The following is a 53,854-nucleotide window of genomic DNA, read 5'->3' on the forward strand; positions in this document are numbered from 1 at the left end:
AGCATCAGCTCAAGGCTTTCGGACCAAGCGCTTCCCCGCCCCACCTGGGTGTGGAGGCAACCTGGCATTTCTGCAGAGCATGCGTCCTGCCCATTAGCATGTGGCTTGCCAACCAAGTAGCAGGTAATTGCTGGCTGTGTATTTACCTCATACTCACAGGCAGGTGCCCTCGTAACAGTAAAATGTTTGTTCTCTTTGCAACAGGGATGGCACACTGACCTGGACGTACAGCGCCAGCACTCAGTAAGTCCTCTGCCGCTGCTTTTGCTGGCCCCCGTCTGTCTACAACACAGGTGCCCACCCAAAATGAGCCATTGCTCTGCCAAAGCAGCCCGACAAGGCCAGAATAAGGGAACTCTTACCTCCCAGACTTTAGGAAGTAAGGCTCTCTTACTCCAGCCTCAAAATGGCATTGCCGTTCTCGCAGACGCCCTCTGCTGCCCACTCGCTTCCCCCTTCCTCGCAGCCGCAAAGGCCCGCTTCTAATCATCAGCTGCTCCACAACTGAAGGGACGGCAGGGTCTGGATCGCGCAATTGCCTTTTGCCCGGGGAGAGCACAGGCACGCCGGACCTGTCCAACTGCTCCGAGGGGATTGTTCCAAGTCTCCCGGGGACAGCAAAGGTGCCCCCTTTGCCTCCAGTACGGTCTCGCTCACCAAGAGCTGTGTGGGCCTTTTTGCCACTCTGAAGGATCGTCGGCAGCAGAACTTTGGGAAAAGGGTGAACTCAGCCTAGGCTCAGATAAGAGGCTGGGACTCCATGAATCCCTGGGCGAGGGGCACGACAGGAGGACGGGCGAGCTTCTTCCCTGGGGGCAAAACGTCTCAGGGAAATCTCCCACCAGGCGCTTTGAAAACAGCTCCTGCACAATCCTCCTTCGCCTGGAACCGTGGGCCCCTTCTCCAAGTCCTTCAGCGCAACAGCGAATGAATGACGAGGCAGTCCTGTTCCTCTTTTTCTGGCTACCTTCATTACTTGGGGTGAAAGCGGTCACGGATGACTGACTGACACCTTTTATTTGCTCTTCCGTCCTCGGCGGGACAGATAACTTTTGCACGCGATTGACAATTGCTGTGCGACTTCGCACAGCAGGAAAGAGCGCTGGGGCCATCTTTCTCAATGGCAGGTTTCCAGGCTTGAGAAACCGGGGGGGGGGGGGGTGCCAGGCTGCTGCAACTGACTCAGCGGCACGAGCTAGATGCCAACAGGTCGGCTTGCCTGCTGGGGCCCTGTGACGCCAGGGAAGCCCCCGTTCTCTGTGGAGCTTGCAGAGAACTTGAGCACTCGTCCCCTCTCTCTGCACGTTCAGCTTAGGCAGCAGCAGCCTTGGGGAAAATCCAGGCCCTTTGCCTGACCAAGCCACCCTGAGTCCCCAGACTTTCTAAGGTCTGCTCCCCCGCCCTTGCATTTCAGAGGCCTAACTTTTGCCCAGCAGAGGAGTGAAATGGAGCCCTGGATAGCCATCCCAAACCGGTCTCATTCACAGTAAGTCTGGCCTTCCCTGCAGCGGAGCTCAACACCGGGCGACCACGGAGAGGCGCCCGCACTGTTGTCTTGGCACGGGGAGGAATAAGCAATCCGTGTGTAATGGGTTTTGAACCAAAGAAGAATAAAAAAGCATTCCTTTGACTAGAAAGCAAGCCAGTGGGCCAGGGAAAAGTGAGGAATTCAAGGACAGGGGTGCCTTTGCGTTTTAAGAAAGGGAAACCTGCCTGCCTGGGGAACAGCCTGTTGTGCAGGACTCCGTTTCTCTCAAATTGGGCTTCCCCGGAAAAGTGAGGCTCAGCCACAGAAACACCGAGCGCATGTGCATGAGAGCCAACTTTTACCACGAGCCGGGACCACGGCCGAATCTTATTCCTGTTACCTCCTTTATTACAGAGACAAATATTCAAGAAAACAATCAACAGGGATACCACTGAGCAGCTGGTTTCAACCAAGGTAGGAAATCTATTTGGACCCGAAAGTGGGACTGCGGGGGAAGCAGCGTTCTCCCAGGTCCCTCCAGACTTCCCCTTCCCCCCTCACTTTGAAACCCAAAGGGGCGACTGAGCAGCATGAGGCCGGAACAGCGTCACCGTCCGCACTCAGAGGTTATCCAAGCAGAGATCATCTTTAAACCCACAAAGAGGAACTGCTCGGGTGGAGTTTCAGCAAGTCGGAATCCACCGTGGAGAGAATGCGCAGCTGCTGCGTGGATCTCCAGCCACAGCAAGGGGCCAGACCAAGTTTCTCCCAGTGCCCTCTTGCAAAGCCAGAACTGAAAGTGTCAAGCGGGACAGGAGACACTGTGCCCGTAGTCAGTATCGTGGGCAAAAATCCACAAGGTCGTTCCGCCTGGAGAACAAGTGCCAGGGCTGCTGCCAAGTTGGCAGAGCTGAGCCATGCTCGGCTGACAGGCCCCGGCCCAGCCCGGGAGCAGCTCGGCTTGCGCACGCTGGGGTTGGCCTCTCCCAGAACCGAAGCCCACTGGAAAAAGCCCGCCAAAATCAAATGCAGGAAAAGGAAGCTGGGAAACGGTTCTCACTTTGTTTTCCTTCAAATTAAATCCTGAGTAAGTTTCTCAAACATCTGGCTCCAATTAGCATTCCAAAAGGCGAAAGTTTCCCGTTTCCTGCCACTCCCTGCTCAATGTTTTAACTTAACGTGAGGTCGGAGAGCCGCAGTCGAGGCCACCCTTCCGCATGGAATTCGAACCAGAGGCCCAACCGGGTTGGCGGCAAGAGGGAAGAATGGGGGGTCCCTGCTGTCCTGGTTGCTCCGGCTTCTGGAAATCTCGCCAAGTCTGCCTTGGAGCAGGTGGGTGGGCTGTGGCCTCGGGTCCGTGGGAGAGCCCGTGGGGCATGCCGAAGGTCCCAGCCCGATCCCAGCGAGAACAGCAACTGAGGACCTTGCTGCAGGCGAGCAAGCCCTGGTCTCCAACTAGCGTCAGACATGCTGGGGAGGCCTTCCGCTCCTCCAGGCGCTTGGGAATTTCCATCTGCAGAACAGCTGTCCCGGGAGCGAAGGAACCGCCAAGGCAGCCGAGCGTGAGCCCAGCCCCAGGGGGCTGCGGGAGGGCCCCGAGTGCCACCCGCCGGGGAGGGGAGACAGGCCCACGGAAAGAGGGCCCACATGGAGGGAAAGGTGGCCTTCCGGGGACCCTGTGAGGGGGCTGGGCAAGTGACCTCTCCCGGGTCATCCGAAGGGGGCAGCTTTCCCTCTGGCGGGGTGGGATGGCCAGGGAGTGCCCGTTTGCACCAAGAGCATTCCCTTTATTTCCTGGCAGCGCCCGGCCAGAAGTCCCCACCTGGACTCGGTGGTCGGCCCCCATCGTATGGGATGGGACATTCAAAACCTCTGTCCTGAACAGTTACTACAAGCAGCAGGAAATCACCATTGGCCTGACAGTTTTCGCCATTGGGAGGTAAGCACCTCTTACGGCCTGACCCAGCTCATTTCGCCCAGGAACGTCCACCGAAAATGAGCAGACCAAAGAGGCATGTCCAGCGGGGAGGGAACTGGGGCTGCCAGGCCGGTCATTCTGGTGGGGTTCAGATGGGTCGAGTGCAGAACCAGGATTGTGGGTTATAGAACTCGGAGGAGCCCTCTCATGCCCGCTTCATTTGATCTCCCCATCCCAGGTACCTGGACAAGTACTTGATGGACTTCTTAGTGTCCGCAGATGTCTTTTTCATGGTGGGCCACCGGGTGATCTTCTACATCATGGTTGATGATGTCGCCAAAGTGCCTGAGATCACGCTGGGCCCACAGCGGACGCTGAAGCTCTTTCAGATCAAGCAGGAGAGCCGGTGGCAAGACGTCAGCATGATGCGGATGAAGACCATTGGCGACCTGGTGGAGGAATGCATCCGCTACGAGGTGGACTTTGTTTTCTGCATGGACGTTGACCAGGTCTTCCAGAGAGACTACGGGGTGGAGGCCCTTGACGAGTCAGTGGCCCAGCTCCATGCCTGGTTTTACAACATGCAGAAGATGTCCTTCACCTACGAGAGGAACCCTGCGTCGGCTGCGTACATCTCTTACGAAGAGGGGGACTATTATTACCACGGGGCGGTGTTTGGGGGCACCCCGCTGCAGATCCTGAACCTCACCAGGCAATGCTACCAAGGCATTCTGCGAGACAAAGAACAGGACATGGAAGCCATCTGGCACGACGAGAGCCACCTTAACAAGTACTTCCTGCTCAACAAGCCGGCCAAACTGCTGTCCCCCGAGTATTGCTGGGATTATAAGATCGGCTCCTCCTCTCAGATCCACAACATCAAGCTCTCCTGGATGCCAAAGGAATACAAAAAGGTCAGAGACAACTCCTGACCTGCCCCATGCCCTCAGAACAGCCTAACTCTGCAACCTGGGCCTCTTTCTGACCCCTGCAGAAGAAGGGGGGCAAGCTGGGACGGCTGGCAACAGTGAGGAAGAGTTGAGCCTGTCTTCCGCCACCACCTGTGCCGCCTGCAGCCCCTTCTGCCCACTGCCAGCTGCCATCGTAGTTTCTTGCAGCATCTGGCAGTAGATTCTTCCAGGCAACCTTCTCTGTCCATCAGTCTACTTCGTGCATCGCCCACAACAGCTCATTGTCGGTTGCAGCGTCTGAGGTCTGGTGGGTAAGCTTAGCCTTGTTTTTCGAGACTCCTCGAAGAGGGGATCAGAGCTGTGCTTTGTAGCCATTTAAGCCTCTGTGCCTTTCTCCACCCCCCTCCACCTGGAATCTGCCTTTCATTCTCAGATTTTGCAGTTTGCTCCACCTTTCAAATCCTGGGTGCTTGGAACTCTTCTCTGTTCACCTCCCAAGCAGCAACGTTTCTGAAACAGCATCTCTCCTTTCGCAAGAACACTCTTGGGCACATGGATTCCCAACTGTCACTCGTGTTCTCAAGATATTGCAAAGCAAGGGCGCGATTTCAGTGCCAAATGGAAGGGGAATTCACGAAGAGAAGCAAAGAGCAGGCTTCCGTGCTTCCCACTCGGGTACAGAGAGCGAAGCCTACGGGAGAATTCAGGGGGCGGTAGACGTTTATGCAGCTAACGGCGGCCAATCCATCCTAGGCCCCTCTTTCAGATCCTTGGGGAATCTCCTCACTCATTCAGGAGCAAACGGGCTATACGAAGCCACGCTAAGCAAAGGCCAGGAGGGCCAGCAGGAACTTGCCTTCCGAGCTCCAATGCTTAGTTTTCCAAAATGGGGATTTTTCTTTTTGGGATCCAAATATGCACGGAAGCCTCCCTCCCCTTCAACTAAAACAGCACTCCAGGGAGATTTTTTTTTCCTCCCGTATCCCAACAGCAAAGCTCACCAAGTTCACAGCCTGGACAAAATAAAAAAGGCACCAGCTTTTGTCACTGTGCTGGCACACAGGAGCGCTCTGTTCCTCTTGCACCTGCCAAGATTCCCAACTCGACTCTGCCCCCCAGACTAATGGAAATACCTGCCTGCCCCCTCCCCTGCCTCATTTGCACAAGCCAAAATTAGCTGTCTTCAGCTACACGGGTAATCAATGGTACACACTGCTGAGGACTGACGGTTCTCAAATTAGATGCCAGGCACCCCAGGAAGCCTCCTGCTTCCATTCTTTCCTTTTCAAGACAAGCCTCTTCTCACCCTCATGGGCCCAAAAATTTGGACCAGCCTGCTCAGGGACGTGCTTGGGGGACTGTTAGAGCTGGAGGAAAAGAGGGAACCCAAATCCTGGGGCTGCCCTGAAAGTGCCTTCTAAATGCAGCCTGAGGGCTCCTCCTCACATCCTTCGGGGGCTCCATCTGGCCCTTATCCTGAACATCCACAGGTCCAGTTTTAAAACCAAGCAAAAGATTCAATTGAGTTACTGGCACAAGGGCACTCCGCCCTGTCACGCCTCCTTCTACCACCCTCTTGACCCACACAAATCCATGCACACTCAGATGAGAGATTTATGAACTGGCAGGCACCTTGAGAATTGTAGGACCAGAAACCCGGCTTCCCCAATTCCCTTTAAAATGATTGGTAATTTATTGCCTTCTAAATGACAAAATAATAAATGCAAATCTTATTTTAGCAAGTGTTGTGAATTGGAGGCGAGTGGGGAGCACTGTGTCTGAAGGGCTTCCCACCTCTCATCATCCGAAGAGGAAAAAGCCAAAATCTAAGTGGGTGTGAATTACAAAGAGGTAGTGAGCAAAAGCTTGCTTTTCTGGGCCCGCAATGAGAGTTCCAGGCAAGAGCATGAGGATGCCCACGTGGCCTCCTTATTGCAGAAGGACCAAGCAGTTCCAGGGCCCAGAGATGCTCCCGTGTCCCAATTTTGCAAACCTTCCGGCCTTTGAAAGCTCGTCCTGCAACTGACGAGACCTGGAATCGAGGGGGAAGCACTGCCTCTCCTCATGGAAGAGCCAGAAGAGCTGCGGGCACCGGGGCATCTCTCTCCTCCTTCTGCATGCAGGAGACTCCATCCATACTTAACTCCTTCACCTTGAAGGGGCAGCAGCAGCGATGATTCAGCAGGACCCAGTTGCAAGACAGCATTTGTTGACTTGAACCTCGACTCAGACCCAAGCAGAGCTCTTCCGTGCTTTGGATTAAAATGCCAGCTGGAGAGTGGGAGGCAGGAAGAGGAGGAAGGAACTTCCTTGACTTGGTACCCCTAGAGGGCGGATGGAGGGGAGGCCCATCTGGGCACCAAAGGTGCACGGAGGACGCCTGGATTGCCAACATCCAGCAGAGGGCTTTGCCAAACAGCCTGGCTGGCGAAAGGGCCCCACCTTGTGGCGGGCACAGCTGTACACTGCAGCCATGCAAGCAAACCGCTTGCAGGGAGGCCTCCTGTTTTGACCCCGGGAAGAAAAGAGGGTGCAAACTGGGAACGGAAGGGCAGAAGGGGAGCGACTGCCAATCTGGATGCCATTCTAGCCAGCTGCCCCTTTCACCGACGCCCTGGGTTCTTGGGGAAAGTCCCCCTGGCATGCTCCTCGGTTGGAAGAGAAGTGCTCCCGTCACTGACTGGCCCCCAAGATGGAAAACGGGGGAAAAGGTAGTCCTTCTAAAGGCCCCTGTGCTGATCTCATCTGGCCCCTCTCCCACTTCCTGCAGACCACTGTGTGTGTCCAAAATCAGGATGTGAGGGAGACTTGCTTGTGGTTTGTACACTGCCACTGGTACCCTGCTTCTGAACATGGAGGTTCCGCTGCCAGTGCCCCCCTTCAAGCTAACGTCACCCCATCTTGAGGCAGTGACGGCACCTAGCGAACAGCCATGCAGTGGGCAGCAGACGGAGGGGGAGGGAAGGCCCAGCGCTGGCAGCGGGTTGGACCGGCCTCTCCCGGCAGCTGAAGCCACCTCTGCTGGCTTGCTTTCTTGCTGCACTTCACACACACACACACACACACACAGTCAGGGAGTCAGGAGCGCGAGGTCCTGTCACTGTTTAAGGCATTTCTGGGAAAAGCTCACAGACCATTTATTGATTTACACAGAAAGGAGACCCATTTTGAACCTTGGCCCAGAGAGGAGACAGCTCTCGGAAGGCCAGCCATCAGCCCCGCTCAGTTGCAAAAGCCAAGAAATGGAGACCCCCAAGAGTTAATGGGGAGGGGGGCGTCAGCTACTGCCCTCAGGGCACAGTCGGTCTCCTTCCAGGGGGCCAGGCTCCAGCACTTCCTTCTGCTCATCTGAATGAGCAGGCCCTTACGGGATGGAGCCCTCTTTCTTTAGGAGTTCACAGGGACGGACCCGAGTGGCTGCGGTCTGGGGTGGGCCTAGGGTCTCCGTCCCCCCATCTGGGGGATTCCTCCCTCAACGCCTTCCCTGGGGGATGTGCTACCCAAGCCTCTTTCCCACAGGGGCATCCTCCTGGGGACACCCCCATCTCCCGCTCCCCACAGCAGAGCCGCAGTGGCTCAGCCCAGCTGGGGACGGGACCGCTGCAGCCAGCAGACATGGCGGGCACAGAGCGAGGCTCCCGCAAGTCTGGCCTTGGGGGCAAGGGAGAACCTGGCAGGCTTCAGAAACCGTGGTGCCCACTGGCCGCTGCCACAGGGCAGGGAGGACAACCCACAGCTGCCGAGCGAGGGGCAAACGTGAGGGTCCGCAAGGCCCACATCTGGCCCGGGAGAGCCAAGCAAAGCCATAGGGCAGATTCCCTTCCAACTCAGGGGCCTCTGCCCAGGACCCAGCTCCCAAGTGCAGCCAACCAGCAGTTTGAGGAAACACACAAACTTGGCAGGATGGCACTGCCCCCCAGGGCTGCCTCCAAGCGAGCGGCTGGGATGCCAAGGGGGCTCCCCTTCTCCAGGGATCATCTCCTCTCCCTACTCGCATGTGCAGAGCGCGCGCCAGGCTCACCCCACTCTACAGTGGCACCGCTCTCCGGGCCTTAAATGCCCTTTTCAGGCAGAAGTTTTCTGCTTGTCTGCCAGTAACCTCACAGCACCAGGAAGCGTGGGGAGGGTCGACAGGACCTGGGGGTGAGACGGTGCTCTGAGGAAGAACGACTGGATGCAACCCAGGCCCCTGATGGGCCGACGGCTGTGGCGGGCACCTTGCCTTTCCCCTGCAGCATGCGGCTCGGCTCACTGACTGGAGCCATCTAAATGGGGGGGTGTTTGCTTGCAATGATACTGCTCAGTCCACAAGAATCTGGACATCTAGAAAAGAGACAGGAGGGGGGAGGGAGGGTGCTCTGTCTTCCACTACCCAATTCTCTGATCTGCTCCCAGGGTCAAGACCCCCTTCTCCTGCCACAGAAGCCTTTCTTTTGAGATACACGGGTATGTTGCAGTCTGCATCCCGCTGGGCATGTCAACCCGGGGGCTGCTTCTCTGTGGAGAACTCCAGCTGTTCGGCGGTGTCTCCCAGTTCCTCCAGGATCTCGGAGAAGGAGGGGCGCTTGAAGGCTTCCATCTGGGGGGAGCGGAGGGGAGACGAGAAAAGAAAGGGGTGGCGCATCAGAGGGCAGCTCCTGCCACGAGTGATGGCTGCACTGAGCCCTGCCAGAAATGCCCACCTTTTGGAAACGGCGGGCTTCCTTATCGTGACAGCCAGACCTGGAAATTCCCTTTTCCCCCTTCGCTGCCAGCTCTCCATCCTGTGTGCTTGGTTTCCAAGCCTGGGCCATGGGGTCTTTTCCCAACGTGGCTTTGCTGAGCAGCGTGCTTTTTCCCCTCCTCTTAGCCCTCCAGATTTCAAACTAAGACACGTTTATCAGTTTTGCCATCAAAAACATTTAAGTCCCATACACTGGCTCAAGTTTTTTGCTTCTCAGACATCCTCGTCAGGCGGTGGAACCGACTGGACTCCCAGGTCCCATCAGCCCAGCCAGCAGAGTGAACTGTCAGGGAAGATGGGAGTTGTGATCCAACATCTGGAGAGCCCAGCTGTTTCCAGGTGTGCTCTGGTAGATTACGGTCTGATTTAGCCTTTCCAAATATGTGAGAGAAGCCTGTACGCTTGAAGAAGATGCTAAGCACGTGAAATAACACATTTTGTAGATTTCCTCTGGGACAAGAAAGGAGTATAAAGTCTATGAATGTGCATTCTTCGTTGGCAAGGCAAGCAGAAGGTCTGCTAGGGTTGGGCTTTAGTTTTTATTTTACCATGGTGGAGTTTGAGGGGCAGGAAAGGAAGGGAAAAGTGGGGAAGGCATATTCCCTAAGGCCTCCTGGATCAGACCAAAGGCTGGGGTAGCCTTGCACCTTGAGCTCCAGAGTGGCAGACCCAAAGTTTCTGAGAGGCCCATAAATAGGGGACAAAGATAACCATCTTCCCTTGGCACTTCTCAACTTGGAGCCAAACTGCCCCTGAATGCGGAGGCTCCATCGCTTGTTATAATGGCTGGAACAGGCTAAAGACCCACCAGTCCGGCAACCCACTTTTGGAAAGCCCGCAGCCCTCTACTGGACCTCTTCCTGGATCCAGACTCTACGGTGGGGGGTCCCTACCACAGAGGCTCTGCACAGCAACCGCACCCAGTGGTGGTCACCGCTATCTCCTCCACCTGCAACCCTTTCAAAGCTGCTTAGCTAAGGCGCACAAGTCCCCAAAGGCGCCTTTTTCTCTTGCAGTCCTCAAGGAAATCCTCACCCTGCAACAGCTGGTGGCCAAATCCAAAGCCTGCTTGGGACATCCTCCTACCATGCCCTGGAAGGCAGCCACATCCAGACCGTAGTCCTAGAGGAGGGAACCAAGGCCTCAGAAGGGCTCCCATCGTTTCATAGCCCACAGGTCTCTCTCCCGCTCGAGGCCCCGAATCTTCTCCCTTGAGAAGCCGCCCCTCTGAATTGCCTTCCCAAAGACGCTGGACCCTAGGGACCCTCTCAGGGAAAGCTCTTCCACACAGTCCCTTGCAGGCTCCCGGTCCAAATGCTTTTCAACAGCGCCGGCACGCAACTTGGGGTGGAAAGCGCCCCCCTAGCAAATTCCCCTGGGGGAGGGGAGCCAGAAAGCCACCTGAGTCCGTGGCAGCACCTCGGGGTCTGCTGGGATCCTGCCCAGGATTTCACAGAGAACGATCCCGAAGGAGAAGACGTCCACCTGCCGAAGGGAGTGAGGGTCAGCAACAGGGCACTCTGCAGCCCCCCTGCCCTGCTCTTCGTCTCCCCACAGCGGCGTCCAAAGGCCCAGCCCCGCAGAGCTCAGAGGGGTCACCTGGCACCCCCGGGCAGCTCAGGGGGAGGGGAGGGGGGAGGCAGGCACCTTCTGGTCATAAGGTTCTCCCCGCAGCATTTCGGGAGCCATCCAGAAGGCTGAGCCCACCAGGGAGAGCTTCCTCTCTGGACTCTTTGCCGAGAGCTCTGCCACTTCCTTGGCCAGCCCAAAATCAGTCACCACGGCCTCCCGCCCTCGCTGGGTCACTCGGATGAGGCAGTTCTGAAAGGCGGACGGACAGCAGTGAGAGGAAGCCGCTCTGATGGCCCTCAGTCTCCTGCCAGGCCCACTGAGAGTTCGGAAAGGGGGGAAAGAGGTTTGGGGGGGCAGCGCTGGGCTCCATCCAGCCAGGAAATCTCAGGGCGTTGGGACTGACCCGATGCTGGATCGCAAGTGGGGCAGTTCCGTCCCTCCTTCCCGTCGTGCCCCCCTGCCAGCGATGGGCCTCCTCTTCTGGGGTGCCTCCCATCCATGTCCTTGGATAGCCCTAGGCCCCGGCCTCATGAGACCCCCTCTGCAGCTCCGATTTTGAGGTTTTTGGAAAGGACGCGAGTTGGAGGCCTACCTTGGAGTTGAGGTCGCGGTGATAGATACTCTTGGAGTGGAGATAGACCATCCCGCGGGCGATGTCCGAGGCCAAGTCCACCTTCTCCTTCCAGCTGAGGGAGACGTCTCTGCAGGCCAGAAGCTCTTCCAAGCACCCGCCGTTCACATACTAGGGGCAGCACAGAAGGGAAGGGGGGCCTTCGGGTCACTCCCTGTGGAGGCCAGGATGGACGCTGTCCCACGCTCCACGAAGGACACGCGGGTTAAGCAGCCTTCCCAGTCAGAGCCCTGCAGGCGCAGCCGCCAGCATCCCCACTGTCTTCAGCCGGCCTGGCCTCCACGGAGGATGGCAGTTGTAGCCCAGACACCCCTTTGGGGAAGGCTGGGCTGAACTAAATGCCCCACCACACTGAAGACAAACAAAGGAACCCTTGCGACCGCAGACTAGAGCCTTTTCCCCCGACCTTCTGTATTTCTAAGTGCAGGATTTAACACTTTAGGAATCCCCGTTTTTTAAAAAAAAAACACTGAGAAGCAGACTTGTTTTTTAAATCACCACCATCACCACCTCAGTCCCAAAGCATAAAGGGGCAGGGTCCAGGCAGAGCTGTATCGACCCCCCCACTCCCCACTCCTGTGGGCAGACGGATAGGTGACGCTTACTTATCAAATGGGCACGCTGCCGCAAACACAAGACAAGAACAGAGTTAAAATAACACAGCGTGAAAACAAAACAAATAAAACAGAAGCACGATATAAGATGCCAGGCCCAGAAGCCCTCTGGAAAAAGCCCAGGCTTCAGCTTTTCCAGAAAGCAGATGGATCCCATGGGAAGTCATTCCAGAGAGCCGATCCCACCACTGAAATCAGGGCTTCCTGTCCTGAACCCCAGATCCGTGGCTCCTTAAGGGGCGGTGGGCCTCGTGGGCTGGGGAAGGTCAGGTCTGATGTGGATGGGGGCTGCTGTTTGTGCAGGGGAAGAAACCCCCCCCCTTACCTCCAGAATTGGGTACAGCTTGTCATCCTTCACGCAGATCCCAAGGTACCTTTCAAAAGAGAAGAATCGGGTGATGCTGCAGCACAAGATTAGACAAACCTGAAAACAACATTGGACTCAGAAAAGGTGGAATCTGGTCCAAGAGCTGCGAAGAATGACATTTTGCTTCTTCCTCCCAGGGGTGCATGTGCAAGTGAGTCCTTTTTTAGAAAAAACACAGCAAAGAATCCAGGCACCTGCCAGCCCAGTTATGCTGCTAGTCCAAAAACGGAAGGAGAGGAAGCAGCAGACTGAGGTGCCAAAAGAGTTGGAGGCGTTAGGAAGAGAGAAAATGGCTCAGCCTGACCTCCACTGACCCTTCCTTCCAGGAGGGCAGCGATCTGCAGGGGAAGAGGGTCAAGAAAGCTGCTTCTGTTACCCCCTTAGGGGACTGGCTCCTATTTGGCCTCCAGGTGATCTACTCAAGAGACCTACCTGACAATGTTGGGATGGGAGAGCTTCTGCAGCAAGCTGATCTCACGCACAATCCCCTCCTGATCGGCGTCGTTCTTGTAAATCTTGACCACCATGGCCTTGCCCCCAGGCCTCGGAGCGACCTGCGAGAAGCCCAAGGACAGCAGCATGAGGGCAGACAACCGCCTGCCCAACCGGAAACACACATCAAAAGCAGGCTGTGCCCAGCTCTGTGCCTGCTCCCCTGGGCACCCAGATATTCCTCGTGGCATAGCTGCCCCGAACGAGTTCAGGATTGTCTCCAGAAGATCCACCCAAATACGACACTGAAACCGAGAGGGTGTTTGCTTTGGAACAGCGTGAGAGAAGACCGATTAACAACAACGGAACGGGGAGAAAATCTCACGTTCTTCCCAACCAATCCACTCTTGCTCCCTTCTTCCAGGCAGCTCCCAAACAGGACCAGAAAGAAGGACACGTTTTTGCTCCCGGCAACAGGAATTAAGAAGCAGGTGGATATGAGGGCAAAGCCCCAGCTAGGGCTGGCTGTAAGGATTAACAGCTGCATCGGCGACCGTTAATACTGTAGCTTTATCTGTTCCGTGTTTCATCTAAGCAGCTTGGAATTCACGGCCCTTGCCACTTCCCAGGACAGGGAATTCCTTAGGTTAACCAAACTCTGCTTGAAGCAGGGCCTCTAGGAGAAACCGGGCATTTCCTGCTCAGAGCTGAAGGGTGGAAGTCAGATGTAGACCCGCTTCTTCATTTATATGACTTATTTGGCGGCCCGTCTTGTACAAGTGACCCTGGGCAGCTCACAAGGATTAAAACACAGAAAAGCCCGCAACACAGAACCCCTGGCGCCGAAGATAAGCAATAAGCCAACTCCCGGGAAAAGCCTGCTGGTAAGAGCACGTCTCAGCCTCGACCCAAATGCCCGAGGGACGTCGGTTCTTTGGTGGCCTCTGCTGAGCCCAAAGAAGCCTTGGCGAATGAGAACAAACCAGGATGTGGCGGAGGACGTGCAGAGGCCTCTTGTTCAAACCCTCCCTAGGGCAGCGCTCACTCAACAGGAAATGAGCAACTGAAACCAGGTTTGGGAATGCCCCAGAGCACACAAACACACCAAAAAAGATGCAAGGAAAGGCTACAGGGCGGCCACTCCTCCCTCGCCATTGTGGGAAATGCAAACTCCACACGGCAGGGCAGGGCGATACAGCTGTTATCTGGAAGAAGAAAGTACCCCTGAAACACCCACATGGGTGGGTCACCTTGGGAGTTCTGCATAGGGGAAAGCCCCCTGCCGATGCCCAGGGCCCTGGCAGGCAGAGCTCTCCAACAGGGGTGTTTGGAGAGGAGGGGCTCTGCCATGACACCGCAGCCCACCCAGCCTGGGTGCAAAGGCCTTTCCGCCACTGGTGCTGGGCAGCCTGGGTACAAACGCCCCCTGTTCCTCCCAGCATGCTGGACTGGGGATTCACACATTCTATGAGTAATCTGGGGGAGGAGTGGGGGAGAGATCCTTTTACCAAAGCCATGATCAGGCGGAACATTTTAAAAGGAAATTCCCCAGCTGGCCTTGAACCAGCCATGCTCCCCCAGCCTGACCTACCTCCCCCACCGGTTCCAGGATCGTGCAATGAGAGAAACCGCCTTCTTATCACTCAGGCACAAGCAGTATGTGCAGCACTTCCCATTCCAGTCCCTGAGACGTGCAGACCTTAGCAAGCCGAGGTCTCCTCTCCCCGCAATCCCAAGCCTGCTGTCTTCCAGGTGCATTGGGTCCCAATTCCAATCATTCCCAGCCTGGATGGAAATTATGAGGACCAAAGCCCAACACATTTGCATCGGGGAAGGCTCAGCGCAAGGGAGAGCGGACTAACCCGATGTGGGAACAACGTTAAGTGCAGTTCTGGGGTATTCCAGGGACACGGAATGAAAACGTTAAAGATCTCTTTCCTTACTAACCGTGCAGCGGGAGTATTTTGATTATTAAGCTATGAGTAATCTGGGGGAGGAGCGGGGGAGAGATCCTTTTACCAAAGCCATGATCAGGCGGAACATTTTAAAAGGATTCAGGGTGATGCTTTCAAGCACGCCTGGTTTCCTTGCTGTACAGGTCTTCCAATTGACTGACGGCCTCCCTCGTTTAGCATCTTCTCTCTGTCTTGCCCAGATGCCCTGCGTGGGCCACCCCACCACCCCCCTTCCCTGCTTCGGAGCAAGATCGATGCCGACAGGCCAGCCGCTCCAGCTCCATAAAACACCCATCGTGCCATTTCTCAGGGATTTCGAATGGGGAAGGAGCCTTTGCCAACAGCAGCACGAGGCCAGCCTCCGCTGTGCTACAGCAGGCCTTTTTTTAATTATTGTTTTCCAATAAAAATGCTTTTAAGGCTGCATGTTAATTCTCTGCCTTCCCCTTCCTATTCAAGGCGGCATCTACTGAAGTCACGGTGGCAGGGGCGGAATAGCTACCGTCACGGAGACGGCTGGATCAGAAGTCATCGAGAATTCCAATCAAGTCGGCATTCAGGCTCATGAAGTAAAAGGTTAATGACGGACACAGCTACGCATTCAATGAGCCACAAAAAGCGTGTGCAATTATTGCTCCTGCTCTGCTGGAGAAGGAGCCAGAACAAGCTGGGGAAGGAAGGCAGGAGGGGGCAGGAGGGGATCCGAAACGAAGAGCCAAACAGGGTTAAGCAGACGGGCTCTCGTCCTTCGGACAGGCTCTTTCCTCAAGGGCCAGACTAAAGTTTTTAGTTCAACTCCAGTTTTAAAAAGAAGCCGCCTCTCTTCCATGGCCGTACGCTCCTCGCTTCTCCTTCCTTGCAGTTTTCCTCACGTGGAAAACAGGGGCCTTAATTTGCTTCCTACGACTTCTTCAAGCTCTGCTCTGTGCTCAGGTTCCACAGTCCGTCCCTGGACATGTGGCACGTGGCTCGGGCAGTCCAACGGGCAACCAGAACTACATTCTCAGCCTGCCTCTTGCATCTGGCCCGGACCTGACTGATTCTGCAGCCGATCCCGGATGCCTCCCTGCCTTTGCTTGAGGTGAATCTCGCCCACTTCCCCTCCAGAAATTTAGACAAAAACCAGCAGCCAAGAACAGAAGCACAAGAGGTGGCCTGCTGCAGCGGTTCAGTTTCCAAGCACTGCACGAACGTGCTGGCCTGTATCCGAGCAGCAGGCAGCCCTTCAGCCTGTGGCTCTGCGTCACTTTCAGACGGCACAGCAAGACCTTTCTGAAAGAACGGGAGAAAACCCCCGGCAAGGCTCCTTGGGCCAGATGCATTTCTGCAGCAGAAGGAAGGGTCTCCCCCAGGAGCTGTTGGTGAGCCACAGAGCGCGAGCCTTTCGCGGGGACAAAGGCAGAGGCCCCAGAGACTCGGAGATGACTGGATGCTTTCAAGTAGAGTCAAGGCGTAGAAAACAAGGCAAAACGGAAGGCTGCCCCGTTCTGAGGAAGTTCCCGTGAGCCCAGGCAGGGGTCACGAGGCAGCGTGGAGGCAGGACAGAGCTATTTTCTTAGGACTGCTGGAGCCCATCCATACAACCCCTGAAAACGTCAGCTCTCCTAGGACAAGTTTTCCCGTTCTGCAAGTTCACAGCAGACGCCAGCTGCACCCAGCATCCTGACTGGCTGGTGCCTGAGCTGCCAGGAACTGGTTTCTGTCATGATTTGGGAGGCTTTTTTTTTAAATAAAAAAGGAAAGATTAAATAAACGAAAGACATGCAGTACATGCGGCACTAAAAACAATGAACGCCAAAAGCAAAGCAACGTCTGGGTGACAACCAGAAGAAAGCTAGTTCCCTGTAAGATTTTTAAAACAACCTTGCAGCTAGGACTGGAGGCTGCCCTGGCTTCTTTGAGAGGCAAGGATTGGCTGCTCTGGAGATGAGGATCAGCCGCAGGGCGCTTAAGAGGAATTGCCAAAGGCTTTGTTTAGCTTTGCGGAGCGGGGGGACGGGATCCACGAACTCTGCCTTGCCTTTGCTGTGCCCCAACCTGGCACGAGGTACCTCAGCCACCAGATAAGGAGGAAAAGGTGCCGCAAAGCAAAGCAGGCTGCAGGCGGTAGGGAACGTCAACGAGATGAGAGATTAGGCCCCAGAAAGCAGACGAAGTGGCAGATCCTGGTCTGCTCCTGACACGGTTGTCCCCCCTTCTGAGAAGCCTATGCAAGGTCATACTGTCAAGCTCTGGCAACCTTTTTGGCTATCAAAGGTAGTGCCCTTCCACAGGAGTCCCACAGACTGTGGGACAGGAACGGGAAACACCATCCAAAGAAGATGTTTTGAAAAATAAGGACTGCTGCCAATTTGCAAATGAACAGGCACCAAGAGGCAGAGATGAGTGGGGGAGGATGATATATAGGAACAAGCTTAGAGTTGCCAGGGGTAAGCACTCCCAGAAGAAAGCAAACCACGCGTTCAGAGCGGCAGCATTCTTGACGCAGTCGGAAGGCCTGTCGTTTTAAAGGACATTGTCCCTTCTGAGAAATACTCGCTCTTGATTTTGCACAAGAACCCACACAGTCCACCCCTGGCAGGAGACATATTGGATCAAGCCCAGTCAGACCAGGGACTCCTGGCCCTCGTGTTTTCCATCAGAAAAAAGCAACCACATTCTCTTCCCCTGAACCTAAGATGCGCCTTGATGCCAAGAATGCTGATCCCCAAGAAACGTATTTCTCCCCTTGCCGCTGTCTTGAGGCCAACTTTGAAATGGTGACCTGCTGCTCGAGACGTGTGGCATCAGGGTGGACTTCCCTGGTTCTTCCCCAAACCTTGTTTCCATGGCATCTTGCTGATCTGGAGATGACACTCCCTGCACACTCTCTTGGTCCGATCTGACCGTGCTCCCTACACAAGGTATCTACTAGCTATGACGCCTTAAACATTCCTGTCAAGTCTGAGAAGCAGGTTGAAGAGATGCAACCAGCACTGATTGGCTTTGACCCTTCCTCTTTCAATCTGCCTCCTTCCAGATGTGTTGGGACCCCTACTCCCTCAACCTCCGCTGGCTGGAAATGAGAGGAACTGCAGGCAACCCAGTGGGTAGGCCAGCTTGGCACACCTGGGTAACACCATACCTTGAACACTTTGGAGAAGAAGCCACTGCCTATCAGCTCAGCCTCAAAGTTTTCCCAGAATTCCAGCTTCCGGACAGCTGTGCGCAGCCTCTGCCATCGGTCAGCCTCCTGGCAATAGGCGTCTGGGGCCTCCTCGCTGTACGGAGTCGGGCCAGGCAAATCTGGAGACGCCAGTCCCATTTCGTACATTGTAGAGACAGGTGCTATAAGGAGGAAAGAAAGGAAAGAACGTGTTTCGTGTCTGGCTTCATCAGCAGAATGAAAAAAACCCTTCTGAGGCTGAGCACTTATTCCCATTTCACAGCTGGCCAGCTGAGGCTGGCAGACTCAACTTTACTCAGGCCAAGCAAGGAATCACAGCGGCTGTGGCTCCGGGGACTGGAGCAAGAGGGATTATTAGGGCCTCCCATCTTCCGTCTGCCCGGAATGCCTGCCCTGAGCAGACGCTCTCAAATGGAACGTGTGCTGCTCCGGGATTTAAGTGGGCGCTCAGGACTTCTCTGGCACTCTCCCTCTAGAGGAGAGCTCACAGGAAGGACCACACCTTGCTGTTCAGGCACGTTCTCTTCCCCCCTCTGATCCAGGCGCTAAATTCAAAAGCACACGCATTACAGGACACCAGACCAGCACCGGATTCGTGCCTGGCATTCTTGGCCTTTCCCACATTCAGGTTCTTGCTGTCTGGCGTGAACCTTTCGTACAGAGCAGAATCTGCAACAGCCCCCACCCCCTTTGGCGTCAGAGACAGAGCCCCCAGCGTGGCAGCCCGGCTTTGTGAGAAGTGAGCCTCTTTGAATTTGTTGCAGAGACCCAGACTGGAAGACGGGGGCGGGCGGGGAGAGAAAACACTTTCTGAAGACTGATTTTCCTACGCAGCAGTCCTGGCCGCTTCTCTTAGCGTAACGAGTGCCTGCAGAACGGGGCCATTGTCTGTCCAACCAGAACAGGACTGCTCGGAAGGGGGGCTCCAGGCTCCACGGTCTCCCAGGCCATATGCTACAACGCAGCAGGAATGCACCCAGAAAGCTCAGAGAAAGCTAGGAGCTCCGTGCCAGCAGAACAGCAGCTGCCCCAAGGCTCGCACATCCACACTGGACTTTACAAATTCTAGCACCGATCAACTCCTCCGCTCCATTCCTTTCAAGCTCCATAAGACATTCATTTGCCATTTTTCTTGGCTTGTTTTTGCAGGGAGCAAGCACAATTCTCTCCTTCCAAACAACTAATTGGATGGCTGGCACAAAATCCAGCAGCTTGGGAGAAACATTTTGCACACAGAGAAACCACAGGCCTGTTCACGTACACGTGGACTCCTGTCTCAAACTGATAAAACAGGCATAATTTCTGATAGCTTCATGGAATATTCCATGCCAATGAATTCCTTTGGCTTGCTTTGGGGTTTATCCCACTAACTGGTGGATTTTATTTTAAACTTTGAAAATCTCACGGACAATTCAATCTCACCTTGAAAATCAGAACAGACAAAAATAAATTAGAAATAAACAAAGGATGCAGCAGTTGAAACTTCCATAGACATTGTCTGCGAGCACTCTTCTCCCCTGCATAAAGCGGATGGACTTGCTGGGCCCAAGAACTGGACTCACTGCGAGGCTGTGCCTTAGGGAGGCAACACACCGGCTGAAGGCACACGACGTCTGGCTTCGTAAGCCTGCTGTGAAGAAAGGACACAAAAGGCATAGCTCAGTGGCAGGATGTGGGGGTACGGGCACAGGCTGGCAGAGATGAGGTGGGTTGTGCAAACTCTCCACAGTAGCCAGGGGTGGACATGGGCAACACCTGAATTTTATTTTCCTTGAAGACATCCAGCAGCTCCAAGGACCTCTTCTGTGGGTAGAGCAGCTGCAGCCTCTCCGGACATTTTCCTCCTTGCCAGGGAGGCCGTGTGCTTGTCCACAACCTCTTCCCACCCTTCCATGCGGATCACATTGAGAGGGAAAGCAGAGCTGGCGTGGATGCCCCGGAGCCCTGCAGTGGTAGATCAATGCCAGTTCCATTAGGCAAAAACAGCTGACTGGACATTCCTGGCAGGGGCAGGCTCTTGCCTACTCTCCCAAGCTACTGGAAGCTCAGCTCAGCGGGTAGGATTATCGGGTCTGGGGGGGAGGAGGAGGAGTTTCAAGAGCCCTTTGTTCCAAAGCTTTCTGGAATCTGCAGAGGAGATGGCGGCCAGTTGCTAGGAAACAGGAGGCATTCCTGCCAAGGTGAACTCCTGCTCTCGGATCCGGAGGCCAGGAAGGGAGCTCAGAGGCCATCAAGTCTACCCCCAACTAGAAGGCAAGGACGAACAGAAACTGCAAACTGCAATCCCAGGGGACTCAAAGAGAGGTACCACGCATGGGAGAAAAGTGCAGGCAACTCATGCAAATGAGCCAAGCCATCTTCCCTGGCAAAAGTCTGGCTCCAAATATTTATACCAGCTCCGCTCAATCCAGAGACTTACAGTTGACTAATACCGCATTTCTTCTCTGAACCTGAGTCTCCGTATTCTCTGGGTAGGTCACGAAGTTCCCAAATCCAACTGGCTGACTCCAAACCACAAGCCAAGCTCATGAATTCCAAGCCAGCAAGAAGGCTTGGGCCATATGCGTCACCCACCACATTACACCGAGGGAAATCTGCAGGGCATAACCCTCCCCTTCCCATTCCTGCAACTAATCCCCAGGTGTGAGCTGCTTGGGAAGATTTCCTCGATCCACAACAAGCAAGCAAACGCTTGGCCAGCCGGAACAAGACTCAGCAACTCACATCCTGCCTCAACCCGAAAGTCTTGCTGTCAAACACCCAGCCCCACCTGGGCTGGTACTCACCAGTATGTATGTATGTATGTATGTATGTATGTCAAATTATTTTTAGGTTTTGGACTTATAAATACAGGCTAATAGCAACAACTACAGAAGATGATTCATCTGGTCCGATTTTAGGGAGAAATGGCAGGTTTACCAAAAACTTCAGTTAGTCAGACCGAGAGTAATTATAGCTATGCAGCAGCAGACGTGGCATGCTGCGTCCTAGAAAATACAATAAGAGACCTCTCCGTCCTGAGGAATTTACCACCTCCCTTCAACTAGGGAGAAGGAGCAGCAGCCGCAGATGTGCTTTCCCCCCCATCTCTCTGGGTTACCCGAATTAAAAGGTGGGGGCCAGAACTGCATAGCGGCAGAAACCGGGATGAGATGCTTAGCGTTTGGGGGCTTGCACGCCGAGTGGGCTTGCTTGAGCTCCCAGCCTTCCCCGGAGGCTGCAGCAAGCCGCCCGCTCCGTCAGAGAAGCGGGGGAGCTCCCGTCAGTCAAAACAAATAAAACCGCACTTGGCGGATCGACGCTCTGCCTCTGGTTTAAAAGCGGCTCTCCCGCAACTGCTGCTAAGAGAAAGCGGTTGGTTCGAGCAAGGGGAGACCCCATCCCGCCTATCTGACACCTCTGCGGCAAACGGCTTTGGCTGCGCCTGCCGTTCTTCGCGGTCCGCGCGGGGGGCCGCGGCAATTACGCCCCGGGACGAGGGCAGCGGCGCGCCGGCCTCCCCCAGGGCCTCTCCCGCGGGCCGTTCCTGGGCGGAGCACCGGGGCAGGAGACGGGAGGCGGGGGCCCCGGGGGCCGCGGAGCGACGCCGCGGGGCGAGAAGGGAAGGCGCCTATCCGCGCCGCTGCCCAGGACCGCCGAACCGCCCGGGGCGCTGGCCGCCACTTCCAGGCGCGGCGGACGCCAGCAGCCCCGGCGAGGCCCCGCTGCGGCGCCCCGTCCCGCTCCCGCTCCCCCGGCTGCGGGCGGTCAGCGGCGGGGACCCCCCCGCGCCGCGCACGCCTCCCCCCCGCCGCGCGGCAGACCCGCCGAGCGCGCGCTCACCTGCCGGGCGCCGGCGCCTCTTCCCCGCCGCGCAGCGGGGCGCAGGGACGCGCTCGGCTCGGCGCCGCCCCGCCCCGCCTCGCCCCGCCCTGCCCTCGCCACCCAGCGGGCGAGAGCGCCGCGCCGGGCGCAGCAGGGGCCGCCTCGACCCCCGGCGGGGGTGCCTCCCTCCTCGGCGGGACCGGCTCTCCGCCCTCCTGCTCCTCCGCGGGGGAGGGCATCGTAGGGCGCCCCTCCGCCCGCCGCGGCGGGGAATAACGAGCGGGGGGTGCGGAAGCCCCCCCAACTCCTCTGAGGGCCCGTCCGGTCTCTGAGCATGTGCAGAGCGCGCCTCCGTTCCTAGGACTGAGCCCCCGCCACTCTCGGGCGCCGGACGAGGAACGCGGAGCCGCGGTCACCATGGCGACGGCAGCCGCGCCGCCGCCGCCGCGCCTTCCGGGGCGCCACGTGACTTGCAGGCCGCCGCCTCCCACGTGACCAGCCGGGGCCGCCCGCACGTGACGCGCGAAAGGGAGAAGCCCGGCGGCCCTCGGCCATGGACGCGCGCGCCGCGGCCCCCCCGCGCCCCCTCCTCCCCGTCCTGGTTCTGGTCCTCGGGCTGGCCTCGGGGGCGGCAGGTGAGGGGGGAGCCCGCCCTGCCAGCGGCTCCCCGCTTTCCGCGGAGGGAGCCGGGACTCCCCGGCTTTCCCCGCTTTGTGGGGGCGCATGGACCACAACTCCCATCAGCCCCTGCAGCTGCTCCTGCTCTTCGCGGGGAGGGACGCGGGGGGCACCGGCCCGGCGGGTCCTGCCCTTTAACGTTGCTGCTCCTTCCCGCAGCCCGCAGACGCGCCCCCCGGGACTTCGAGGAGAGGTACTTCCAGCAGCGGCTGGACCACTTCAACTTCCAGAGCTGCGGCAACCGGACCTTTCCCCAGAGGTACCTCATCACGGGTAAGCTTTGGGGGGGTCCTGAGCCTGGCACCCCATGGGACAACCCATGGGGAAGCCCCCCCATGGAGGTGGGGGGCAGCGGTCACCCCTCGCCCCTTCCCTGTCCCAAGAGGGCAGGCATCTGCAGAAAAGCCCAGCTTCAGGCCTTCTTGGATAATGCCCCTGCCAGGGCAGGATTTTCCAACAGGGCCCAGCTTCATTATGTTGGAAAGCTGGGGGGAGGGTGGATGGCTGCTAAGGCTAGTTCACACACAGTTGCAGCCATGCTCCTGGAGGGATCTTTATGTTGTAGAGATAGTCCTCGTTTAGCGACCACAATTGGGACTAGCACCTTGGTTGTTGAGCAATGCAGTCACTAAGTGAAACTTTGCTTACCATCTTACTTCAGCTTTCCTTGGCTTTACAGACCTGGGAAAGTCGTGAATGCAAGGACGGGCCGCAAAGTTACTTTTTCACCACCATTGTAACTGGGAACTGCTGCTAAACGAGGCAGTTGCTAAATGAGGACTACCTGTATTTTTCCCACGCTGTTCTAATGCTGCTGGGTGGGCTGTGTCTCATAGATAAATTCTGGAAGAAGGGAGTCGGCCCCATCTTCTTCTACACCGGGAATGAAGGAAATATCTGGATCTTTGCCCAGAACTCCGGCTTCCTCCTGGAGCTGGCAGAGCAGCAGAAGGCCTTGGTGGTCTTTGCGGAACACGTAAGTCGTGCTGCCGACTCCTGGCAGACCAGGGCGCCCTACGTCCACGTCTCTGGGGCTGTCCGTAGCTCCTGTGGCACAGGCTCGTGACCAGCTCGTCAGACACCTTTTCTCTTGCTGTTTTAGAGGTATTACGGGAAATCGCTTCCATTTGGAGCGGCGTCGCTGCAGGGGCAAAACGCTGGCCTGCTGAGCGTTGAGCAAGCCCTCGCCGATTACGCGGTGCTCATTGTGTGGCTGAAGCAGCAGTACCAAGCGCAGGACTCTCCTGTCATCGCATTTGGAGGCAGGTGAGGGCCTCTCTCCTCCCTCTGGGCATTTCTGAGTTTCCTGGTTTGTAGGTCAAGGATCTGATGGGGCTGTGATCGTGTTGCCCTTTCAGCGAACCAACTATCCTAGGTATCTTTCATCTGTCTGGAAAGATAACAGTCTTCTCATTACCCCACGTTCTAGTTACGGAGGGATGCTGAGCGCATACATGAGATTGAAGTACCCCAACCTAGTGGCCGGTGCCCTCGCTGCCAGCGCCCCCGTGCTGTCCACGGCTGGGATCGGAGACCCCAGGCAGTTCTTCAAGGATGTCACAGCAGTAAGAAAAGGCGGCTTGCCTGGGTTCCCTTTTGCTGACTAAGCAAAACGCAGACCCCCCCCGCCCCCCGAATCTGAAATAAGCCAATTAGTTTCCTGAATCAGCGGGGAATTTTGTCTGCTTCTTCAAGGACTTTCAGAACTACAGTCCGGATTGTGTCAAGGCTGTCCGGGAAGCGTTCCGAGAAATCAAAGACCTCAGCCTGGTCGGAGGTAAAAGGCGGTGGCTCTGAATGGGAGGGAACAGCCTTTGGGACAGGCGCTGTGTAGGGTGTGAAGCCTTGGGCAGTTGGAGACTAACAGGCTGCTGCGTTACAGTTGGCCAGAATACTTTAAACCAGAGACGCAGTTTATGTAACTGGTAGGGGGTACTAATTCCAGCATCCTTAAACTCAAAGGGTCAGCTGTTTTGGGTGCAAATGAACACGTTAAATGTTGCTCTTGAAAACTCATCACAGTTAAGCCTAGTTTGGCTTTGCCGGTGTCTGTACCACTTTGCTGCCCCTGAAGAACGAGCAACGAGCTGCCATTCCCAGCAGGCTTACAAGGGAGCAAGTCTGCTTGAATGTGGCAGGGTGGGACTTGCTTTTGAACAGCCATGTTACAACTGGGCTGCGCCTCTCCTTTGTGTGAAGCTTATGGGAAAATCAGCACAAAGATGGCTCTTTGCAACCAGCTTTCAACCCAAGAGGACATCGGCCAGCTGTTTGAGTTTGCCCGGAATGCCTTCACCATGATGGCCATGATGGATTATCCTTACAAGACCGACTTTATGGGCCACTTCCCAGCAAATCCCGTCAAGGTAATGGCTGAGGCTTCTTCCCTACTGATGTCAACCTGTGTTCCAGGGTTATTCCTGTCTGCCTTCATTCAGACTCCTCAACATAACCAGCTCGGCACACCTGTGTTGCGGTGGCATCACTTTAATGCTAACGTTGCAACGTTAAGAAATACAATAACAAGCTGCACGCCCAAACTTTTTAAGCATATTTTTGGCCAGGGCTGGTGCATGTTTGCCAAAGGCTAACCAAATAAGAGTTCCTTGCTCACTCTTTCCAGAGAACCATGAGCTAGTAAAATGAGACTGCCGTCCCTCCCTCCAGTGGAAGGGTTTAACTTCTGCAGGAAAGTAGTTTGGCCTTTTCAGGAGGGACTTGGAATTAATGGACTATGCAAGCCTGTACAAAAGAGAAATTTAGGCTTTGCTGCTTTTTTCCCCTTGTTATTTCTGGCGCAGATAATACAGGCATTTTGGACTTCGAGCAAGAAAGCATCAGATTAGCGCCAATAGGGTTACAGTATGACTTTACACTGGGATGAAACCCCAAACCAACTAGAAAATAGGTTATACGGGATCAGCTGGCAGACCTGGCAGGTAGCCAGACCTGCTTTCTGCTTGGGGGGGGGAGATGCCTCTGTTGTGCCCCGGGTATCAAGAAGCCCTCAATTGCTTTTGATTATGGGGGCACTATTGAGAAATCAAGTCTGGGCGTGTCTATTAATTCAGGTTGGCTGTGAACTGATGTTGGCCAATCAGGATCCCATCAGAGGGCTGGCAGCTCTTTCTGGTGAGTAAATAGCTCTGTTTCGTTCTGTGAATGCTGCATTTCTCCAGGGTTGGGGCCACAGGACAAAATTGGTGCCAGTCTGTTTCCCTGAAGCTCACCCCAGAAAAAAACCAAACTGCTTTTGGTCAGAGCTTTCCTCTAGCTGGAGACCAGCAGGCTGAGAGGGGCTGTTTTCTGCTGTCGTCCAAACGCTCCCCTCTCTCTGTTCTCGCGGGCTTGCCATCCGGGCCGGGAGATGAACAAAGCAGCAGGCGTGATCTGCCAGAGCCCGGGGCAAACAACCGACCTTTTCCCATGTTCTCCTGCCGGGGTGGCAGACCCAGATGCCAACTTCTTTGCTCCTCTGCCGCAGAGACCCACCGCCTGTGACGTACAGCTGGATCTGGCTGGCGGTGAGGCTGAAGTGGCAAAGGTCGATGGCCGAGAGATGGAGCTGGAGCCGGGCCCATCGATCGGTGACAGGGCAGTAATATTCCACCTCACTCACAGGAACCCATTCCTGGGCCTACAAAGAACTACAGCAGGTCAGGAGAAAGCCCAGCTGAGCCTCGGGAAGTCCCGAGAGCCCGGGCTTTAAAAAGGAGAAAGGAAATGCCCACGTACGTTTGTCAGAGCCCTTCCTCCGATGCAGAAGATCCTGTCTCCCACTGCTGCCATGCCATGATCGCAGCGGGCAAACGCCATCGGCCGGTTCCTGATCCAGCAGCGCAGGCGGGAGAGGTAGCTGTACATGGTGCGCAAGGTCTGTCCCTCGGCAAAGCCCCCTGGTGCCGAAGGGAAAAGGGTTGGTGCTCCCACAGGGCTCCCTACAGGCCTGGTCCTCCCCAGCCGCCCCCGGCTACAGGTGACTTGAGACTTTGGGGGGGCTGCCCCAAACCCAGGTGCTTCCTGTTCCTAGCCCATGCCAAGCCTTTTTCCTGAGCCAGGGTTCTCTCGGAAAGGAGGCTGTGTTTGCTACGAAGGATGCTCACACACCTGAGATGTACAGGATGCCTTCATGGGTTGTCCCCGCATGGTCGGCCACTGGCACGGGAAAGGGCGTGACGGGCTGCCACTGGTTCTCAGCAAGGTGGTACTCCTCCGCCTTGTCGGTCAGCGTCCCCAGCAGTGCTCCGCCCCCCACGGCCACAAGTCGCTCATTCAGCGCCCCTGCGTAGAAGCGGGTCCTCTGGACCAGCATGCTTGCCAGTTGCAGCCATGTGTTGTGGCAAGGGTCGAACCTGAACACCTGGAGTTGGGAGAGGGAAGAAGTCGCTGGTTCCCCCCCCCCTTTTATAAGAATTTTACTAATTTTCCAAATATAATTAAAATACAAATTACAGAATGTAGAACAGAGTCGCTGGTTCCCCCTTGTACTCCCAGGAACCGTGGAGAGCATCGTCAGAGAAAAGCCCCCCACGCTGCCCGTTTGGGAAGACGGAAATCATGGGGGTAATAGTAATAGTGCCAATGAAGCTGCTCTCCTCAAATTACTCCTTTGGCCCCTCGCCCTGAAGAAAGTCACCAGCTCTGAGTCCCTGGACAGCCAGGTTGGTCGTGGTACACTTACCTTGTTGGAAGGATGCTGGCCTGTCGGGTCAAAGCTTTCCTGGCCCCCCATCACGAAGACAAAGTCATGGAGGACGGCCACACAGTGATTATACACAGGCCTGCTCAGCTTCCCGATCGTCTTCCACAAACGGCAGTGCCGGTCAGCAGCCCACACATCCCTGCAGACGGCATTGTTTGCTGACCTGCCCCCCAGGACGATCAGTGTGTCATCCCTGTTGCGAACCTGAGTGCACTCGCTCTGGAGAAATGGCTGCACGTACGGCTGGACGTGGTAGTCCAAGGCTTCCCGAAGGTACTGGCGGCAAGCAGGCTCGGCTCTCATGATGGGCGTGTCCTGGACAAACTTCTGCAAATCTGGGAGCGGTATACAGGGGAACCGGATGTACCGCAGGACCTCGGCTGCGTCTTCCCGGTGTGTGCTGTTCTGGCCCAGCCAGTGCACCGCTGCCTGAAGCAGTTCCAGCTCGCTGAGCCCTTGGGTGTCTCCCCTGTCTAAGATTTCACACAGAGACGTCCTATCCAGCTCCTTCAGCTGCGCAGGGTCCTTCAGGATCGCGCCGCAATGCTTGCTCAGGCAGCACCGCGCTTTCTGCTTTAATTCTTCGGGGCCAAGCCGCTGAGTAATCCTGAGGATGGGGAGGCAGGTGTGCCGGTCCAAGGCGCCTTCCAGGAATCGGAGGGCGAGGCACATCACCTCACGCACCAGCAGTGCCTCTGCTGCCTTGAAGACCCCCTCAACCGTCTGCAGAGTAAGCTCCAGTCGGTTGGAGTAGACAAAAGACAAGACCCCCTGCAGGCCCCGGGCAGTGACCGGTGGCGCCAGCTTGAGCTGAGTCACTTTGCTCGCCGCCTCCCCGGTGAAGTGCGCCTTGCAGTAGCTGCTGGCTGCGGCGAGGATGGCTCTGTGCGCAGGGAACGAGGCGCCCTCGGCTTTCAGCACCACATCACACAGGGCATTCTGGGAACGCAGGTTCTGGAGCCCCTCTAGGAGTTTAGGCAGGTAGGTGTCCGAACTAAGGCTCTGACTCTGAGCAACTACCCAGCCCCCCAGAGGCTTCTTTCCAAAAGCCATAGCGCGGGAGCCTGTCAGAAGCGGCCTGCCCCCTACTCCAGAAGACTTCCAGGCCCCTCTCTGCCCTCTGAAGGCATCTCTGGGAGCTCTGCTTCTCTGGAGGCAGCCCAGGGGGTGGCTGGGCTTGAGGAGAACCTTGTTTTCCTGGGCTACTAGGAGAGCAGGTCAGCTGACCGCTCATCTCCAAGGCGGCGGCGGCAGCCACTGCCCTCGTTCTCTTCCCCTCCGTCCGATTGGTATCCGCCAGGGTGTGGCGGTCCTCGGCTTCCTGGCCATGCCCAGAGTGGCTCACGGTGGGAAAAGTGGCAAGTCCAGGCTTGCCCTCTGCTTTTCAGATTGTGGGGGGGGAGGAAAACAGGCTGCTTTACCCTGGACTGTTTCTTTGGCCAGGAGGCAGCGGAGGGGAGAGAGCCTGGCTCCTTGCTGTTTCCTAGCATTTACACCTAGGCTGAAGGAAAAACCCCAAGTTTGGCTGGGGTGTTTGTGCAGCTGAGCTTCATTCTGTGCTAAAAAGCAAAGCTCCCCACCGCACCTCACAGCAGGGTGCTTCAGAAGCGAGGGCAAAGAGATGCTTCCTTCTGTCCGTCCTAGATCACACGCCCAACGCGTGCAGGTACGCGGGGTGGAAGGCATGTCCTTTGTCTACTTTCTCCGCGCTTATAATTTAAGTGTTTTTGTTTTGGTTAACTGAAAAATTTCCAACCCTTTAGCTTTTCCTCCAATGGTAGGCGCTCTAGTCATTGTTTTAGTTGGGCATCTTCCGTATACTTTTAAGCTGACCCTTTGGAAGCAAAGTGGAGCCTTCTGTCCCTCTCTGGAGTTGTTCAGGGTGGGCTTTGTGGCTGCTTTAGGGTGATTTAGGGTTAAGAAAATGAAAGTGCCCCCCCAGCCGTCTCTGGACAAGCGGTCACACCCTCTTTTCCTTGGTCTCCTAGGAGTATTTTACAACTCCACGGGGACTGTTCTGTGTTTTGACATTTACAAGCTATACCAGAAATGCTCCGATCCAACTGGCTGCGGGACAGGGCCAGATGCCGCAGCTTGGGATTATCAGGTACGTTGGGGGAAGAGCCCCGAGCGTGAAGGGGAAGGTCTTGTCTCGCCTGGGCTGGTGCGGAACGAGGGGGACTGCAGGGGCGCCAGGTGGGGGCAGCTGCCATTGAGGCTAGGAAGACATCAGGTCACCAACGACGCAATGGATGGCAAATCCGTGGACACTCTAACTGCTGTTCTGAGCAAGATTCCCCAGGTGCGAATGTCTCGCGGTGAGTCTCAGCTTTCCCCAGAGGGGCCGACTTCTTCCCCACCGACCCCCGCAGATCCTGGGGTTGGCAGCCTGCGTCTCCCGGCGGCTGAGGCTCCCCTCTCTTCCAGGCCTGCACGGAGATCAACTTGACGTTTGACAGCAACAATGTGACCGACATGTTCCCGGAGCTGCCCTTCAGCGAGGCCGCCAGGGAGCGCTACTGCGCCCGCAAGTGGGGTGTGTGGCCCCGGCCATCCTGGCTGCGGACCAACTTCTGGGGCCGCGGTGAGCAGCGGCCTCCTTCCAGCTTTCTCTCGCTGGTATTTTGTCTTGCGATTAGGGTGGGCTCCTGAAGGGCGTCATTCACCCCGAGGGCCTCGCGGGAGAGGAAGCAGCTGCCGCGGTGGCCGGAGGTGGGCCGCCTGCGAGCCTCGAAGCGCATCGGAGCATGGCCCCGGATTCACAGGGACAAGGCGGCGTCCTGCGAAATGTGGCTCTTTCTGGGTCCTGGACTGCACCTCTCTTGTAGCTGTGCAGCTCTGAGCCTTTCTGTCCGAGGGTGGGACATTTGTGTGGGAACAGCCTCTTGGCGTGGCTGGTTAAAATGGTCCGGCTGGCAGAGGCCTTGCTGTGCCCAAGAGCCAGCAGGACTAGGCAGAAGGGACCCGTGCCCAGGGCTGCTTTTGAACTCTGAATGGTTTTAATGCGGGTACAGGTTGTTCTTGACTTACGACAATTGGGACTGGAACTACTTTTGCCAAGCGATGTGGTCATTAAGTGAGTCATGCCCGATTTTACTATCTTTTTTGCCACGGTGGTTAAGTGAATCGCACAGTTCCCCGTTGATTTTGCTTGTCAGGAGCCAGCTGGGAAGGTCGAAAATGGTGATCACGTGACCCCGGGATGCTGCAACTGTCGTAAATACACGCCAGTTGCCAAGCGCCCAAATTTTGATCACGTGACCGCGGGGGCACTGCAACAGTTGTAACTGCGAGGACTGGTTGTAAGTCGTCTTTTCCAGCACCGTCATTTCCAACGGTCTTTAAATGAATGGTTGTAAGTCGAGGACTACCTGTACTCTCCCCTTGAACCCTCTCTCTTTCTCTCAAGAGGGGGGCTGCCACCCCCCCGTCTCCCCCCGGCTTCTCCGTTGGCTCAGTGCTTCACGGGCACTTGGCTTTGTCGTCCCCGCTACAGCAGCTTTGTGTACTTTTTCGTTCAAACCCATCAACGGTCTCGCTGTTCTGTTTGACAACCGCAGATCTGGCTGCTGCAAGCAACATTATCTTTTCGAATGGAGACTTGGACCCTTGGGCAGCGGGTGGCGTGAGTACCTGCAGTTTGCCAGGGACCGTTCCCAGGATCTCCCTGCAGGGATCCACCTGGACCCATCACCTGTTCTCCCACCCCCGCCAGGTCTGACTCTCCGGTGTTGCCATTCCAGGTGAGGAAGAACCTGAGCTGGTCCCTGACGGCCATCGTCATTAAGGGAGGCGCCCATCACCTGGACCTCCGGTACGTTTTGCAGAGCTGGCCCCGCCGTGGCTTCTTCTCCAGCACCTCCAGATGACGGTCCTCGGATTGCACAGTTCAACCAAGGACTGGCCGCTGCACTGCTGAGCCGTAGCTGGCCTGTCCTCCTCCTCCTCCCTTCTCTCCTGCGCGGGAGCATCTTTTTCACGACGTGTCTCGGAAGATGGTTCCCGCCAGCGAGTCGTCGCTCTATCTAAGGGGAACCTTGGTATCGGAGACCACCCCACTCCGAGCACCGGTGGTTACTTCTGGCGGTTGACCAAGGAGAGCTGCTCTCTCCTGGAACGCGCCAACGTGCTGAGCTGGAGGGCCCTTCGGTCTGATCCATCACCCCTCTTCAGATGATGCATCAGGGCCCCTTTGCTTTTAGAAACAAGCTTTTAAGAATTTTAAATGTTTTAGAAATAGGAAGCACTGCGATTTTGTTTCCTGAAAGGGAGAGGTTCTGCTGCAGCAAGCAAACACACCTTAAAAGCCACCTGCAACTGCTTGGTTCCCTGGGGTTGGATGTTTGCCCTCTGACAAGCATCAGGGACGGTCCGCCTCAGTGGGCTTGTTTTTTTCCCAACAGGAGCTCTAACCCAGCTGATCCGGCATCAGCCAGGGAAGCTCGGCTTCAGGAAGCCAGGATCATCAGGGACTGGGTGCAGTCGGCCACCATCAAGGTCACCAAGTAGTCTCCGAGTTGCCAGCCAGGTCTAACAGATGCCCCCAGGACTGTTGGGCATGAAGGGAGCGAATCTGCATGGTGCCCTCTTTAGGCAGTGACGCTTTCATACCACAGTGCTGAAAAATAATTAATAAAGCAAAAGATTCCCTCCAGAGTACCTTCCTGGGCTGGGAGTGTTCATGGAGACTGGAATGATACGGACATTTTTTTCACCCATTTCTAAGAAAGGAGCCAGTGCTCAGGGGCACTGAGAAAACACAAATGTGGGTCAGCCAAAATCAGGGCTAAGCACATGGCTCTCGTGCTAAAATTAATTCAGGCTCACAGCTTACCCTCCACTACGGGATCAAAGCCATGCAGGCAGATGCCAACTCCCCAAATCCCCCTGAAAGCAACAGGTGTGCTGTCCTGAGTTAGACCTTTGGGCCATCTAGCCTGGGTCCTGCCCACCCTGGTTCACAGCCCAAGGAGAAAGAGCTGGTTTACCTTCCCTGCTGACCTGATTTTGCTCTGGAGACCCCGCAGATGAGGCCACATCTGGGCGCAAAAGGGGCTCTAGCTGTGGGCTTTGTCACCCATCAGGGGATGGTGCTTTGCAGGTAATTTCTCTAACGGTGCTGAACCTGGAGCAAATTTTGCTTGCCGGTGGCTTTTTTCAAAGGGGCATCCCTGAACCTCCTGTGCAAGTCAGCCAAACCCATTCTAGTGGGGAGAGGAAAACATAAGCAGCAAGTTGCACGGAAGACGCAGCGTCTCAAAATAAATTACAAGTTTATTAAGGTGGAGTAGAATTCTGCAGATTAACTTCCCAACTAACAGCACGTAGGATTCTGTTCCATTTCAAAGAGGTTTCTCCCACCTCTGCAAAAAGGTGAGGCGCACTTAAAACTGTTCGCATGTTCACAAACGAATAAATTCTACTTTACAAATACCTTGGACCAGATCACACAGTAACAAGGCTTCAGCAGTATGTCTTTTCTCGGGGGGGGGGGGAAAAGGCAGTTCAAAAGTAATTATGCAGAGGAAATGATGGGAGCACATATGGCGCTCCTGACAACACCGAGCCTCTCTACCGAGTTTGGCAGCCATAAACCAGGCCTGACTTCCAGTCCATTTGCAGCAAACTGCCCGATTGTGCCCGACCAGTCTTTTGGTAGAGAAGGGAGGCTAAGATGCTCATCTTCTGCTCTTAAGATGCGGGAGGAAGAACTGGCCATGATAACAGGCAGCCTTAAGGTAAGGCTGTGGAAAAACTACATGAGGAATGTGTTCAGACTTGGCTGTGCAAAACAAACATGAAAACTGAGCTAAGTTTTCCTGAAGTGAATTTCTCCTGAAATCTCCAAGAGCAGGAGGACCTTTCAGCCATCATGAAGAACATGAGGCAAGTGGGAATTCAGGGCTGTACACCAGTTTAAAAAAAAAAAAAAAAAGCATTCAGCACCGGGGGGTGGCATTCTGCATCTAACTCTGAGAAGGATCCAAGAAACAAGCATATTGGGCAACCTGTTTGAAAAAGAGTTGGATAATTGCAAGTTTGGGGGCGGGGGGGGGGTCCTGCAGCCCAGCCTGTGTGTGCTTTGTTGGCTGGGAGAAATCCTCACCCTTTGGTACTTGACCATCCCAACCTTTCTATCTCCCCCCTTGAATACAGAAGGCACCAGTTCAAAGTAAAGTGTCAGCCTCCCAAAACTGGGTTTTTAGAGTATGGCTTTTAAATTCCGGGGTCTGTTTAAACGGGGGACAGAAAACTACGCACCAGTGCTGTGCAAGCACCCTCCAAAACCACGACTGCTGCTCCCCCCACCCCCAATCATCATTCAGTTGGCACTTTGTGGCCAAAACAGCAAGCAAAACACCGACTTGATTTAGGAGAGGTTGGAGATGGTGTGACCCTCTGAAAGGCCACAGTTACAGTAAGAAGATTGGGAGAAAAATACTCCTTCCTATGATATTGTGCTTCAAGTGTTGAGCACTTCATTTTATTCTCGCCATCCTAAAGGCAAGCAGCGTTGCAACATGAGGCCATACTGCAGGGAGGAGGGAACCGAGTTCGAGAAATGCCGCCAAGAGATTTGAATGATCATTTTCTTGATTGGTCACTGCATTGTCCCATCTATAGGGTAACTCCAAACCCCCCAGTCTTGGAAACCATGCATTTTGGGTCACACGCAACATACAAAAAGAAGAAACTCAGCGGATTACAGGTCCCCCTGGAACCATTTTTGCAGACAACAATCAGGCCAGAATTTTCCCCGCAGCAGCTCTGGCAGTGCCAGGAACTCACGTGGCTCCCCTCCTCCCCAAGAGGGATGGTGCCAGTCTGCCTCCCCATCCTCCCCCAGCCGCTTGCTCCAGCCCCAACAGCAACTGTAACCAGGTAGCAGCAACACCACGCTGCTGCTGCAGGAAGCGTGAAGGGGGTCGTCTGGGAAGTCCCCAGAGGGGACTTGAATAAGGAAAAAGTCAGTCCCACCAAAACTGGGGTGGATTGTCTCATAAATCTTCTTTCTGCCCCTCCTTTAAAGTGCTGAAATTGAGCAGTCGGAGAGAGGGAGGAAAATGGAAACTCAAAAGGAATGCACCTGGCAATGGGCAAAGAGATGGGGGAGGCAGGCAGACTCATGGCTGGATTAAAGGGTAGCACCTGCCTACACCAGAGGAAAAAAAATTCTCGCGAGTTGCCCTCGTATTGAGTCGCAGGCAGGCAGCAAGACCACAATGAAAGCGTAAAGAGGAGCCGATGAGCCTTCGTTCCGTGTTTCGGTATAAATATATCTGGGTCTGCACCTTGAGTGAGCTGCTTCCTCTGTGCACAGGATTTAAAAAGCTGCAGAGCGTAGATTGGTTGGTTTTAAGCCTGCATTCCTAGGGGTTCTCGTCGCAGAAATCCTGCTAATGGATCTCCTGGCAGGCGCAACTCGCTCTGGGGAAGTGGATCCCGCTGCTCCCTTGCCCTCGGGCCAAATCACAGAGGGCGCCGCCCATTTGCTTGCCGAGTAAAGGTCAGCGGCCGGCTCGGGGGTGGGCTGCAAGCCAGAAGAGGAGCCCACGCGTCCATCCGGCTCCCCCTCCCCTCCGGAAGCAGTCTTCAGTAGAATACCTGAGCCAAAACGTTATTCATACTACACGTATATACAGTCCTACATAGATAGCCTTCTGTTTTTGTTTTGTTTATAATGTAAATTTTCACGTTTTCACCCTGCGTTGCTGCAGATAAGTTAAGAAAAATATATATATATATCACCGGGCCAAAACTAGCATCTAGCTTCTCCCCAGCTCACAGCAGGGCGCAAGTTCCACCTGATTATTCAAAGTGCCCTTTCAGAATCAGGAGGTCAAGGTCAGTAGCGAACACCGTTTTAGAGGGGAGCATTTTCCTTTCGCCAGCACCCCCCACCCCCTTGGGGCCTTGGAATGATCCTGGGAAGTCACCACCACAGTGACAAGCTGCACGAACACCTGGGACAAGGCTGCACTTTCCTGCAGAGACGTGGTACGGAGACAACAGAATAATGCTGGGCCCTTCAGAGGAGCCCCCTCTTTTGCTAGCTGAGGAGCTCCCTGGCTGAAAGCAAGCCCTGGTCTCCCCAGCATCTCACTTGTGCCAAGCAGGATCCAGCACTGCAGGGAACCGCTTTCCCATTCCCGGCTTGGGTGCCCGTATTTGGGGGGGGGGCGTGATTCCAGGCCAAAGATCCACCTTCCCTCATGTACAATTCCTTCGGGAGGCTCCCTTCCCCAGCAACACAGCTCACAGCCTTCAACACACCTCCCTCCTTCAGGTCCCCCGTGATCGGGACGCGATCGAACCTGGAAACGGCAGACGCCCCGGCTTTCGTTTATGCCGATGGCCAGATGGGGAGGGGGTGGGCCTCCGTGTTGAAGACATACTTGTCGAGGTTGATCAAGTTCACATCGTCCGAGAAGAGCAGGAAAAGGTACTTGAGGGTTTCACCCAGGAAAAAGCTCTCCATCTTGTCTCTCGGCTCCGGATGGCTGGGGTTCTGGACGTTGTCGATGGATGTGTAGCCGCCGGTCGGGACCTGGACGGAAGAACGAGAGAACAGGTGTGAAATTTGAGGGCCGTCAAGGTTTGCCATCTGACTGGTCGGGGGAGCTGTTAATTAAAGCCTGCCTTGCTCCAGCCGATTCCCCCACCCCCGTATTCCCCGCTAGTGGGGGAGAGCTGCCCAGGAGAAAGTTCTGCAGGGTCTCCCCCTTCCCTAGGTTTGCTCTGACGGGACCCTGATGCAGAGGCAGACGGCTCAGATTTACCCGGGTGTGTTTGTTGAAGCTCTGCAAGATTTCCCAGCCCCAGTCCTGGTACTTCTTATCGCCGGTGAACCGATACAGGTAGAAGAGGCTCTCCACGGTCTCGGGACGCAGGAGGTTGTGTCTGTCCGCAGTCTGGGGAAGGGAGGGCAGAAGGGAAGACTTCTGGAACTGAAGGGGCAAAAGCCTACAGCACTGCTAGCATCCCATCACAGGGCGCGCACGATGTGCAGGAGGGACTGGACTTCCACACTGGGCGTCCACGCCCCCGTGCGTGACTTCAATGCCTGCAGCCAAGTGGTTACAGACCAAGCTCTGAATCCCAAGCCTCAACCGCTCACCTTAATCTCCACATCCTTCCGGTCCTTTTGCGCATGCATGTTGAAGTGGACGATTTCGGGGCTCAGGCCGGTCTCTACCTGCGCATACATCTGGTAGCAGGTTTCTGCCAGCTCCACCGCCAGGGTCATGTGATCTGCCGGGAGCCCGTTGTGAGCGCCAAGGGCCAGGGCTCCAGGCAAGAAGCAGACCAGGTGATCCTGCTCCAGAAAACAGATGGCCGGAGTTTGAGAGATGCTGAATCTCTGCCAAAGTCTCTCTCCTCTGCTGAAGAACCGGCGCATCTGGGAAGTGTTCTTGGGCCGGGGCTCCATGCACACCAGGCCTGTGGCCTACCATGCTTCCCTCGTGGCACTGCACGCTGCCTTTCTGCCAGCGCCCCAAGAAGGGCTTTCTCATTCAAAATAGGGGAACTGACATGACAACGGAGGCGAAAAAGGAAGGGGAGGATCTGCACAGGCAGATATGAACCCTTGGAAGCAGCAGTCACAGAAGAGAAGGTACTGATAGACCAGTGGTCTTCATGGGACCTGATTCCCAGGATGACCTTTGGACCGAAAGGCCCAACGGAAGGGCTGAAAACAGCTCTTGAACGCTGAAGGGGCAATTTGCTTAACTAAGCTAATCCACCCACTGCGGTTCAGGAATTGGGGGAGGAAACACGATTAACTGCTCAAGAACGCTCAGATTAAGTTGGAAAACATAGGGAGCATCTGGTCACTGAAGGGGAAGCGAGTCGGACTTTACGCCATTCCATCTGTACGCTCCAAAACTGAGAACCACTTTTCAGGATTGTGAAAAGAAAGCTGCTGCAGGAACATCAGCCCCCTGCCCACCCTCTTTCCCTGAAAGGCGGCTTACCATCTTCGCACTGAAGCGACCGTGAGCGAGCTCGCCAACGAAAGTCAGCCTTCTTGGCTGGGATTTCCGAAGCAGGTGCATCTTCACCCCCTCAACCCCCTTCACATAGTCTTCCAAGAGCCTGCCGTTGAAAAACACGCTGTGGTGAGTGGCTGGGCTGTCTGAAAATAGGTGTAGCTGCTGCTGGCACAGCTACGGAGCATAACGAGGTTCAGTGAAGAATGCCAACCATAAAGCTTTTCCTGTATTTTGGATCCATGCCTTCAGGCCATAACTTGGCGAAACATTCACACATCATGTTGGGAATTTGTCTGTGTTTGCACATGCATGGTTTTCTGAGAATCAAGGAACACAGCTTCAGGGAAGCACTTCACGTGTGTGAGGGGGCCAGATTCCAGAAGGAATTGTTATTTCCCTCCTGACTTCAAATCAACTCAAATTCCATTTTTGTATGAAGCTAGCAGAAAAGCCCTGGAATTCTCCACAGAAAATGCTGCTTATTCGGGGGGGGGGGGAGGGAGGGAGGGAGGAAATTTTAAAAGAATTTACTTGTTTTCCTTCTTCCCTCCCTGAATCCACTGCTTGAGCAGGTATTCGTAGTAGCTGTCTGCTCGAGCCCCAAGGGTGTAGACCCCGAGATGTGTGAACTGCCCACTGTTGGTATTGATAAACATGGGCACCAGGCCATCATTCTTGCCAGGAAGGGAGTGGACGTGTTTCATCACCCCATCCACAGCATTCTAGGAAGAGAAGAACAAACAGTGAAACTTTTTGCACACATCCACCAGCACCACAGCCAGGGATCACAGTTCACAAACAGGTTTTGGAAATGTGCACAGCAGCTGGAATTCTGGGGGACTGGACCCAGTCCCACCCAGCCTAACCCTGTGGGGGCTATACTGTCCCCACGCAGAAATCCAGAACGCCTTTACCGGACCAGTCGGAGAAGGTTGCTCCAGGCTGAGAACCGAGGCTGCACTGCATGCTCCCAAAGTCCCTTCTCTTTCTCAACTGCTGCAGCCAGAGCCTCGCAGAGCACCTCCCAAAAGCGAAGGATGAGACGTCTCCACTTCTAGACGGTCTCTTCCGCAGGGCAGCAGAAACAAAAAGCGGAGGGAGACCAGCCATTCCACTCCCCCAGTACCTTAAATTTCTCTTCGCCTGTCAGGCGCGAGAGCTCCCTGAATTCCAGCTGGATGCTGGTCACTTCGGCCACAGTGCTGTCGGAAGTCCAGCGCGGGGGGTGGGCCGTGCCCCGCCCGATGTTGACATCTGAAAAGGGGATCTTGGAAGGAGTGTTGAAGGCCGGCATGAGCCTGCTCCCGATGTCTTTCTGAGCAACGGAGAAACGGCAGGGTGGATGAGTGAGAAACCACACTGAGGTGCTGGGAGAGCGAAGAGGCCGATACAGAGGCCCTCCTGATCATTCAGCAGCTGCAGCTGCTACCGGGGACTGTCCCAAAAGGACAGGGAAAGGGGGAGGGATCGTCCGGGGGCCTTAGGAGGCAGACACGCTACTCACAGCCTTTTCCAGGAAGAGGCTGTCCCCAGACAAGTGGTAAGTGCTCAGCAGGCCCCCGAGGATACGAATGGCGCTCTCAAAAAGGTTGACGTCCACGTTTTTGTTGAAGTTCAGCTCTGTGGCAATCCAGTCTCTTGCCTCTTTGAACTCTACGTTAGGGAAAGGAAGCAGAGAAGCTGGAGCCAACTGCTGACAGTCTTCTCCCGTGCAGGGAAGGGAAAGCTTGCCCAAGCATCTGTCTCCAGATACTGCCCGCTTGGTGCCCCCTTTCTGAAGGAGAAGCCCTTTCCCATGTCCAGACTACGGCACAGGCTCAGTCGTTCTGGGGCGAGAGATTATTCCTGCATTCTGTTGTTTTTTTTAATCCATTCAATCGTGTCCAATTCTTGGAGACTGCCTGGACAAGTCTCTGCAGATTTCTTGGCAAGGCTTTGCCATTGCCTCATTCCTAGGGCTGAAAGGGAGTGACTGGCCCAAGGCCACCCAGCTGGCTTTGTGCCTAAGGCGGGACTAGAACTCCCGGTCTCCCAGTTTCTAGCCTGCTGCCTTAACCACTACACCAAACTGGCTCTCCGTATTCTGGATTCTTCCTCTTTATCTGCTATACGTTGGGATCTGCCATAAGGTTTCTTCAAACAGGCGTCCTCCGGAAACACTGCTGTACGGGAACAGCCATCTCAGCTTACAAGAAAGACATTCGGTGGGCTGACAAAGGCTGAGGGAAAAGAAGGGAGCCCACCACACATACAACTGAGAACTTTCTCCTGAGCCCAGGATTTTGAGCTCAGTTGTGGGAAGACGGCAGAGCAAATAGCTGGATAAAGCCAAGGAACACACCTTCCTTTAGGCCCAAGATCCACATGGTGTCCAGCGCATCGATGAGCGTCAGTCCAAGGCCGAACCATTCGTTGAAGGACTTGGAGATGGGCTTGAGCTCATCATGGCCCCAGGCAAACTCCTTGTAACCTTTCCACGCGTGGTGGAAGGCTTCAATCACAGCCAGCTGGCGCTCATTGAGGGGCACTAAAACAGGAAGAGACGTCAGGAGCCACTATTTAGGGAAAAGGAGACACTCCTGTGGAAGAAAGCATGGGCTCCCACATCAGCAAAGACAATGGACAGCCATCTGGGTTCAGTCGGGCCCTGCCCAGGTACCTGGCTCTTTCTGGTCTTCGGACACCACGGGAGAAGGCCTGCCCGGATCATTAATTTTCTTGGAAGGCTGCTCGGGGCCCTGGCTGGGCTCGATCGCAGCTCCTCGCCAACTGCAAAAGGAGGATTATTGCAGAGACCCGCACTCCTCCACAAAGGCGTCCTCAGGTGAAGGAGGGCATCCCCCAGCACCCTCAACACTGCTTTCCCTGCCAATCTGCACGAATAGGCAGTCCTTCAACTTTGCAGGCACAGCGCCCAGGATCCCCAGGTCGGACCACCGTTAGCTCTGCCTTACGTCCCGCTTAATCGCCAGGCTCCAATTCCAGTTGGGACATTTACCGGCCAGTCTAGCATTCCACATTTGATAGCTCATCTTTCCTACACTATTAAAATGCGTGTCCTTGCCTGCCAAATTCTCATAGGCCGAATTGGGAGAAGCAAGCAGCTCACCTAACGATCGGCTTCTCCACATTATGCGCCTGACCTGCCTGGCCAGGTTGTCCCTCCCCTCCAACGGCCTGCTCCTGGGACTTGGCCTCTGTCTCCCTCCAAGGCGGCCTGATCTGCAGATTCGGAGGCCCACGTCGGGCAGGGATCTGTTTTGGAGGTTTCTGAAAAGAAAAAGGCAAGGAATCAGTTCACGGGCAGGAGTGGAGAAATCACAGATGCTTCAAAGAATAGCTTCTAAAGGAGAAAGCAGGGAAGAGGAACGGAGAATTTCCCCAGTCGGGCTAAACCATTACATGTGCCTCATGTGGGCTACTCAGTTCTAGCCAGGCATCCCTGCAGCTTATTCTGGCTCTTTTGGAACCATCCCTGGGTCTGGTCTGCCCCCAAATGGCAGCTCTGCACAAACGGTGGCTAGCATTACCACCACAGTTCAGGAGGCAGAAAGAACAAAGAACACGCACACCCACATTTGATGCGGAAGGTGCCGCTCAGCTCAGGCCATTCTAAAGGGAACACATTTGACCTCACATCCTTGATCCAGCACCAGCCACCATCTCGCTTCTCCCTGCATTCAAGTGCCCCTCTGCCCGCTGAAAGGAGACCCTGCTCTGCAGCTAATTCTGGTTTTCTTCTCTGTGGGGCAGGCAGGAGGAGCCAAAAACTGGGCAAACAAACACCAAAGCCGGCTGCCATCCCAAGGAAGAAAAAACTCAGATTCTGCTCCCCTGAAATCAGGCAAGAACACCTCTAAACGCCTCTGCCTTTTACACAAAACCTCCCCGCTGGGGCGGATGAGATCGGCTCTTTATGCCAAGGGGCACACAGTCCTAGGCCAGAGACTGGCAGCAAGACTTCACCACTGAGCTCCTGCTTAAGTTGCCTTAATCATTCTCAGAAGCAGACTACGCACAGGCTTGCCCAGAACTGAGAGGAGATCGGTCACGATGCAGCGGCTACACTGAAAGCCAGCTGACTTCCCACCACTGGCCATCACTGACCCACCATCACTGGCCCTCCGTACAGCCTAAATTCATTCTATGGGGGCTCTCGGTCCCTTTGGGGAAATGGCAAAGAGGAGCATCCCAAATTCATTTAAAGAGAACTGGACCCTAGAACATGCCAGCACTTTTGTTCAGTCAGCAAGGGCCTAGTTAGGAAAATTCCTTCTAGGCAGGAAGCTCAAAGGCCAGATTTACAAACAATTAGGGCCACATACAGCTGAGCTGTGCTACAGGCTGCTGTCCCGCCCCTTCACTTACAATAAGGTATGATGGGGGGTGAGGGAGGAGAGAATTACTTGAGGTGAAAAGTCCCTGAGACCGGCATCGGCTTTCTGGGGTATTGGGAGAATCGCCTGATTTGCTGGATTCAACCCAGGGATCTCCAGATCAGCTTTCTGTTCCTCCAAAGATCTGCTGGTTGCACCTGCATGGATAAATTAATTGCACTGAACCTGATGCAACGGGATGAAATCAGCCACAGAGTAACGTTAACGCTCATGTTTGCTCGAAGAAAGGAAGAAAGGAAGACCCATCCATCCATCCGTGGGAACTAAATCATTCTGCTCTGTCAAACTTCCTTCTCCCCACAGTAAAAAAATGCAACTAAAGGATTGCTTGGGAGCTTTGGAACACAATAGTGTGAAAAGTTGGGACAAATTTTAATTTTTTTAAACTGCTTGTTACAGTAATACCACAACAGCAGAATAACCTCAGAGCGCAGAAGGGACCTGCTATCTTATTCTACCAGTTAGAATGTTCCTTTTGTGGTTCCGAATTGGCACACGATGAACCCTGTGTACAAAACTGCCTGTTCATGTGGCTCTTCGCAACACACCAAAAGAAAAGTCTCTTTTCTTCAGAGGGGCTTCTAAAACAGACGTAGGTCGGAATCCATCCCTTTTACTTGAGAGAAAGTCCCAGATAACTCCAGGGACAAACAGACCTTCTGAGTAGGCAGGCAGAGGATTGTGGTTCCAGCTGTTTCGAGACCCACCCATTACAACGATGCAGCAACCAGTGTGGTAGAAAAACTAGCCGGCTTACTTTTCCATGGGTCAGCCACATTTGCATACGTCTTGATTCCACAGACAACCAGAAAGGCAAAGAGGAAGAGGATGATGCTCCGCTGAAGGCGGGACAGCTGCTTCCATTTCTGAGGGTGAGCATGACAAAATGAAAACAAAAGAAACCTTCAGCCTGTACACAGGCCCCACAAACTTGGCGGAACACTGCCTACTTGCACTGCCCTGTCCTCTTAGAGCAAGGGCACAGTCCCAGGGTGCTTCTGCAATATTTATTTAATGCATGTGACTGGTAGAGGAGGACCATCAGAACAGAAGCAAAAAAAAACCGGGCCCTGTGATTGGTGGTAGGCAACAAAATGCACTCTGCAACCCACACCTCGTCCACGCAGCGCCCAAGGAAAGCAGCTTCTCCTTCGCTCGTGCCCCATCACAACTACCCTGGCACAACCCCATTTCTCTTCTCAGCTCCCTGCCTTAAAGGAGGAAGAGACTTTTCTTACATACAGCGCAATTCATTGGGTCTGTAACAAGGCTGTTGCTTGACTCCACTTCTCCACTCCCCATCCAGCGGGACGGCAGCTGCCACAGACACACCGCCACTTCTCTGCCAAGTGTCTCGAAGGAGAAACTCCTCAGAAGGTGAACGCCACCTTGCCATTTCCTGCCACACCCTAAATGCTTCCCTTGTTCTCTCGGAACGGTTCAGTAACAGGGTAATGCACCTGCTGCCAGGCTCCTCTTCCAACCACAAACCGACGCGAGCTACTTTGGGAGGGAATATTTCTCTGAAAAACAGATTAAAACTATCTAAACAGAGGCGAAGTCTATCTGCTTCTATCCAGCCTTAATGGTTCTAGGCTGTCTTCAGGCTCAAAGGCAGCGCAGAGTTTGAAAATGTATTTATTTTCTATGCCTTTATTTTTATAAATAGCTCAAGGCGGCAAACGTACCTCATACTCCTTCCTCCTCCTCTTTTCCCCACAACAACCACCCTGTGAGGTGGGTTGGGCTGAGAGGGAGGGACTGGCCCAAGGTCACCCAACCGGCTTTCATGCCTAAGGCGGAACTAGAACTCCCGGTCTCCTGGTTTCTAGCCTGTTGCCTAAGCCGCTAGACCAACAGTGTATATACCCTGGCAGGAATCGCAGACACACCCAACTGGCTCATGGCCTGCAAGATCCTGAACTGGATGGATTCTTGGGCCACCTCCTCTGTCCTTTTCAGTCTCCAAGTGAGGAGTGAAACTCCCATATTCAGAAGCAGTCTACCTCAGAGTAGCAAGCGCTGGAGACTTAAAGCTGCCAAATGCCAGAAATATTTAACCAGCCACAGTGGAAATCACACTCTTTGACGTGCCAGCCATTAGGTATTGTTGAAAACGGTACTTATCAAGGCAAAGCCTACTGCAATTCATGGAGAGAATCTACCTTCCTGCGTGGCCCCTCGAACACCACCGACGACTTAACGGCACGCAATCAGTCAGCCTCCTCCAGCTGCTTCTGATCGCAGGGTAATAAAAGGAGAGCAAGGTAATAACCAAACGTTATCAACAGCAACGCGAAGCATGAATCCAACCCAGGCCAGAAACCCTGGGACTGAGAATTAGAAACCCAGGCTTAATGACAGAGACTTCCTATCCTGCCCTCCTGTCCGTTCGGCGCGGCCCCTTGAATAACAAGCCCAAAAAACCACGTCAGCAACCGCGAGCCGCTATTTGCACTTTTAAACGCACAGGCGTCTGTTTCAGCGAGGGGCAACAGCAGCACCCACCAGGCAGTTCCACAGCTGCACCTCTCCCAGCCAGCTGTAATGTCAGGTCGGGAAGGGCTCAGCCAGCTCGGCCTGTTGGATTTCTCCCCATCCCTGCAGCTGCTGCAGCTGTTCAGCTCAGGGAGGGGAAAGTCCACCAAGAGCAGCCCAGGCGCTGCAGTTCCCACCCCGCCGGCGGGGGGCGCGGGGCAGCGGCCGCTCCCGACACCTGCCTCTCCATCAGAGGGCGCCGTGGAGCCCCTCTGCCCCATCTCGACTCTATGGCTCCGCTCACCCGCCAGCAGGAACGCCTCCGCCAGGCCTTGCTGTTGTTGTAGCCGCCGCCGCCGCCCGCCGCCTGAAACTCGCCGCCGCTGAGCGTGACCGAGATGAAATCCCGCCGGGGGGGCGAGAGGAGCGGCGGCGGCGGCGGCGGCGAAGAGGAGGGCGCCGAGTACATGGCGGCGAAGCGCTTTCCCTCAGGAGCCGCGGAGCTCCCCTCCGCCCGCCGCCCCGTTTCTTCCGGTTCCTGCCCGCGGCACAGAGAGAGGCTAGAGCAGCCACACTGCGAGGCGTACGTAGCCACAGCGCCCTCTAGGCTGCGCGTGGCGACGCGCAGGCTCTAAAGGGAGGCGTGGCTGGGGCTGGGAAGAAACCCGGGGAGCGAGTCACAGGCACGTGCGAACAGAACCACCCTCGGCCATACAGGCAGAGGCGGCACGGCCCCCCGGCTCTCCACGAGCCCAAGCGCAATCCCAAGACTGCTTTCCGATCGGGGCGAAAGAGAACCAGAAAAGGCACCTGTTAGCTTTACGAGACTAATGATGGCTTATAAGGCCAAAACACAGGAAGAAAAAGGGGGAGGTTGCTGGGCTGTGCCTTCCTGGACCGATCCTTGCTTGCTTTGGACTTGCCATGCATGGTGCAAGAGGCCAATTGTGGTTTAATCAACAAAGCACTATTTCGCACACTGTGTGAACCCAGCCCTGGACTCTATGAAATAATTACATGTGACTCTTTGGAGGAATTCTGTCCCTTCCCAAATCCAGTATTTTGTTTCCTCTGTGGCTAGCCTGATTTTATTATTATTATTATTATTATTATTATTATTATTATTATTATTATTATTATTATTAAGCCAGGTCTTAGAATACGTCTGAGGATGAAGACAATAGCATCTCATTGAGGAGAACCCAGCCTCTGATGTCAAGAGATACTGAGCCATTGGAACCAGGAACCCCCAACTGCCCTTCCTTGATCAAATCTCCAGTTAAAACTCTTCCTACCTCTTGACTTAAGAATGCCCCATGCAAGAAACACACATTGTCAAGGCTGCTTTTAAAAATCACTTTAATACGAAGAAAATTCTCAGATATGCAGTAATTTTTCCTACCTTCCTCCAGGGTGTAAACACACCTTTGTTCTCAAAGTGCCCTCTTGATTATTTCTCAAAGTTACTAACTTTTTTTTAAAAAATGGCTTCATTTATTAAAAGAAATGAGGATCATTTTCCATGCTAGAGCTGTTTCGTTAAAGGTTTTGCTAAAGTTTCAGCTTTGCTTTCATCAAGAAGAAACGGAGATGGAAGATTTTTGCTCTTCAGATATTTTTCCAGCCCCTGCAAAAAGAGTTCAACAGATTATATACGGGGGATTGTTTTAAGGCACCTTCAGTGCTAGAATAAACCAAAAGGAAGGGATGAATTGTGTGGAAAAATGCAACTGGCATAGTCATAATAGATAATGATGGTGGAGAAGTTTTGTTTTGATTATCACTGCCTTCTGCAACAATCACAAACTAACCTTATTTTTAAAATGTCTTTTTCTATCTACTTTACGCAGAGTGGCTTTTCCCCATATCCACCTATTTCTACTTACCGCATTCACATTATTTTTCACCTAATCTTTTAGATTTTTTCAGGCTTCTTGCAGGAAGAGGTCTAACCAGGCTGCTGTTTAACTTTACAGCACCAAGCACGTGCATTTAAAAAACAGTATTTTAAAAAATAAGGGCAGGGTTCCTAGGTTTATTTGTGCACTGGGTGTAATTCAGCAGTAGCATCCTTTATGTGCAAAGCAAAGTTGAATTCTTTGCAGAAAACATGAGTAAATGTTTACCAAGGACTTTGTTCCACTTATTTCTGAGCCAGTGCAAAACCCATCAAAGTTATTTCCTTTAGCAGTAGATGTTTTAACCCTTCTGGAGCTGAGCTGAGCTTAGTTTTCTGACCTCTCCAAAATAAGAGACTAGAGGTGAGATCTCGCACACCGCAGGCGGTTCATCATCTTGGGAGAAGCTGGAAAGAGAGAGGAAAACAAACACGTTTAAGGCCCTCTGCCAATACACAAATGCAACGTACACTGGCCTAGGAGGGTACAAAGATGCAAATGCACCGAAGCGCGTTCCCTGGAATGTCCATATCCACTATCTGGGGCTGGGAGGATAATCTGAGCGAGCTGCGAACCTAGATTTAAGCACGTACCTAATTCAATTGATTAGTATTGCCACTGAATGCAGATGGCTTTTATATAAACTGTTATAATTAATGTACCATTTTTACTGGTATCTGGCAAATAGTTAGGGTTGCTTCGATATACTCCACTTAGAGCCATCAGATCTTACGCTGGCACAAGTGCTGAGCGGCGGTGGCAGACCCAGGCCAAGCCCACCTACCTCTCCTTTGCCAGGATCTGCTGGCCGCTGCCCGCTACAAATCCGGCCCCGGCCTTCACAGCCCAGCGGTAATGCTGAGAGAGGATTGCGCGCCACGCCGTGGTTGGCGTGTCTCTGGCAGCCGTGTCAGCGTTTTTCAACGGGGAGAACTCCTCCTCTCTCAGGACTTCGAAGGCAACAAAGTTTCTGTCGGCCCAGGAGTAAAAAGTTGGGTGGTTAAAACAGGCAAGCAAATGATTTAATTCAGGCTACAGGGTCGCTTTACTTGGCAACGCCAAGCTAGTTAAGCATTTGGGGCGATGCCCAGGTAACTGTGGATCGCCCTTCGTTTATCTACGTTTTTGTGGATGTTTAGCTTTCTGAGTGAATGGATGAAACCCCAAAGGTGGATTTACCAGCTCCGAGAGAAAGAAGCAAATTTACGAGCACCCCCATGCCCTGATGGGAGTTGCTGTACCGATCTGTGCAGGACGCCTCCCGGATTGGGAGGGTGTCCAGATCAGCGACTTGCAGAGGGGTTTTGGAGGGCTGCAACGCTTCTGCAGGCTGAACGTCAACGCAGAAACTAGGGTGGTTTGGAGGACTGCAAAGCCCCCTCTCTGCTGCCCCCCCCCAGGAGCCAGCCCGGTTCCCCTTGGGAGCCCCCAGGCCAAAGGAAGAGAGAGACGCTTCTACTACTAACTTTGCAAAGGGGAACACGTCAAACACAAACTTCTCCAGCTTTATCCCGTTGGCCTCTGGAGGCTTTACCCGGTTGCCTTCCTCGTCAACGTAGGGCACCTTCTTGACCGCCACGTGAGGCTTCAGCCGTGACTCAAATCGCCTGGGGAGGGGGGAATGACAGCATCGGCCAACGAAAGCTTCCCCCAGCCCTCTTCCTAACCAGAAAAGCCGTCCTGAAAGGGACCGTCCTGCCTGCCCGAGAACCGTCCTCCGGGAAGCCCAGCCCCGAAGCGGGCCCGGCCCACCCTCCACAAACCCAGCAGCAGCAGCAGCAGGAGGGGGTCCTTTGCTGAGCAGAGAAAGGCACCCCGACTTAATCCCACACGGTGTCATGAGTAAGGATGGCGAGCAGGGGGCTCCCGCCCAGACTGTCAAGCGCATGCGTAGCACTGAGGAACTGTTCAGCCATTCAAAGAGACACAGATCGGGACCGCCTTAACCCTTGGGGTTTATATGGCTGGGTTTTCCCACGCTTCCTCAGTTTGTTAGGATTCTTGTTAAGTACTACTAATAAATATTAGAGACCAAGTCATTGTCTCAGTGTGTTTCCTGATAATCAGGACACACGGTCTGGAAACGCTTATCTCACAGAAGGTGATGGGGGGATGTTGCCTCAGCTGTTTGGGGGTGAAGGAAAAGGGAAGAAGTTTCTCCTGACTCAGCATGTTATTTTGGGCAGCTCTCTGGAAACGGTTTCATAATTTTAACACTACTGGGGAGGCGTTTCTGTGCTGTGTTCAGGCACATTTAGTTTTTCCCCTTTCTGGATAACGTTCAGCTGAACAGATCAGTGTTTAAGGTGTGTGGACTTCAACTCCCAGAATTCCCCAGCCAGCCTTGGCTGGCTGGGGAATTCTGGGAGTTGAAGTCCACACACCTTAAAGTTGCTACGGTTGAGAAACACTGGACTGGAGGTTCAGCAGACCAGTTGGATTACCTCCAACAGCAATCAATTTCCAAATTAAGCGCAATGAGCTTTCTCTAGTTCTAACTGCTCATCAATATCTGAATCCAGGATCCAGTCAGGCTTCATGAATCTCTCTCTCTTCTTTTCTGTGGCCTTCACTCCTGGCAAGCTCACCCCACTCTCAGAGTGCCCCCCATACCAACGGGGGCCGGAGGGCTTACTCTGCCACTTCCTGAAGGAAGCCCAGCGTGAAGAAATGGTTGCAGATGTTTCCTGCCCAGTATGTCAAGCGGCCGTCAGGATTTCGTTTCTCGGCTGTTTTTGCGGCAATCTCACTGTACTCCACCACTTGAAACGCCCCGTCCACACGACACACCACCCCGACCGGCTCCGCGGGGTAGGCTTTCTCCACCACCTGCCAACACAGCATTAAGAGGTTGGGCGGCATCGCAAGTCAGCTTCTACACCGAAGGAGTGCACACCAACCCGTTCACCTTAGCACCGCAATCGGCCCCTTTCGAGACACAGAAGCCAATGAAGACGGGATCCGCCATTTTGACGAGGATGTTATCCACGCAGTAGACGTGGACAGACCGGAGGCCGCGCTGCTGCATGTCCTCCAAGACCTTGTGGTCCACCAGCGCGCGATACAAGCCACCGTTGCCGTCTGCAACACAGGAGTAAGCAACGGCTTTCTACCCCAGCTGGCGCCAGAAGGCGTTACCAACTCTCTGCCTTCCGTCCTCTGCTCGCCACGTACCACGCGTCCTTTTTTCCAGAACTGACTCCAGAAGCTATGCCCCCCGACCCTCCACCACAGAATCGCCGTTGCACAAGTGGAGGGAATATGAATGCACAAGAATGCAAGAGTTCAAAGTTCAGGAAGGCGCACCCAGTGCCAGAAAAGGATCCTCCCTGGGAGGAGGCCACACACCTGGCGCCATGGCGATCTTGCCCTTCTCTTCCAATATCGCCTTCCCGTCGAAGGTAACGGCCGGCAGCATTCTCTGTTCAAACATGATCACGTTGGACCTCTCCAGGTTGAAGTAATTGTGATCCCGGAAGAATTTCTCCGTCGGCCCCAGTGTGAACTCACTGGTCATGATATACCTTCAAGAGAAGCACCCCCAGAGCCCGGCATTAGCGCCTTCTCTCCGACCCCTTTTGGCCTCTGCTCAAGCCACTGAGGGCTGCTGGACTCACCAGGGCACCACGCACTGCGTGCCAAACTTCTCGCCAGCCAGCCGCTCCACCTTGCGGATCCTCTCTGCCTGGATCTGGTAGAGGGTCTTGTGGCTGGGCAGGCCCACGTCAAACATGCCCTTGGGGTAGGGCACCCCCAAACGCGTCCCTTGCCCACCAGCCAGGAGCAGCACTGCCACCTTGCTCTGGGAGATCTGGCGGAGGCCTGGAGAGAGCAGGCACAGCTGGAACGGACCTCCTCCTGCCCAGCTCTCGGCCCAGAGACCCTCTCTGGCACAGCGCCGGGTTAGAGGAGGCCCGGCAGCTGGGCCAGGCCCCGTCCCGCGCCGCGGTGGGCACAGCCACGGGCCGGGCACCTCTGGGAACCCCCGCGGAGGCCCAGGCGGAAAGCCCATCTGCCCGCGGAGGCCCAGGCGGAAAGCGCGCGGCTCGCCCACCTTCCTCCTCCCACCGCCGCAGGGCCGCCGGGTCGTCGCCGCGGACGCTGCCCACGAAGCCGGGCGGGAGGGGCTGCACGCGGCCGTCTAGGCGCTCCCGGCAGGGCCGTTGCTCGCGGGAGCAGGCCTCGACCGCCCGGCGGCAGTGCTCCGCCAGCTCTTCGGGCCCCAGCAGCGCCAGCGCCTCCAGCAGAGCGTCCCGCTGCGCCGGCTCCAGCTCGGCCCAGAAGCTCAGTAGGTGCGACTGGCCGGCGCGATGCAGGCGGGCCCGCATCTCCTCCTCCGGCGGCGCCATGGCTCGCTGCCCTCCGCCGAGGCCGGGCGCGGCGGGCCCAGGACCGAAGGCCGAACGGAAGGAGCGTTGCGCGCGGCCGCGATCCAGCGCGCGCCCTTCCGCCAGTTGCCCGAAGAGGCCGGGCAGCGGGGCTCCGCCGCGGGTCCGGTCCCGCCCCGTCCAGTCACGCGGAGCTGCGCGCCTCCTCCGGGAAACCGGGGCGGCGGAGTTGCAGGCGGCCAACAGGTGGGGCGGGCGGGTTCGGGGAAATGGCGACAGGGAAGGGAAGCACGGGAAGGGCGCAGCGCTGCCATATCCTGTTTTCCGCCGGGAGCGCCTTCCCTTCCCGGCGGAGAGCGGGCAGCGCCGGCAGGGGAGGGCAGGGCAGGGCAGCACCCCCCGGAGCGGGGCCGGCGGGCAATCGGGGCCGTTGAGCGGCGGAGCCCCGAGGGAGCCCCCTCCCCGCTCCCCGTGTCCCGGCCTAGGGCGGCGGGGGCGCCCCGCGAAAGCAGAGGAAACTCCGCCCGCAACTTTGTGGCCAGCCAGCCCCGCGAGCGCGAGCGCGCCCCGGCAGCCAAATCAAACCAGGTCGCGGGGCGCCTCCGCCAATGGGCGGCGAGGGCTGGGAGCGCCGGCCAATGAGCGGGAGGGCCGCTGACGTCACCGGGAGCCCCGTCCGAGCGGCGGAGGGCCCCTTTTTGTTCCTTCGGGCCGGCGCTGCCGCGCGGGAGCGCCCCGATGGCGCCGGAGCGCGGCCCGCAGGGGCTGCCGCGGGCGTTCGTGCAGAGCCTGCGGCCGCTCTACGACATCCTGGACGACCGGCGGCGCGGCTACGTGCACCTGCGGGAGATCGAGTCGCGCTGGCTGCAGCCTGGCGGCGAAGCGGGGCAGCTGCCGCGGGGCGTCCTGGAGGGGCTGCGCCGGGCAGCCCCGGCCAGCGGCTACCTCACCTTCGAGCGCTTCGTGCTGGGGCTCAGGCTGTCGCTCCTCGGGCCCGAGCCGGGGGACTGCCTCGCGGAGGCCGCCGGCGGAAAGCTCGCGGGGCGACCACTCAACCCCGCCGCCGCCCCGCCTCCGAAAAGTTGCGCTCCCGCCGCGGAGAGGGGCGCTCGGCCGAGCGGCGGCGCCTCCCGGAGCCTGGAGCGGAGCGGCAGCGACGGGCAGGCGGAGCAGCAGCAGCCGGGCAAGCGGGCCGGTGGGTGACCCGAGGCTGCCGGAGCAGGAAGGAAGGCGGCGCGGCGAGGTCCTCGAGAGGGCCTCTGAGCGCATGCAGAGTTCACCAGAACTTTGGACAACCCGGGTTTAATTGGGGACGGGGCAGCTCACCGGTGGGGCATTAAGGGGAATGAATTGATTCAAGAGTTGGTGGTTCGCCCCAGGATTTTGGGGACTATGCTTCGGAGAAGCAGCATCCCATCGGGGTAGATTGTAAAAGGCATTTTGGTATTGGAGCGCAAGGAAGGATCTTTGGGAAGGGGAAGAGACAAGCCAAAAGGGACACCCACCTACCAGGGACACCCATCCCCAGGCCCTTAATCTGGTTTGGCCTCCATTTCATGTTCCCATCTGCAGCAGGAGAGGCCGGCAGGAGCCGGAAGCCGAATGAACAGCTAGAAAATGAAGGGGCCCACAAGGAGGCCCGGAGGCAGCTGAGCATCCGAGGGGAGCACAGGAGACACACCATCACCAACGGAGTGGACTATGAGATGGTATTCTCACATGCACACACACACACCTGCCCAGGACTCCTTGGCATCAGATGCTTCAACCCCAAATCTCATTTCCTGTGTGCCCCCCGCCCCGCCTGTTAGAAGAGCTAACAGCTGGCAAGGCACGGGGATGCCCCACCCACGGCTGGCCTGCTAGACTACAGCTTGGGTTGCCTCTCCCAGTAACGCACTGGGGGTGATGGGAGCTGTAGTCCAGCGCATCCAGAGAGTGCCCGACTGGGGAAAGGTGGCTGGGCCCATCATTCCCTCAGCCAGTGCCTCTCATCTCAGGGTTGGGTGGGATAAACGGAACGGGGCTGCCAGGCCAGCTGACGGCCTACTTCCCTGGCATGTCCTGGCAGCTCAAGCAGATGAAGGAGCTGGAGAAGGAAAGGGATTTCTTGCTGCACGGCCTGGAGCTTGTGGAAGCAGCCCGGAAATGGTACCGCCAGCAAATCCATCGCCTGCAGGAGCAGCAGAAGCTGCTGGGCCGAGGCAAGGGTCACCAGGTGAGTCTGGCTCGCAGGCCCTCTGGCTGCAAGAGGCAGGTCGGGGACTCCAAAACTGCAATCCACAGCCGGACCGGCTGTTCTGGGGAGCGCGGCTGTCGTGTTCCGCCCGTCCATCGCAGCGCCTCTTTTGAAGATGCTCAGTTGCGATGCTCCCTTGTGCAAAGCCACGTCCATCTGAATCTCAGGAATGCAGTCAAGCAGGCCCACCTCCTTAGTTTTAAGCCCTCCCGTGTAGGACCCTGAGCATGCAAGATATTGGCTGCACGTTTGAAATCCAGTCTCTTGCTTCCGGTGCTGGAGGTCCAAAGGGGGCAGGTGGGGGTGGAAATACCCTTAATGGGCAGCATTTGCTGCTCAGAATAAATACACGGTTTGGGGTCTTTAGCTCTTGACAAGCTTATTTTTTAAGACAGACCCAGAATAGCTTACAGAGGAGCTCTGTGTATTTTAATTATTTGCTATAAAACTTATGGGTCTCGCACAGCAAAGTGGTCTCTGTTCCAGATAGCTCACATGTATTTCACACTTTACATCCTGCATATTTTACATGTTTACCTATTACAGCCTTCCTACTGCAGCTGGCATTTTACCTGTACTGGAGTGCATCTCCCCAAACCCCACAGCTTGAGGCTTGCTGGGAATTCAGTCCCCATGTTTCTGCCAGTGGTGACTCAGCCACAGGCCTGTCCCCTTTTTCTCAGCAGGACTTGCCTGCAGAGGGAACTCGAACTCAGCTCAACCACCTCTTCCCCCAAGTGCAGGAGCTGAATCGGTGTCTCTGGCAGTTGCTGTCGCTCTCAGCGAAGGTGAGAAAAAGTCGGTGGCAGCGGGACTGGGGGGGCAGGGGGCTTCAGTGGCATTTGCAGCGGACAGGCACTTCCACCCGTAAGGACTGGAAACCTGGTGTGCGCTTTTCCCTAAACCTCACCCCTTTCCCTTCAGCCTGCGAACTTGAGCCCCACCGCCCTGCACAGCCCGCCTGCTGCCTTCCCGGGCCCCTCCCCTTTTGCGGTGCCACAGCAGACCATTGAGATGTTGAAAGAGCAGAACAGGCTCCTCACCAAGGTCAGCGGGGAGCAAAAGCTGCCTGGCGCCCTTCTTATTTTGGGGGTGGGGGAGGCCCCAACCTGCCGCTTCGCTAACGCAGCTTTGCCCCCAGGAGGTGACGGACAAAGGGCACCGGATCACCCAGCTGGAGCAGGAGAAGTCGGCCCTCATCAAGCAGCTCTTCGGGGCTCGCGCCCAAAGTTCCCAGGACGCCAGCCAGCTGGACTCCACGTTTATTTAGCTGCTGGACACACAGCTGGCCTCTTGCCGGTGAATTTTCCCCCTCAAAAAGATGGGAAATGGGGAATCTCCCACTAGGAGGGCTGCAAAAAAGTCTGGGGATTGCCCACCTGCTCTCTTTGCAACCTGGCAAAGCCCCTGCTCAGCTCTGTGGCCAGCAGGAGGCATCGCGGCGCCACATTTAGAAAAGGACGTCGGTCATGTGCGCTCCATCCAAACTGCAGGATCATTTTCCTGCCCAACAAAGCTTTCCCGTGGGCCGCAGCACTCCTGGCCCTGACGGTGTGATTTGCAAATGATGCACGGCAG

The 53,854-nt window shown here is 55.5% G+C and overlaps 7 protein-coding genes across 11 annotated transcripts; 3 read left to right on the forward strand and 4 right to left on the reverse strand.

The window, feature by feature from the left end:
• Positions 1-1,302: 1,302 nt before the first annotated feature.
• Positions 1,303-6,035, forward strand: LOC134506129 (N-acetyllactosaminide alpha-1,3-galactosyltransferase-like). Of its 2 annotated transcripts, XM_063316169.1 has the most exons (4): positions 1,303-1,486; positions 1,883-1,942; positions 3,270-3,407; positions 3,625-6,035. In XM_063316169.1, exons 1-4 carry the CDS (start codon positions 1,446-1,448, stop codon positions 4,316-4,318), a joined length of 933 nt encoding a protein of 310 aa, XP_063172239.1. In that variant the 5' UTR covers positions 1,303-1,445; the 3' UTR covers positions 4,319-6,035. The 2 variants fall into 2 exon arrangements, with proteins under 2 accessions (XP_063172239.1, XP_063172240.1); XM_063316170.1 differs by lacking the exon at positions 3,270-3,407 and having other exon boundaries at positions 1,313-1,486.
• A 2,359-nt stretch (positions 6,036-8,394) lies between these two features.
• Positions 8,395-20,931, reverse strand: LOC134506025 (dual specificity testis-specific protein kinase 1-like). 2 transcript variants are annotated; one of them, XM_063315998.1, is made up of 9 exons: positions 20,858-20,931; positions 17,716-17,918; positions 12,637-12,758; positions 12,163-12,211; positions 11,185-11,334; positions 10,668-10,841; positions 10,422-10,505; positions 10,056-10,142; positions 8,395-8,876 (listed from the first exon to the last, which is right to left on the reverse strand). In XM_063315998.1, exons 1-9 carry the CDS (start codon positions 20,886-20,888, stop codon positions 8,775-8,777), a joined length of 1,002 nt encoding a protein of 333 aa, XP_063172068.1. In that variant the 5' UTR covers positions 20,889-20,931; the 3' UTR covers positions 8,395-8,774. The 2 variants fall into 2 exon arrangements, with proteins under 2 accessions (XP_063172068.1, XP_063172067.1); XM_063315997.1 differs by lacking the exon at positions 20,858-20,931 and having other exon boundaries at positions 17,716-18,067.
• Positions 20,932-22,081: 1,150 nt separating this feature from the next.
• On the forward strand, positions 22,082-32,118 carry DPP7 (dipeptidyl peptidase 7). Of its 2 annotated transcripts, none has more exons than XM_063316340.1 (13): positions 22,082-22,196; positions 22,399-22,512; positions 23,076-23,215; positions 23,342-23,505; positions 23,669-23,804; positions 23,935-24,016; positions 24,439-24,605; positions 25,311-25,371; positions 28,930-29,048; positions 29,369-29,525; positions 30,502-30,566; positions 30,685-30,755; positions 31,345-32,118. In XM_063316340.1, the coding sequence occupies exons 1-13, from the start codon at positions 22,115-22,117 to the stop codon at positions 31,448-31,450; spliced, it is 1,464 nt and encodes a 487-aa protein (XP_063172410.1). In that variant the 5' UTR covers positions 22,082-22,114; the 3' UTR covers positions 31,451-32,118. The 2 variants fall into 2 exon arrangements, with proteins under 2 accessions (XP_063172410.1, XP_063172411.1); XM_063316341.1 differs by having other exon boundaries at positions 30,438-30,566; positions 31,345-31,436.
• LOC134506242 (kelch-like protein 9) lies at positions 24,747-28,878 on the reverse strand. Its single transcript, XM_063316342.1, has 4 exons — positions 26,921-28,878; positions 26,347-26,599; positions 25,975-26,135; positions 24,747-25,876 (listed from the first exon to the last, which is right to left on the reverse strand). The coding sequence occupies exons 1-4, from the start codon at positions 27,992-27,994 to the stop codon at positions 25,466-25,468; spliced, it is 1,899 nt and encodes a 632-aa protein (XP_063172412.1). The 5' UTR covers positions 27,995-28,878; the 3' UTR covers positions 24,747-25,465.
• Positions 32,119-32,197: 79 nt separating the features above from the next.
• On the reverse strand, positions 32,198-44,325 carry MAN1B1 (mannosidase alpha class 1B member 1). The gene is made up of 13 exons (XM_063316339.1): positions 44,116-44,325; positions 42,091-42,199; positions 41,343-41,470; positions 40,046-40,206; positions 39,596-39,705; positions 39,278-39,463; positions 38,441-38,589; positions 38,063-38,251; positions 37,468-37,658; positions 36,919-37,039; positions 36,060-36,257; positions 35,722-35,853; positions 32,198-35,489 (listed from the first exon to the last, which is right to left on the reverse strand). Exons 1-13 carry the CDS (start codon positions 44,278-44,280, stop codon positions 35,286-35,288), a joined length of 2,043 nt encoding a protein of 680 aa, XP_063172409.1. The 5' UTR covers positions 44,281-44,325; the 3' UTR covers positions 32,198-35,285.
• An 828-nt stretch (positions 44,326-45,153) lies between these two features.
• UAP1L1 (UDP-N-acetylglucosamine pyrophosphorylase 1 like 1) lies at positions 45,154-50,550 on the reverse strand. 2 transcript variants are annotated; one of them, XM_063316105.1, is made up of 9 exons: positions 49,764-50,160; positions 49,327-49,531; positions 49,058-49,233; positions 48,618-48,790; positions 48,345-48,538; positions 47,176-47,316; positions 46,494-46,679; positions 46,050-46,116; positions 45,154-45,438 (listed from the first exon to the last, which is right to left on the reverse strand). In XM_063316105.1, the coding sequence occupies exons 1-9, from the start codon at positions 50,056-50,058 to the stop codon at positions 45,337-45,339; spliced, it is 1,539 nt and encodes a 512-aa protein (XP_063172175.1). In that variant the 5' UTR covers positions 50,059-50,160; the 3' UTR covers positions 45,154-45,336. The 2 variants fall into 2 exon arrangements, 1 of the variants encoding a protein (XP_063172175.1); XR_010068773.1 differs by having other exon boundaries at positions 45,316-45,438; positions 45,938-46,116; positions 49,764-50,550.
• A 182-nt stretch (positions 50,551-50,732) lies between these two features.
• SAPCD2 (suppressor APC domain containing 2) lies at positions 50,733-53,634 on the forward strand. The gene is made up of 6 exons (XM_063316475.1): positions 50,733-51,232; positions 51,610-51,746; positions 52,109-52,255; positions 52,963-53,064; positions 53,201-53,323; positions 53,418-53,634. The coding sequence occupies exons 1-6, from the start codon at positions 50,776-50,778 to the stop codon at positions 53,544-53,546; spliced, it is 1,095 nt and encodes a 364-aa protein (XP_063172545.1). The 5' UTR covers positions 50,733-50,775; the 3' UTR covers positions 53,547-53,634.
• The last annotated feature ends 220 nt before the right edge of the window (positions 53,635-53,854 follow it).

Source organism: Candoia aspera, chromosome 16, assembly GCF_035149785.1.
Source record: "Candoia aspera isolate rCanAsp1 chromosome 16, rCanAsp1.hap2, whole genome shotgun sequence".
Classification (NCBI taxonomy): Eukaryota; Metazoa; Chordata; class Lepidosauria; order Squamata; family Boidae; genus Candoia; species Candoia aspera.

What these genes read in the sequence shown, in the direction of transcription:
- DPP7 (XM_063316340.1), top strand. Translation starts at nt 22,115, where the DNA reads ATGGACGCGCGCGCCGCGGCCCCCCCGCGCCCCCTCCTCCCCGTCCTG. An exon ending in GTCATCGCATTTGGAGGCAG is followed by an intron (nt 23,506 to 23,668) that starts GTGAGGGCCTCT and finishes CCCACGTTCTAG; the next exon opens with TTACGGAGGGATGCTGAGCG. An exon ending in TCTTCAAGGATGTCACAGCA is followed by an intron (nt 23,805 to 23,934) that starts GTAAGAAAAGGC and finishes TGCTTCTTCAAG; the next exon opens with GACTTTCAGAACTACAGTCC.
- LOC134506025 (XM_063315997.1), bottom strand. Translation starts at nt 18,012, where the DNA reads ATGGGAATAAGTGCTCAGCCTCAGAAGGGTTTTTTTCATTCTGCTGAT. An exon ending in GAGAACCTTATGACCAGAAG is followed by an intron (nt 10,506 to 10,667) that starts GTGCCTGCCTCC and finishes TCCCTTCGGCAG; the next exon opens with GTGGACGTCTTCTCCTTCGG. An exon ending in TGGCCACCAGCTGTTGCAGG is followed by an intron (nt 8,877 to 10,055) that starts GTGAGGATTTCC and finishes CGCTCCCCCCAG; the next exon opens with ATGGAAGCCTTCAAGCGCCC.
- LOC134506242 (XM_063316342.1), bottom strand. Translation starts at nt 27,994, where the DNA reads ATGGCTTTTGGAAAGAAGCCTCTGGGGGGCTGGGTAGTTGCTCAGAGT. An exon ending in GCCAGCATCCTTCCAACAAG is followed by an intron (nt 26,600 to 26,920) that starts GTAAGTGTACCA and finishes TCCCAACTCCAG; the next exon opens with GTGTTCAGGTTCGACCCTTG. An exon ending in AGGCATCCTGTACATCTCAG is followed by an intron (nt 26,136 to 26,346) that starts GTGTGTGAGCAT and finishes CTTCGGCACCAG; the next exon opens with GGGGCTTTGCCGAGGGACAG.
- UAP1L1 (XM_063316105.1), bottom strand. Translation starts at nt 50,058, where the DNA reads ATGGCGCCGCCGGAGGAGGAGATGCGGGCCCGCCTGCATCGCGCCGGC. An exon ending in ACGCAGTGCGTGGTGCCCTG is followed by an intron (nt 49,234 to 49,326) that starts GTGAGTCCAGCA and finishes CTTCTCTTGAAG; the next exon opens with GTATATCATGACCAGTGAGT. An exon ending in TAGTCTCTTATTTTGGAGAG is followed by an intron (nt 45,439 to 46,049) that starts GTCAGAAAACTA and finishes CTCTTTTTGCAG; the next exon opens with GGGCTGGAAAAATATCTGAA.
- SAPCD2 (XM_063316475.1), top strand. Translation starts at nt 50,776, where the DNA reads ATGGCGCCGGAGCGCGGCCCGCAGGGGCTGCCGCGGGCGTTCGTGCAG. An exon ending in GCAGCCGGGCAAGCGGGCCG is followed by an intron (nt 51,233 to 51,609) that starts GTGGGTGACCCG and finishes TCCCATCTGCAG; the next exon opens with CAGGAGAGGCCGGCAGGAGC. An exon ending in ACGGAGTGGACTATGAGATG is followed by an intron (nt 51,747 to 52,108) that starts GTATTCTCACAT and finishes ATGTCCTGGCAG; the next exon opens with CTCAAGCAGATGAAGGAGCT.
- LOC134506129 (XM_063316169.1), top strand. Translation starts at nt 1,446, where the DNA reads ATGGAGCCCTGGATAGCCATCCCAAACCGGTCTCATTCACA. An exon ending in CCAAACCGGTCTCATTCACA is followed by an intron (nt 1,487 to 1,882) that starts GTAAGTCTGGCC and finishes CCTTTATTACAG; the next exon opens with AGACAAATATTCAAGAAAAC. An exon ending in AGCAGCTGGTTTCAACCAAG is followed by an intron (nt 1,943 to 3,269) that starts GTAGGAAATCTA and finishes ATTTCCTGGCAG; the next exon opens with CGCCCGGCCAGAAGTCCCCA.
- MAN1B1 (XM_063316339.1), bottom strand. Translation starts at nt 44,280, where the DNA reads ATGTACTCGGCGCCCTCCTCTTCGCCGCCGCCGCCGCCGCCGCTCCTC. An exon ending in TGTGGCTGACCCATGGAAAA is followed by an intron (nt 41,471 to 42,090) that starts GTAAGCCGGCTA and finishes TTATCCATGCAG; the next exon opens with GTGCAACCAGCAGATCTTTG. An exon ending in GTGGAGAAGCCGATCGTTAG is followed by an intron (nt 39,706 to 40,045) that starts GTGAGCTGCTTG and finishes CTCCTTTTGCAG; the next exon opens with TTGGCGAGGAGCTGCGATCG.